At 31.2% G+C, this 62,607-nt stretch overlaps 1 protein-coding gene across 1 annotated transcript; it reads right to left on the bottom strand.

The window, feature by feature from the left end:
- Window positions 1-6,314: 6,314 nt before the first annotated feature.
- LOC129989339 (inositol polyphosphate 1-phosphatase-like) lies at window positions 6,315-50,199 on the bottom strand. Its single transcript, XM_056097818.1, has 5 exons — window positions 50,012-50,199; window positions 41,074-41,326; window positions 18,706-18,964; window positions 16,521-16,695; window positions 6,315-6,842 (listed from the first exon to the last, which is right to left on the bottom strand). The coding sequence occupies exons 2-5, from the start codon at window positions 41,296-41,298 to the stop codon at window positions 6,347-6,349; spliced, it is 1,155 nt and encodes a 384-aa protein (XP_055953793.1). The 5' UTR covers window positions 41,299-41,326; window positions 50,012-50,199; the 3' UTR covers window positions 6,315-6,346.
- Between the last annotated feature and the right edge of the window lie 12,408 nt (window positions 50,200-62,607).

Genomic DNA, 62,607 nt, shown 5'->3' with positions numbered 1-62,607 from the left:
TTAAACATCTGATATATGAATTCATGGTAATAGATAAAGAAAACATCTTTGTTGACTCCAGTAAAATTTAAAGACATAATGAAGAAAAATTATCTCAGTTTCTGTTCCCCGACCAAAATCATGCATTCATCTACTGGTATTACAGATTAATAAAACAATGAAACATGTGTTTAAATTTACTCAAATCTCTAGTTTGAATTTTGTACATTATGACCAATATTGCAATGGCAGTTTTAGACATTTAGGAGCCCTGAAAAGTGTATATTATGACGCCTCTCTTTTAATAACTAGTCATTTAGTTTCATTTTTCAACACAGCTTTCAACTTAATTAACTTGTTAACAATTAATTTTAGCTTAATTTCTTATTTTAATAAATTTGTGAAAATATACGTTTTCATTTATATGATAACATGTATATAATGGAGAAAATGAGTTAAGTAATAAAATTACTGAAAATTTAACCATAATTATTGATTTTCTTACATAAAACAAGAGAATTTGTAAAAACAAATAGACATTATGATGGTAGATTACCAAAAGAATTATAAAATTTAAAAAAAAGTATAAGATTAAACCAGTGGAAATGGTGCTCCGACCCTAATTTTTTCGACTATTCTCTAATAAAGTTGTTATACTCCTCTTTCCTTCCAAGATTAAAAAATTGTAGACTTTGAGCAAATTCATGAATACTACGAGTGCTCTGAATTTTATTTTCAGTGTCAAAATTTTATTTCCATTGATAAGCGTTTTGTACTTCATAGTACAGTGGAGAAAACCGAATCCTTTGATTAATCTGATTTAAAATTAGATACAGATTTGTATTATAAATACTTAACTGCGAACTAAATTTAATATCTTGAAGTTATCATGTTCAAATTTCGGACAGACAGACAAACTTTCTGAGGATGGATATCTCCATAATTTGATTGAAATCTTCAAATTTGGCGGATAGGTCATACACCACATTTTATCGGTCTTGTTCAAAGTGACTCTTGAATCATCTTATTCACATATAGACAGACATAATTTCAAAAGTATATTTTTCGGATTCAGCGAAATCTGAAATGTAAATATTCATTAACATCTCTAGATCGAATTTTTTGATGATTATAACGTTTTCTCTTTTTATATTTTACTAAGTTACCTCACCTGTCAAATTTGCTAAGTTACAGGACCTATCAAATGGAATATAACATATTCAATTCAATTAAAATTAATATTCCATTGCATTCACACATTGTAGTCCTAATATTATATAATACAAAGAAATTTTATTATTTACTAATTTATTTACTTGAGCAATTAAAACAGTAATATTATTCGATCGACTTGCCTGCATCCCCACTTCTCAACCAAGCGGCCCCAAGTTATTATCCTGTCGGAAATCTGCTACCTGCAATGTTATATGAAAATATGTGTGAATTAGAAGTTACAATACGGCCATGTAACTTGGGCAAGGATCAATCAGCGTTCACAGGTAAGCCTAGAATATTTGTGGATTCTTGTATTTTAGAAGTACAAGAGTTACCCAAATCTATTGATACATTACTTTCTTTGTCCACACAGTTTATTCATGATAGTAATTTCTTTATTTTATTCCATCATTTTTTTTTCCGCTTTAATATATTAGCAAAAACCATTTCATCATTTGCTTTCTATAATCAATTTTATGCCGTTTGTTCCCTATCATAATCATGAAATAATTTTCTCGCCATAATATTTTTATTTCATTGTATTGGAAGAAATCCAGTTAATAAATTTATCGCCAAATTGTAATTAAGATTTTCAATGTAACATATGAATTAATTAAAATTCTGTTTTTCTTTAAGGCAACCAGTGGATGAATGAAATTAAAAGATCTGAGCGAGAAACCTGGTTCAGTTAATATATGTGAAGGAATAAAAGCGAAGGATATCCAACATCTAAACTCGATCGTTCAGATTGCAAACTATTTTTAATACTGTAAATGAGTTATCTTCTTTAAGATTGATTATGCATTTTTATGAAAATTCTACATTAAGAAAGCATATTTAGTTATCTTGTTGATATATATGTAGATTTGGATTACAATGACATTCAGCGTCTTTTAAATTTGTCTTTATTTCTTCTTATATGAACTCCAGATTTTAACGAATGTCTGCGTTTCTAAACAGCTTAAATTCAAAAAAAAATAATAAATAAATAAATAAAATAAAATAAAATCTGTTTGTGAACAGTTAACTACAAAACGTAAAGGTACACAGATTTCGCATTTAAAAGACCTTATTAATAAAGCTTTTTACATTATTTTATTGATATACTAGCCGCCTTGGCGACCAGCTAGTTCGCCAGTATTACCGCTCGCTACAATTTTTAATTAAATATTTTAAGTAACTGGTCTCTTAATAGATTCTCAAACAAAACATTTTTAATCTTCAAATTTTGATAGTCACACCAAACTTATACTGTTGTTTGGATCGTTTCGTTCAATTTACTATATATACTTTCCTAATTTGTTGTCATTTCCGATAAAACTTCAATTTTAATTTAAAGTGGAAATGATGAAATTGCAATTAATATAAAGATATTTTTTAATAAAACCAAACGTTTTATTTTATTTATCATCTTTATTGTTATTTATTTATTTATTATTATTATTGAATATGAGTATTGCAAACAGAATCGCTCGGTATTTAAGTCTTATGTGAACTACAAAATATTTTTAATAGTTTATTTAATATCTCAAACAATAATTCAACAAAAATTTCTCAAATTCAGCATTAAATTCAGCTTTTAGTTTTGCTTTCAAAAGGATTGAAATGAAATCAATAAAAATATTTTGTTCCGGCCTATAAATATATTTCAAAAATTGTGAAGTCTAAATTTAATGCAGTAAGGTATCAGATTCTGAGAAATATTCTGGACACACCAAATTTTAAATAAATGAATGAATGTTTCTATTTCCCACGATCATCTAAGACTTATTTATGAAGTTTTGAATGTTAAAAATTTAGAAAAACTCAACATTTTCATAATCTTAGGCCAATTAATCTTGAAAAACCTGCGCGCTGATTGGCGTATTTTCTTTGAAACGATCGATGAAAAATCTAAAATTATCCTTTTTTTATTGAATAGTGATATTCAAATTTTCATAAATCAGTCAGTTTAAGTGATTGATTTAGTTGATTGGAAATTAACTCTTTTTATTTAAAATATTAGTGTTTCAAGAACATTTTGTTATTCGTGATTTCTACAGCAGAAGCTTTATGTAAAATCAAAAATTCGTTATTTATTAGAGCATTTATTGAATCAAGTTACATAAAATATAATCATTTTCCATTTAGACCATTTTAGCAGATCTGTGTCTCACTAAAGGTTGAAAAATTAGCTGTGTGGCCCTGATTTGAATGGATATCCTGTTCATATTAAACAAAACTTGCCTTAAAATAAAACTGATTTGTTGGATTAATAATATAGAGAGTGTAAAAGATCATAAAATAATTTTTCTTGAATTTATTTCTTAGAAAAAATAATATTTCATATTTGTTTCATTTCCTACAGACACGTGCCGAAAATTATATTTTTGCAGATTTCATTTCCAAAAAGATTTAATTTATTTTTAATTACAGCTTTAATCAATGTGATGGCAACACTTTGAAAAAAGCTAATTTTTTCCCATGAATGCAAAACGTGATCGTGCGGCTTAAATTTTATTTTTATTTTGTACGAAAAAAATTGTTGAAAAATATAGTTAAAATATTTATTTAAAAATTTATTAAAAATAGAAATTTAATTTTAAGGTTAAAACATTGGTATCATTTAAAAGATAAATTTTTGATCTTTAACTTCATGTAAAAATATTTTGTGTGCGATGATATTTTCGGAAGTTATAGCAGAAACACGCCAAAATTTCGCTTAATTTTTAAATAAATAAAATTCTAATTAAAAATTCGAAAAAATAACTCCCAGGTGCACATTCCCGGCCTCCAAAGTATACACGTGCCAAATTTGGTAGCTGTAGGTTGAATGGTCTGGCCTGTTGAGCGCCAACACACACACACACACACACACACATTGAGCTTTATTATAAGTATAGATATATAAATTAATATGAATCTATGCGACTTTTAAATTTATTTCTTTTACATAAATACAACAAAATTCTGAATTCTTTAAGGAAAGAAAAAAAAAAAAAAAGATATCCACAAATAAATTTTTCCCGAGTAAAAACAACGGAAATAACTGGCTTTGTCTGATATGTTTAGGCAGTGACACTTTAGTACAGTATATAAATCTATACTTATATATAAAGCTGAATGTGTGTGTGTGTGTGTGTGTGTGTGTGTGTGTGTGTGTGTGTGTGTGTGTGTGTGTGTGTTGGCGCTCTACGGAAAAGACCATTTGACCTACAGCTACCAAATTTGGTACATGTATACCTTAGAGGTCGGGAATGTGTACCTGGGGTCCCTTTTTTTGAGTTTTTAATTATGATTTTAATTATTAATTAAAAAGTAACTTTCCCGCCAAAAAATCTTTTCATTTTCCCCAACGCCAAATGAGTAAGGCTTCAGTTTTTTTTCCCAACAGTAATGAGGCTAGGGTTAACATTTTTCGGCCGATTATTTCAAACGATTCTGTTTATTTTCTTAATGTTTGATGCATTTAAAATTAAACATTGTTAATGAATCGATCTTTCAGATTCATTCTGAAGTGCTTTTGAATTAAAATAACACAGAATAAAGGAAATTAAAAATTTCTTATCTGCATAGCGTTACCCCAATTGGCGTAGAAAAACTCACGCATTTGCGTTACCGTAACTGGCGTTGAAAATTCACGCATGCGCATTGTATCCTGATTGTTGACATGACAAACCATTATCAACGGATGATTTAAATTATTTATAGGTTAGTTGCATGCTTTTGTAATTAAATTGTATTTATGTTAGTTATATATTTTTTTGTATATGCTTATAGTTTTAAGTACATCGTTTTTTAAGTAGTTTTTTTTTAAACCTGTTTTCAATCGATTATTTTAAACGATTCGTTTTATTTTCTGAGTGTTTGATGCATTTAAAATGAAACATTGTTAATTAATCGATCTGTTCATGATGAATCTGAGAAAATTTTGTTGACAAATTCTTGAAATATTACATAAACAAAGAAAGATATTCTTTAGTGCCCATAAAGTTTAAACGCTCAGTGACTGCTTTCAGTAATCATATTACAAAAAAATACTTTGTTTCAGTAAAAAATATAATTATATTAATTGCAGATTAATCCTTTCCACTCTAATTTAAAGTATAAATTCTACGGGAGCTAACAGAAAATTAGAGAGATACAGATTACGTTATGACTGAAGGCTTTTATAATATTATGAGTGAATTGAAATTTGAAGTTTTAAAATATTTTGATGAAGAAGCTATTAAAGTAGGAATTGCATAAAATATTTAATTATTAAAATTTTAACGAACATTAAGATTGGTGAACCGGTTGGTCGCCAAAGGCGGCTAGTATATAATATACGAGCATATTACGTTTTAATTAAATTAAAACGTTATTAACAAATTTTGTTATTTCCGAAGAAATACGTCTTATCATTTCTAACGAATATGAATAATCTAATTATATATTACCAGAAGAATTTGAATTTGAATATGATGAAAATTTGATAAATACGAATAATATTTTTTTTTTTGTTATATATCCAATTGCATGGATGCGTAGTCATCCGGAGTGGATTTGTTTCCAATAAATTTGGATAGTTAATTTTCTGCTATATATTTTTATTTTTGTTTTTGAAATGAGCATCTTGTTCTTGCCCAAAAATCTGGTTGGCTATCAATAACTGTAACATTCCAGAAAGTAAGAATTAATTTTTATCATTTGGAAGAATAGTTTATCTCACTGTTTTTTGCTACTGGCTACTTCCTATTAGTGCAGACGATTTTTTGAATAAATTAATAAGAGTTTAGAATTATTTTAAAGATTGTACCTAAAAGTACGACAGTTAAAGAGCTTTTAAAATGATTCGTGTCGCAATTGAATTATCGCATAAAAGATTACTTACATCATCGATATATTGATAATTGATTTCGATGAAATTATTTTAAAATACATTTTTCATTCATGATATTCATCATATTGGCGTATTAACCGTTACTTATTTATATCTATAAAATAAAATGATATAATATTTACAACAGTATTTGATAGCCACCTTGTTGTTTCATTTTGACTAATTATATTTTCGGAAGGTTTTACATTACCGAGGAATCTTTATAAAAATAATAATATAAATATATTGTTTTTGTCCATTGTCAAAATTATGCAAAGAATTTTTATATAAAAATAAAATTTATTTTCTCTTTTACTTATTAAACAAATATCCCTTCTGACGAAGAAGATCAAGCAGCTCTATCACATCACCGGGATTCCTGTAGGCTATAAAACCACCTGCATTTCGGAATGATTCATTTCCAGCACTTCCGCTCTCTGACGAATATTTCACCTGCTTTTCTAGCAGATCTTCCTGAGATATTACATGAACTACTTCATCGAATCTCACAATTCCACCACCTTGTGCCGAAAGTAATGCGTGGGGCCCACAAGTGTCCCAGAAATACGTTGTACCCTGGGAAAGTATGTACAGGTCCGCCATGCCACAAGCTACGACCAAAGACTTGTAGCCAGCTCCAGCCGTGTGGACAATATTGTATTTGGAGGCTATGATATCTTGTAGTTCTTTGCACTCGCTGCTGCTAAGGACTGCAACTTTCTCTTGCTGGGGCGATTCGTTTTCTAAAGTGGTGGATATGGCGCGATCTGGGCCGTAGTCAATGGACCAATAAAATCTACTTTCCCACCTGCAACGGAAATAATATATTTAAAAATTGCACAACTACAGTGAAGTATCAGATGATAAAAAGACACAAGGGAATCATATCATGATTTCAGTTTAGTTTAGTTTAATTAACATCCCGTTTTAAAGCAAACAAAGGCTATTTTAGGACGGACCTCGTAATTTTGAGCCACGGTCAGATGACGAGAACGACACCTGAGCTAGCATCCTCCTCTCCAAACTTCCACACCACACCAGGGGGGAGACGTGTGGTCCCAACGGATTTAGCGTGCACCAGACCCGCTTACATGGCAGTTTTTCGGTGGAATCGGGTCTCGAATCTGAAGCCCTCCAGCTCCGAAGCTGTGACCTTACCACTAGGTCACCGCGGCCCTATGGTGATTTCAGATATGATGATATAGAACGATTTCTACAATGTAATGTTGTGGAGTAATTCAACATAAATGAGGGGGGACGCGTTGGCCTGGGGGTGGAGGGCTCAAGGTTTGAGGCCCGATTCCACGGAAGAATCGTCATGTAAGCGGGTCTTGTATACGTTAAATCCATTGGGGTAAAAAATGTCCTCCTGCTGTGTAGTGCGGAAGTTTGGAGAGGCGGGTGACTACTCAGATGTCGCCCTAGTTCCCTAGAACCCCAGTTCAGAATTACGAAGTTTCGTCCCAAAAGAGCCCTAGCATAGCTTTAAAGAAAATGGGACGCTAATGTAACTAAACTAAACTAAAATCAACATAAACAAGGACTGCCGATGTCAAATTAATAATAATGCAATTTCAGATAATTAGGTAAAAAATAATTTTAATATAAAATACTCAGTATTAAAGAATTACCTTTACGTTTAAAAGACTAATTTATTTTAGTTATATTAACGTCGTGTTATGAAAGCAGCACGAGGTCTGCTTTCAGAAATACCTCGTCATTTTGAACTACGATCAAATGACGAGGATGCCATCTGAGCCTTTTCTCCCCGAATTTCTGTATCAACCAATGGAAAAATACTCGATTTCAAATTTACTGCGCATCGAATCCACATTCACCGCGAGTCTTTGTTGGAATCTGCTTTCGAGCCTGGAACCCTCTCACCCAAAAATAGGGCTTGAAAGCTGAATGGTATTATTATAACTTTTATGAAGTACTATATTTTAAGATAAAAATAGAAGATACATAAGTAAAAATCTATGATAGTGGTCTGCAAACCTTTTTTAGGACTAAATCAATATAATTCATCATAGAAATCGTTCATGATAAAAAAATATTGCCTCTTTTATAGAAATCTGGAGGTTGCGTTTTTTTAGAGGTTACAATACTTTCTCTTTATTTACTTAGTATGCGAGAACGTAAAAAAATGAAAGAAATCAGTTTCTAGAGAAATACAGGACTTTTATGTTCGTTATTAAATGCAATTTCTGCAGGAAATGTAATCTTCAAACACGTACAAGTTTATTAACCTCGTATTTGCGCTAAAAAGAAATTTAAAAGAATGCTATAAAAATATTCTTTTTCTAACTACAGAATGTTAGAAATAAATCTTTCTTATTTGTTATTTTACTTATTGAAAGTTCAATCTTTAGAGCAATCAAATATTATTTTATATTTTTATGCGATTTCAAAAATTTATGAGTTTATCTTCAGATTATTACCTAAATAATATTGCAATAAGTTTTTGTAATATATATAACTGCTTTTGCAATAAAAATTACCAACACTTCATATTTAATAAGTATGCATAAAAAAAGTAGTAACTACTAAATAAAATAATAAATTACTAGTCTATTTAATTAAAAAATCTTTTTATTGGATATTGATTTATGGCATAAATTGATTAATTTATTAATTGAAATGTGAAAATTGGCGACAAAGGTGATTGTCCCCTATTCCAAGACATCATAGTTAACAAAAAACTTTAACTATTAAAGAAAAATTTGGAGTTGTCGCCTTTTGAAAACAATCGTTTGGAAAGCAAATTTTGAATAAATCGGCGATTCAAAATATACTTTTGCCAGAGTTTTGCTCTATGAGTCAAATATTACAAACAAAGAAGAGAATTGTTTAATATCACGTTCTTAATTAAGATGTTCACGTTAAAGATGTAATGATATGATCATTTTTTTTCAAACGAAACAAGTAATAATATTTCGGGTAATAAGCATGTTTTATTATTTTATCTCTTTTATTTTTAAATTATGGAATATGGGATTTAAAAAAAAAGCAATGGGAGTAGTCTTCCCAAAACTTTCTTGCATATTCTCTAATAAATGCATTATTCCAGAGAATGTCTTGCCCGGCAATGGAAACAATAATTTTCGGGCAGGAATTTAGCATTTTTTACTGAACCTATCATGTCATCCTCTGCGAGTTTTTTCGCTATTAATCCCTGGCATACCAAAATCGAATTTATGTTTTAGACTTGATGCTCAATCGATTGAAGTAAAGATTTGACACAAAACTGCACTTGAAGTCACAAAATCCCATGTCAAATTTGATATATTTAAATCCTTGAGTTTTTGAATTATTGCGTTTATATGTTTCTGGAAATACAATGGACAGTCATCTTATTTGTTGGTTTTGTCTCAAACTTTGATAGGTGTCTACATTATAGATGGTAAATCTGTGTACCAAATCTTATCTATCTAGCTCTATTCATTTTGTAGTTATCGTTTTAACCTTAATTCAACCATCTGGATAGACGGACATCCTCTGAACAGATTTTACTCAAATTTGATAGAAACCTGGATAGAATTTGGTGTAAAGACCGCATACCAAATTTCAACTGTCAAGTTCAAAGCGTGTTTGAATTATCTTTGTTACAGACAGACAGACGGGCATTTTCCAGAACAGTGTTTTTCGAAAGCAGGGAGTTCCAAAACTTGGAGATTCGTCGAAATATCGAGTTCGAACTTTTCGATTATTATTATAATTCTTCTTTGCTACGCATACGAGGAAATAAATAAGTTTAGTTTAAATGTTTTCCCCTGTGAAGTTTCTTAGTACTTGCTATTTCGATGAGTTTGATTCATATTCTGAAATGAAATTTGCTCGCAATGAACGTTAATACCTTCAACAGTAATTCACTCTATGCATGGATACAATTTCATGACCACTTTTGGTAGAAAATTCGTTCTCCATTCCAAGTTATACATGGAATGACAAAGTCATAAAATTCAAACCAAACTAGAATTTTTTTAATTGAATTTTGCTCTTATTTGAGTTTTATTAGCTATTCTATGGATATTTGAAAGATGAAATTTTTTCAAGGCTTCTAGGACACAGATTAGTTAAGTTAACATTGACATCTCGTTTGAAAACAACACTAGGACTATCTTGGAACGAAACTGTAATTTTGAACCCTGGTCAGATGACGAAAACCCCAAACTTCTATATCACAGTCATACCTCCATACACAGGAAGACATCTGGCCTTCGACATTAAAGGACACCAGGCCAACATATACGACTGATCTTTATTAGAATCAGGTTCAGCCCTCGAGCCTTGAAGCCGAGACCTTACCACAAGGCCATCATTACCTTCCAGGACAGAGAAATTATCTATCGGAAGCAATAAATTTTCTTTTTGAACTGAAAGGTCATAAATAGTTTGACGGACTTCTGAAACTTTAACCGCAAAGATGGAATTGATGGAGTGAATTCTATATCCCAAAGTTTTGATATGATGCCGATTTCAATGAAAAATGCAATTTAGGTGCATCTGTAGAGATAAGAAGTGTTGAAATTCCTTGTTTAGATTTTTTTGAAAGAGATCTTTGATCGTACAAGCAGGCTGTACTTTATTTTGGAAGCCGAATTTTAGAAAGATAGACTTTGGAACCCTGATTCTGACAGATGGGAGAGCCCGAACGGTAAGATATAGATATATTTGTCAAAAAATATGTTGCTCGTTTAACCGCTTCGCATACTGTAATGCATTTAACGTTCTCATAGAATTGTGGATTTTTTGATACTCAAAACTGTTATTAAAGTCGAAGAATTAGTTTAAAGCCCAAAAAATCATTTAGACATAACGAAAGTACCACAGTGTTCTTATAGGAATTGAAACAACAATAAATATACCAAAAAGTAATTGTCATTTCATTAGAAAGCTAACTTCTTAACTGTTAAGAGAGAAAAATATTGTTAATTGCATATAATACGATGAAGTGACAACCTGATAAAGGAAGTTTTAAATAAAAAGATGGTAAAAGTGTACATTTGGGTGCCCCTTGATTGTAAACTTGATCAATCAAGGGGCATAGAGTTAATTTGATAAATCTAATTAAAGATAATATTTTATTTGATGAAATTTTTATAAAAATATAAAATCAGTAATTTTTAATATTTGGGGTATACTTTTTCTAATGGTTTTCTCTCCTGCCATTGTATTCCTGAGACTTTATATAATATTTTTTTAACTTAAATACATTTATTTATATTCAAGTTGTGTTATTCTTGCAATGAAATAAATCTTTTGTGCAAATTTTCTTCTTAATAATTAGATTATGTGATCATTTTCATTATTATTATTTTGTTTTGTAACCTTCTAAAGAAATATTACCAATAAGTTAAGCAACGCTTTATGAAACATTTTTTAAAAAATAAAAGTTGCTTAAAATTTGCTTTTTAAAATAAGCCTTGAATATTATAGACAAGTGGTATTATTTATCAAACGATTAAATTTAAGCACGCGATTTCGATTTTTTTTTTTTTTTTTTTTTTTTTACATGATGAGAAATTTTCTGAAACTTTACGATTACGAAATTTGTGCATAATGTATTTAGATTGTAATTAAAGCATAAATATTTTAGATAAAAAAAAATACCAATTTTTCTTATTTGTTTAAATAAATATTCAAAAACAACAACTACGCTTATGCGATATAATTCATATTCTTCATATCCTTTTCAATTATTCAAAATTTTCTCGAGAGCAGCAAAAATGAATTTTCGCCAACGTCAGTTATTGAACGGAAGACGGCAATTATTTCCGTCCTCTGTTGCCAAGAACGTGGGAGTATGCACAGTTTAATTATTTAATTGTATATTTAGAATAACAATCGCATTTTAAATTTAAGGCGTTTAAAAGAAAAAATATTCATATTTTGCTCCAATGTAATCCTTTAATGCATTACAACCTCTGACGGAACGTACACGTAATAAATGCTATTTGTTATTTTTACAGCTTCTGTAATAAATTGCTAAAAATTGCAAACCATCACCACCTATCATGGCATTTTATGTACAGAGCTTGGCAATCATAACTTAATCTGAAAATCGACAAGAAAATCCTCGAATGCAATCATTTGGGCGAAATCTTGGCATCTTATGTATACTTTAGCTTGGTGAAATCTAGACATTTTTCTGTCCGTTTTAGTATTCTGAGACAAACACTTTTCGACGATTCTATCTCATTAAGGGGAGAGATGCGCATTTTCGGAATTCTTCGTCATTCTTTGACCTTGATTTTCGCCTTATTAGATACTTTTTTGTTCAATTTTTTTTCACAATATCGTGTCGTTTCTGACTGTATTATTTTAATTCAGTCTGCGAGTAATGCGAGTTTATTTTATTGTTAAATGTAAATATTCCCTCCTTTCATCTTTCCTCTCGCCCCTATTTTGACGAATGAAACCCATCCTAACGCATGCGCAAAAGCGCGGAGGGTTTTAGAATTCGCTGTCAAACAGTACAATAGAGCTTGGGGAGTTTGTAATCTGAAAATTGTTGAGTAAACCCCTTATCCTGGCGTTCTTGGCGTAATTAAAAATTGCCAAGTAAATCTGGAGATTGTAAAAATGAGCAAGTATCTAATAAACGTCGAATTGAAATTTTTTCTCTAAATTCAATAATTCAAACAGTTTTGATAACAAATTCTGAGTACATAAAAAAAAAGAAACCACGGATAAATTAAGAAATAGCTTTCCATTTTATTGCAAAATTAATTCATGAAATGAAATGCAAATTTGATTAAAAGGTCCAACTGGTTAAAAGAATAGTTCCGTTCTAATATGTGTACTTGATTTTCGAATACAAAGTATTCTAGAAGTATATGGTATAATTCTTCCGTTTATTATTTTTACGAATTTATTACGAATTTTACGAATTATTTTACGAATTTATTTTACGTTATTTATTTTATTAACGAAATATACAAAGAGGAAATATTTTTATCGTGGGAAATTTCGTAGAATTTCTCTGGAATTGTCTGTATACACGGATATATTTCTGGAATTGTCTGTGAACACGAGAAAGAGAGAGAGAGAGAGAGAACACATTAAGCTAGAGAGATGAAATGTAGCATAAAGTCTTAATGCCAGAAGAATGTCTTTATAGAATTTTTTCGCAAATGTTGGGCAAAATCCGTTGGAAGAAAGTCTATATGTCTGTTTGTATGTGAACACGATTTACCCAATACACCTAAAACTCTAAATAAATAAAAATATGCTACATAATTTCATAATCAGAACTGCAGATATTAACCCAAGAATGATATTATATATTTATATATCGATTCAAATCTATTAACAGGATGACCATCTGTCTGCCTATTTATTCGAAATGGTGAATTTTTAAATGAAAACGGAAACTTAAAAACGCAGTGATTTAAATAAATGAAATTATATATGTTTTTAAGTGAACTTCAGATCCGCATTAAAATTTGTATTCAGACGCTTGAAAAGGCGGTTCCGCAAGAGTGAATCCACAAAACGGATTTCTCCAGGGAATAATTTCCTCAGCGTTTCGAAGCAACTGCCTAAAAGTGCTGTGCCGGAGGGAGGTCACAGGCAAATCGATAAATAATGTCATTAGTTGCAAAATAAATTTGTAAAAAATTAAAATGCTATAAATTATGAAATACTAGCCGCCTTTGGCGACCAGCCGGTTAGCCAATCTTAATGTTCGTTAAAATTTTAATAATTAAATATTTTATGCAATTCCAACTTTAATAGATTCTTCAGCAAAATATTTCAAAACTTCAAATTTTGATAGTCATATAATTCACTCATAATATTATAAAGGCCTTTAGTCATAACGTGATATGTATCTCTCTAATTTTCTGTTACCCCTCGTAGAATGTATGCCTTAAATTAAAGTGTAAATGATTAATCTGCAATTAATATAATAATATTTTTTACTGAAACAAAGCATTTTTTTTAATAATATGATTACTGATAATAGAGTCATTGAGCGCTTAAACTTTATGGGCACTAAAGAATATCTTTCTTAATTTATGTAATATCTCAAGAATTTGTCAACAAAATTTTCTCAGATTCATCATGAACAGATCGATTAATTAACAATGTTTCATTTTAAATGCATCAAACACTCAGAAAATAAAATGAATCGTTTAAAATAATAGGTCTAAAACAGATTTAAAAAAACTACTTAAAAAACGATGTACTTAAAACTATAAGCATATACAAAAAATATATAACTAACATAAATACAATTTACTTACAAAAGCATGCAACTAACCTAAAAATAATTTAAATCATCCGTTCATATCGGTTGTCATGGCAACAATCGGAACACAGTGCGCATGCGTGAATTTTCTTCGCCAGTTACGTTAACGCAAATGCGTGAATTTTTCTACGCCAGTTGGGGTAACGCTATGCAGATTATACATTTTTAATTTCCTTTATTCTGTGTTATTTTAATTCAAAAGTACTTCAGAATGAATCTGAAACAGGGATTAATTAAAAATGTTTAATTTTAAATGCATCAAAAATTAAGAAAATAAACAGAATCGTTTGAAATAATCCGCCGAAAAATATTAACCCTAGCCTCATTACTGTTGGGAGAAAAAAGAAACTGAAGCCTTACTCATTTGACGGTGGGGAAAATGGAAGATTTTTTTGGCGGAAAAGTTGGCGGTGGGGAAAATGGAAGATTTTTTTGGTGGGAAAGTTAGTTTTTAATTAATAACTAAAATTCTAATTAAAAATTCGAAAAAAGGAACCCCAGGTGCACATTCCCGACCTCCAAGGTATACATGTACCAAATTTGGTAGCTGTAGGTCAAACGGTCTGGCCTGTAGAGCGCCAACACACACACACACACACACACACACACACACACACACACACACACACATTGAGCTTTATTATAAGTATAGATTAGGGTATAATGTATAATGTATAGGGTATAATGTATAGGGTATGTATAGGGTATAATGTATAGGGTATAATGTATTTACATTTAATAACTAAAGTCAGTAATAAAGAAATTAAAGGAATTTAGTATTATTAAATAACAAAAGGAAGAAATTAGTTCCCTTTTTTAACAATTTATTGGGCTATTATTTATTTTTTTTATTCATTCAATGCTATATTTTGCATTACAGGTTCTATAAAATAACAATTTTCACTGTTATATTTGTTTGAAGTGTGTTATTTCCATATAACTGTCATCATAATAATTAAATACATTTATTTTCAAGTGAAGAAATCCTGTAATTGATAATTCTGGCTAAATTGACAAAATTTTTACTTTAATCACTTTTATACTATACGTATTAAAGAATCAAATAATTTTCATAAAATGACTAAAATTAAGAAAGCTAAAATAAAATACAATGAACATGCTGGTTAAATAAATTGAAACATAAAATGAGATTGACCAGTTTATTAAATCATAATGAATATCTAATAGGACCACAAAATATCTAAATTCAATATCAGGATTCTCTCTTGCAGACATTCCATAACTTTGGAGGGTTTGCTGACTCTCTGCCCTCATCTTATAATATATTTTCAAGCGATGCAGATTTTTACTTTCTCGTATGCGTAGTATAGAGAAAATATAGCAATCATTAAAAAAAATTCGAACTCGAAATTTTGACGAATCACCACGTTTTAGACCTCCGAGTTCGAAAAACACATTTTTGGAAATGTCTGTATGTGACAAAGATAACTCAAAACCGCTTGGATCGAGGCGGATGAAATTTGGTATACGGTTTTTATACCAAATTTGCAAATTTCTATCAAATTTTGAGCAAAATTCGAGCAGAGGAAATCTGTCCTTCTGAGCTGTTCGAATGTAATTTTATACGAAAGAGCTAGATAAAACTCGGTACACATAATTAACATCTATAATCTAGACACTTATCAAATTTTGATCCAAATCCAGCAAGAGATTAACTGTCTATTGAACTGTGCTTTTAGGATCGCTTATAAAAACGATAATTCAAAAACGTAATGTTTTAAATATATCAAATTTGGTATGTCATTTTGTGACTGTAAGTGTAATTCTGTGTTAAATTTTTGTTTCAATAGATTGGGAAAATACATCTAAAGCACAAAATCGATTTTCGGATACTATAAATTGCACGCTAGGGATCGCCAAATAACTCGCCAAGGATGACATCATAAATTTAGTAAAAATGCTGAATTGACGCCAAAGGTTCATATTTCGTAATTATTGTTTGCCATTGAAATGCAAGGAATTCTCTGAGATAACACTTTTGTTAGAGAATATGCGAGAAAGTTTTGGGAAGACCAATCCAGCTCTTTATAAGATAAATCTAAAAGGATATGCTTTATTATCTAAACAGGCATGAAAGTCGAAGGAGAGGGGAGTTTTGCTACTAATTTCATTGTAGTATCGAATTTCAATGACATGAATTAAAGACTCCAGATTTCGAAAATTAGGAGATGCCGGATACATTTTTATTATTTAATTTCTGCATCTACTTACTTAGAACCATCCGTTTTCTTTTTGAAGAATGGCTGGTTGACCACTCCTAGAATGGGTTTTCCGCTATTTACTTCATATGCACCAATCAGCACACAGACGCATTTCAGACCGTATTGCTGAATGCCAAAGGACTCCTTTTCTTCATTTTTAGCTTGAATGTATTCCGCCGTTGAATCTGAAAGGAAGGTTTGGTTGTATGTAATTAGAAATTATTTTAAATAACACTAGAATATAAGAAATCATTTTTTTTTTTAAGAAAAGAAAATCTAACGAATGAAATGTTTAGATATTAAAATGAGAGCTTAGAAATCCCTTTTTAATCCTTGACTTTTAAGATATTGCAGTTAACCAAAAACTTTAAATACAGAAGTTGTTTGTCTTAATGAGGCTCTCATTTGGTTCATTCTAATTCTGTCTTCAATATTAAGGAAGTTATAGCGAAATGAAAATTTCAATCCTTCACCCTTTTCACCCACCTTTAAGCTAGATGGGCCATTTACGAACTTTTCAGAGGTTTTTAAATTACTTACAATATATTCCAACCCAGTTATAATACAAACAAAATTACTCTAGTTATCCTCTTCACAAGACGACACGGGCAAAAAAAGAAAAAAAAAAACCCAAAAAATGTTATTCGCAGATATAATATATATTTGAAAGATTTTGGAAAGAGTATAATATATTGATACAAAAATTTTTTCTCTACAAACACCGCCAATCAATTGTAATAACACAGCGCTTTTTATCGTTAGTTCAGCAGCTTGCTTGCTGTCTAATCCTCTAATATTTTTTACTCGTCGGCGACTCCGACTACTCTCTCACACGACTTATCTGCAGCTTCAGAGTGCCTGTATTTTATAGTTCCGGGCTGGAATCTTCCAGACCAATCAGGGCGTATCTTGGTTCCTACTGGATGGATCGTGAAACTTCTCGAACTTTCCAGTGTGATCCATTTAGTCGCCAAACTCGCCAAATTCGTCACCAAGTCGCCAAATGATTGCCAAGCTCTCAGGTCATTGACGCGGCACCCGCTCAGCACGCACAGGACAGATCTTATAATAGTTTTTTTCCCACGATGACAATATTCGTTCCGGGTAGCAAAATTACAGATTTGTAACAATGTATTTGGTGATTTTGGGTTCTAGGGACCATTAGGGACCATATTCGGCAAAGGACAACAGAAAATTTCCCTAAGTCTTGTCTAGAAACCCATTGCAATATGTAGTCTTTCTGTAGGAATCTACTTAAAAATGAAATTTGAGTAGAAAATCAGTTAAGACAGTTTGTAGCCTTCATATGCATTGTGAGGCCATTCTTTTAATATTGTAATTTAACCTTTCTTTTGTGTGATTATTGAATTGAATAAACATAAAGCACGGCTGAAATGGATGGTATTTTTAAAGTTCTTCAATAGTATGTGATGAAATTACTTAAAACATTTAATATTTTTCACACAAGAGATTACATAATTAGTCTTTTGTGATTCACTTAATCACAATAAATTACATAAATTAGCTGCCAAGTAATAAGGTCACTTACTGCTGTCGAGCCTGCTTGCTTATTGCTCTACAAAGTTTAGACACTTTTTATTTTTAAATTTTTTTTTCTTTCTTTTCTTTTTTCCCCCTTTTTTTTACTTTATTTACTGAGTGAGTTTAATAATAATTTTAAACTTTGTGGTTCATTTGAATACTAAACAGCATTTTGAATTTTTTTTTATTATTGAATTATTTCAAATAGAAATAAAGAAGTTTTATTCATGAAAACAATAAATTGTCTTTTCTAACTTGCTTATTTTATAGTTTAATATAAATAAAAAATTTAATATGGATAGATTTATTGAAAAAAAAAATAGTAAAATGACAGATTACAATCCCTTAAGAACCTCAACTTTTAAAAAAGGGTGTTGTTTATAATTTGAATGTTGGAAATAAAAATTAAAAGTGGAAGCAGAAGTCTTTTTAAAAGAGGACGGATAGCATAATGTCCACATGTTTTTTTCAACGCTAATACGATCAACACAATTTCAATTTGAAATGAGTCTTGCCGTTTTACCCGCAGGTACTTTAGCATATTTTCTTTGAGTCAACTCAAGAAACTCAATGAAATATTATCTCAAGATTAAATTACGAGTAATAAGTATTGACTGTTAATAATTATTTCCAAATAATATCCATTCAAATACCTATAGGATCGATCCATATTCCAATGTTATTGGCAGGAATAAGGCGGGATGATAAATACTGTTTTTCACAGGTTTTCTCACTGGAATGTACCACTGAAGCAATAGATTTGGCGATGTGATCTCTCCCGTCTAAGACTTTGTTCAGCAGAGTGGCGGTGTCCTCTTCAGACTCGGTTAAATCCACCACGATCGACTCTCCGAGAGAATTCTGGAATTTGTTCTGCTCTTCTCCAAAGATGTTGGAAATTAATGCCGGAAACTACGGAAGGAAGAAAAAAGAAACAAATCAGCGTCTTTCTGGAATAAAATTTATTTGCCGGTTCATTATATGATTTTATGATCGCCTTTGTTGACTAACTTTCATATAATAGCATATTAATTTTATGTAAAACACTATGTAATAGCAACCATACAGTAGTAATAAACCTCCAACTATATTTATAGTATTAATTAGGCATGTTAACCAATTAAATATCTATATTTTATCACAACAAAATAAAGTATTATTTAAAATTGTATTTCTACAATAACTATAAAGAATTCCGATTAATTCACTATATACAGACGCTTGAAAAGGGAGTTCCGCAAGAGTGAATCCACAAAACGGGTTTCTCCAGGGAATAATTTCCTCAGCGTTTCTAGGCAACTGCCTAAAAATGCGGGGGGGGATGAAAAACGGGCGGGGGGGTCACAGGCTAATCGATAAATAATGTCATTAGTTGCAAAATAAATTTGTAAAAAATTAAGCGTATGAATTTAATTGGCTTTATCAGTCCAGTTAATGAAGTTGGGGAATGTACTGAGCCCGAATTTTACAACATCTCTAGCAAATGGAGGGGGGAGGCACACAACTATTTATATCTAAGTGTGATGAGTTTTAATGTAAAATATTGAAAATGGCGAAATTTGTAGAATTTGAGGATGGAATTTTCATAGACAGTATACAGTGAAGTAGTGTTTTCAAGATTTCTCTCAAAAATGTGTGATCACAAACTTTCATATGAAACAAAACTGGAGTTGGGTGAATTGGTTCCAGTGCTTTCCTTGTTCGATGGTGTTGAGTGGCTTGGTTCCACGGAGTTGGGTTGGTTCTATTATTTTCTTTCTTCCATGGTATTGGGTGAATTGGTATCATTCTTTTCCTTGTTCCCTGGTATTGGCTGGATTAGTCCCATTTTTTTTTCCCTTGTTCCATCGTAATGGGTGGATTGGTTCCATTCTTTTTCTTCTTCCATGGTATTGGGAAGAGTGGTTTCATTGTTCCTTTTAATTATGCATTGTTTTCAAATAGCACTGAAATTCGTGAGCTATGAACATGTGATTTTCTAGTGCAAGCAATAACAAAACAATTAAAAAGATGACAGTACAATTTCAAAAAGAAAAGCACAAAGGTTATATATCTATACATAGTATAAAATGAAGTTTCCTGAAAGCGTCTGTATGTTTGAAAGAGGAAAAACTCGAAAATTACTTAACTGATATTGGATATATTTGTACCATTTTGTAGGGAATTTATTGGGAAAGGTTTTAGTATATTGAGGTCATATCAAAATAAAAAAAAGTTTTATAAATGCGATTTTAATGATTTTCCTACGATTTGTGCATGCGTAAAACAGCAGTATCTCTGCTTTGCGCTTATCTGCGCTTGTGCGAAAACCTCAAATTGTGCATGTGTAAATAGTAAGAGCTGTGGTATGCATTTACGATACATTTCTTTGTTTACGTTTGATTTTAAGCAGCGATTAAAACTCATGCCCAAAAAAAGGAAAACCAGCCTTGGCTGGAGCACATTAAATGCCAAAATGCTTCGTTTGTTGAGCGATATTGAAAATGTAGAGGAAATAAACGTGTAGTTATCGAATATCAGAGAAAGAATGTTCACACCTAGGGAAGGAGAGTCTTCTGTTAAATGAAGTAACCATTTCTCTTTAAATCACACTGCAATTGAATTACAGAGACATAATGAATCTCATGAAGAGCGAAGTGATCGCCCAGCCAATATAGTTTACAAAGAAATATTGTGAGGGAAGCTGAATTTTATTTTCATATCAGATTATACAGAGTTAAAAAACTTATTTATCCGTAAAAGTCTACTCTTATTATTATTTGTTATATTTTGTTAATTTATTTATTTTTAATCAAGTTGTATTAAAATTTGTTTGCCCAGGTTTTTTTTGCCACATTCTGTATATAAGTATAATTTGAATAAAAAAATTAACTATTAATTAATAAAGTCTTCATAATGTTTAACAATATTTGCTTCCAAATTTGAAAATAATAATACATTCAGTCATTTGGATCTATTTACCCTTCAAATTAATTCTGACATTTATTTATATAGATTTAAATCTTGCATATCGTTCCTTGAATGGCATAACTGATATAAGAATACGAGTAATACCTTATAATATCGTAATAATAAAACATTATTTAAATCAGCAACTCTTAAAAAATATAAAACTGCAGACATTTTTAAAAAGTTTTCAACAATAATGATAATTTATTGCTGAATATTAAAAAAAAGTATACAGAATCTGATTCTTTTCTTTAAGAACAGATCAAGTGAAATGTTTCAAAATATTGAGAAATAATTGTAAATCGTATTTATAATAATGATGATAAAATTTGCGATTGAATCATTGATGATTATGAAATTATTCTTAAATTAATATCCTCACTTTATATCATTTTTTTTATATCAGGATAATCTTATTTATGTCAAAACTATATATACGAAAGATCTTTTTTTTTTAAAGTAATAAGAATGTTTTGTTCATGTATAACAATTTGGAGCTTTATTAGACTAAATATTTTTGTGCCATAACAAAATTAATAAACTCTTCTGAATTTCTCAATGCAAATTAGTATCAACAATTTATTGATTGAGAATTTAATTCATAACAGAAATGGGAATTTGAATTATTTATTTTTAAACTAATATAAATATTCCGTCTACGTGTATGAATATTTTGGAGTATTTTAGTAAGAAAATTATGAATGAATTATGATGAAATTATTTTTAAATGAACATCCTTGCTTTATATCATTTTTTATCAGAAAAATCTAATTTATGTCAAAACTATATATATGAAAGATCTTTTTTTTTGAAAGTAATAAAAATGGTTTGTGCATGTATACCAATTTGAAGCTTTATTAGACTAAATATTTTTGTGCCATAATAAAAGTAATACTCTCCTGAATTTCTCAATACAAATTAGTATCAGAAATTTATAGATCGAAAATTTAATTTATAACAGAAATAGGAATTTAAAGATTTATTTTTAAACATATAAATATTCCGTCTATATATATATGAATATTTTGAAGTATTTTGGTAAAAAATTATGCAAAAAAAATCATGGAAGTTCATGAACTTATTCTTACAAATATTACAAGAACGAAAAAAATAAAGAATATAAATCATGATATTTGCATTATAAGGGTGATGTATATATATATATAACACAAAATTCCTTTATAGAATACAAAAAAACGGATATTAATATCAGTTATTATAATAATTGATAAAAAGGTTAAATATTAATAATAACAGGAGTGTTATTATTAATGTTTAGACAAGATCCATTGTATTTAAAATCCTGTATTTTAGACTTTTTTTTATGTAGATAAAAAATTTTTAATTATTCATTGGAAATGTAAGAGAAATAAAAATTAATAAATGAATTTTTTTAAAAATAAAAACTAGTTAACATATTGATAATAAAACCGTAAGGAATAATTTATATTTTATGTTTTTTGCATTTTTGTAACCACAAATTTATTTCTGTTAGTAACTGAAGAATTCGAAAAATAAATTGAAACGAGTTGATAATTATCCTTGATACATACATATATGTGTATTTGGAATTTATTTTGGTTACTAGTTATGTAAAAAGAATCATAAATTCTTACAAGCCTATTCTTAAAAAAAAAATTCAGCTGAAGAATACACACACAAAATCTTCAAGTTTAGTTTTTTTCCTAAGACATTTTGCATATTAAATTGAATACTATTTATAAGAGTATCTGTAGTATTCTTCTACTGTATTTATTAAAGTTTTGAACAAATAAAATAAATTTTTAAGTGTTGCAACTTTTATAATTGATTGCTGTAAATAAAATTTAAATAAAAAAAACTAATTAAAAATGAATTATTTTAATGAAAAAAGTTTAATTTATATGTAAAAAACTAAAATGATATCATAGGACTTAGAATCAAATAGACATTATCTCTTTTGATTCTAAGGTTATTAACGTCCATTGGAATTCTCATTGAAGTTAACCATAGTACTTGAAACGAAATATACATTATCTCTTTTGATCCTAATGTTACTAATGTCCACTGAAAATCATGTGGCTGTAACCATAGGACTTATAACCAAATACACATTATTTATTTTTATTCTAATGTCATTAATATTCATTGGCGTCCACATACCTTAATGAACATTTCTTTATTAAATTTTTTCTTCTAATTTTCTAAGTACAGTTTCCGTAATGTTTTGCATGCCAATAAAGGATCTTTCTGCTCCAAGTGTTCCCATGGATCAGAAAGAAGAATTTCCTTGGCATGTTTTGATATGAAACACTGTACAGCAGATATCAGACTGTGGTCTTTGTGAATGCCTGCCATGCACAAAATATCACAACAGTTGGTTGTTTCGAGATGCTCCGTCAAAAAGGAGGAACATAAGTGTTTAAGAGAAGTAATTTCATACTCATTAGAAGCGGAATATAACTGTTTGGCACTTTGCACGTTTAGGTCATCTAAGGTGCCTGTATAAAGGTATAAGATCAGCTTCTGCACTGTATTTTCATCCAGTTTCTCAATGTACAAACTTCCAGAATCATCAGTATCGAGCATATCATTAAACACAGTGGACTGTATGCGCAGAATGAGGCTATGAACAGGAAAAGATCTCGAAAGTGTTTTCAAATTCGTGTCACACAAAAGACCTTTCTTATACATGAGTAACAAATCATCCTTCCATGGAAGTGATGAATCTGCACATTGTTCTGCATAAAGAGGAAAATCATCAGTTGCAATAGTTTGAGGTACATCCAATGAATTGAGACGAGAATCATGTTCTAGAATCTGAGTCATGTCTGTTGAATCGGAGGGTGAATCATGTTCTAGAATCTGAGTCATGTCCGTTGAATCGGAGGGTGAATCATGTTCTAGAATCTGAGTCATGTCCGTTGAATCGGAGGGTGAATCATGTTCTAGAATCTGAGTCATGTCCGTTGAATCGCAGGGTGAATCAAGTTCTAGAATCTGAGTCATGTCCGTTGAAGCGGAGGGTGAATCATGTTCTAGAATCTGAGTCATGTCCGTTGAAGCGGAGGGTGAATCATGTTCTAGAATCTGAGTCATATCCGTTGAATCGGAGGGTGAATCATATTGTAGAATCTGAGTCATATCCGTTGAATCGGAGGGTGAATCATATTGTAGAATCTGAGTCATGTCCGTTGAATCGGAGGGTGAATCATATTGTAGAATCTGAGTCATGTCCGTTGAATCGGAGGGTGAATCATGTTCTAGAATCTGAGTCATGTCCATTGAATCGGAGGGTGAATCATGTTCTAGAATCTGAGTCATGTCCGTTGAATCGGAGGGTGAATCATGTTCTAGAATCTGAGTCATGTCCGTTGAATCGGAGGGTGAATCATGTTCTAGAATCTGAGTCATGTCCGTTGAATCGCAGGGTGAATCAAGTTCTAGAATCTGAGTCATGTCCGTCATTTGGTAAATATCGATGTTTATTTTCCAAGAGGTCTCTTCGAGTTAGGTTTAGCATGAAAACAAAAGGCTTTTCGATCTCTTTCGAGTGCAGTTGGAATGCATATGTTCCACATTTTACCCTTTTCCTTGCGAAATCCAGAAGAAACACTTGGCATTTGCAGCTTTTAACTGGTACAGCATCAACTGGATTCATTTCGAGTAAGATAATCACTTCCCGACGGCACAAGTTGAATGCAAAAGGTGATTTCTTTATAGATGCACTATTAAAAGTTTGAGATAATTTCTCACCCGATTTTAGATTACTGAATCTTTCAATGGTCCAGGTGGAAGAATACCTTTGTATTTCAATTTCGGATTCAGCAGAACATTGTTCTTTGTCTAATATCGAATCTCCAAGCGGCCATATCTTGCACTGGATGGTGAAAGAGTCACGTGGAAAAAAGGCAGCTCTCTCTTTCCCTAGAACGGCGTCACGGTTTACTAATAGAGGAGCACTGCGAAAACAACCTTCAAAAGCATCTTCAGAAACTTCGAGGGAATTCACAGTTGAATGATCAGAAGAGAGGAATGAAAGTTCGTAACCTACCGAATAGCATGATGAATTTTTTCCCCACCTTAGTAGAACACAACCGATAAAATTGCTTTTAGGTATTGGATATAATTTTAATTTCCATGAAGAGGTGTACTTCTCTCAACACTTGAAATGTTGGGCTGACGATGCACTCACCAATTCTCTTCCAACAAAAACTATAATTTTTGATTCGCCAAGTGAATGTAAAGCTTTTTTTCTCTACATCCAAAGCTGCCATTCTCTTTCTCTTTGCTTTCACGAATGATCATTAGAAAATCTAGAAAAACATGAAAACGGGATTGATAAGGTCCTATCAATTAATCTGGTGATAACACTTCTACCCTGCTTCTGATATCGTTATTAAAAAAGGAAGAAAAAATTCCAACGTGAAAGACATTTATTTACTTATTTAGATGACTAAATGCGATAGTGAAAATGAGACAAGTTTTCAAGGAATGTATTTAATCTGACTTGCTTCATGTTTATGAAAATGGAATTTTGTAATCAATTTTTCACTCAGTTCCGATCGAAATTTTGAAATTTCAAATACTTTTTTTATAATTTTAATGACATTACATCTTATTAGTGTCTTTAGAGCTTCATTGAATTAAATATCGATTCACTATGAGTCTTATTTTGTACAAAATTTTAGAGAAAAAAACGATTTGAAGTTTCTATAACATTTGTGCTAAAAAATTTAAAATTCTTAGTAAATATGGGCTTTAGAAAAAAAAATGGAATATGAAATTTTTAATTTTTATCAATCAACATTTTAAATATATTTTTAAATATTTTTTTTGCATGCGAAGGTTAATTTTCTCTGTATTTGTTTTTTTTTTATCTCGTTTTAAGAAAAGTAAAACAATTAATGAATGAAAACTTAATATGCTTACCTATTTAAAATATAAAAACAGGGAAACATTTTAAATATAATATTTCATTTTAAGTACCAATAGATATAGGTATGAATAAATAAAAGGATATTACAATTTTTTTCGAGTATAAGGTACCCAACAAAAAAAAAAAAAAATCCAAAATAATCGTGAAATCAAAAATTAAATGAAAGTTCGAAATTTAATTCAAATTCGAACATGAAACAATGAGGGGGGGATTAAAAGGTTTATATATATATATATATATATATATATATATATATATATATATATATATATATATATATATATATATATATATATATATATATATATATATATATATATATATAATATACACAGGGTGTCTTCGAACCATCAATTGGCAATGTTCGCTGCTTTTATATTCCTAGAACGCTTGGAAAATTTACATACGAGAAAGTTTCTTCTTCTCGACTACCTTGTTCCAAATCCTCGCATTCATAGAGCCATTCTTTTCGCTAGGCTGATTGTCTCTTCGATGCCCGTTTTTACGATTTTCTCAGAATAAACGTCTCCTGCGACCCTATGTTTTATGATAATTTTTCATCTCCTTAATGCCTACTATCACTTCTCTAAATTTATCTTTTGAATTTGGGAACAAACCTCTGTAAACATCGATGGCGATGTTGCAGCGATGTTTCCCGCCAAACATTTTAGTTTTTCTTGAATATCTTAAAACCTCTCCCGTTTCCACACTACAGACTTATATCAAATTAAAGAGTATAAAATTCTTTATATTTTCAAGCTTTTATTTTGCTTAAAGTTTTTAAATTTTTGTAGATAAAGGTTCTAAACTACTTTTTCGTTTTCAATAATTTGCGACCCCCTAGGTCATCCAATCGGCATGTTACTTACATGAAGAAAAAAAATCCTTTAAGAATGTGCTTTCACTTAAAAAAAATTCATAGTTGAAACACCATTTGTTATTTTTTTATTAATTTTTTACAGTTTCCAACAGTTTACCGACTCCCTATAATTTTGCAATTTTGACCCCCAAAACGTCGTTTGGACCCCATGTTGTATAGTTATTATTTGTCCTCTTGATGCCTACTATCACCCCTCTGAATTTGTCGGTTGAATTCGGCAACACCCTGTATATATATATATATATATATATATATATATATATATATATATATATATATATATATATATATATATATATATATAAGTAACCAATCTAAAGTAAGAAAAAGTTTGAAAACGAAACTAAAATGAAAACGAAACAAAACAGTTTCGAAATCGCAACTAAAATTTATTACCTATTTAAACTAAAACCAAAAAGGAACTTCATAGTATTTAGAGAGCGCAATTGCAGCTACTTCTAAAACACAGATGAATTGATACAAAAGTATTAGAATCAAGTTAATAGGAAAAACAAAAATCAAATAAAAATTAAACCAAAAAAATTATTAAAAAATATTAAAAAAAGAATCCGGCCTGAAGACTTTTTCAAGGGTCACCCTCAGGCAGGGATTCAAATAAAGGGATTTTTTCTGTGAGGACATACAGACATTAAGTCTCATTTTCTAAAAGTAAAGGTAAAACAAATTCGGAGCAAACAGAAACATAAAGCGAAAAACACAAATCAGAAAAAAATAACAATTTTCAGTATGGACCATTTTCCAAGCTATTCTCTAATGCCTAGTTGCTGTCGAAAAGGGGTGGGAAGAACTGTTTTGAGTTTCCAAGGATACGTTCTTGACAATATTATTTACAAATCTGGTGAAAAGTTATTTGACTTTCGAAGTTGGTTTGTAATAATCATCTTTCCATCACAGTGGGGGAAAAATGCTAAGCTTGTAAGAATTTGACAAAAGTAAACATAAAAATAAAGTGGATCGAAGATTAAAATTTAAAAAAAATTACATTTATACAAAAATTTTGGAAAGCTCTATCGTAGACTTTCTTCAATACTTGTATCATATCATAAAATGAATACCTTATTTCTGTTCAAAGTAAAGAAAGGCTCAAGAATATAAATAAAATAACTGAAAGCATAAGGGCAAATATAATTTTCTGTATTTGAGGTATCTGCAGGTAAAACTAACGAACGGAATGAAGCCAAATTTCCGATGTAGACAGTGGAAGGCGCGGCGAAGAGAAATTTAATAACAAAAGTTGCCGATGGGAGAAATTTCGGCGCTGCAAAAAATCAATAATTGCAATGAATGCACGGAAATGGGTTATGCAGTTTAAATGATAAAAAAAAAATGCGTGTATAAAAATAAGACATGCAATATGAAATTCACAAAAAAGAAACTTTTAATAATTAACATTAGGACCCTCTGAACCATTTTCAGTGGGCAGCTCTTTTTTGTGTACACAAGATATTGTGACTTTTGATATTTTTTGAAGCATTTTTCTTTCTATGATTTCACAGTCTACATATGACAGTTTCATTCCCTTCATTGGTATTAGTTGTAGATGTATTTTTCATCAAACAGGAAAATTTATTTAATCGCCACTTTTTATATATAATCTTGGTCAATGACAATTTGAGCTTCATATATTGGATTCTAATATAAAAATTGGATGTTAGAGGCTTTCCAATACAGAGAAACAAATTGGAACTACACCTACGGAACTACAATTTTGCAGAATTATATGGTTTATATATTTATCGAGAGACAGTATTTACCGGCAGATATTCGGTTCAAGATTAGATACATATTTTTACGAAATTTCCGGGTTCGTTTGGATAGTGGGAGTTATATGGTGTGGAGAACGCTCAATCAGCAGGCGGCAGTCGAAAATAAAACAACGACGTTTATTTACACGAAGACATACAGGACAGCACAAAGGCGACAACTATATACAGCACAGAAGACGATTATCTTCAGCCGAGACGTGCAGCATACAACAACTGCAGACAGTAGCGCACAGCTTAGTTCAGCACTAGCTTGACTCCGTCGCTGCTCCGCTAATCTCTGGAAGACCAGTTCTTCACCGTCGATTCCGACTACCACGACCACTCTTCTCTGTCGCTTCCGACTACTCAATTCACCACCACTCCCCGGCAGCTGCAGCTCCTTTTATAGGTCTTAGGAGGCGGGACTAGAAGCCTCTCAACCAATCAGGAACGTTCGAGGCGTATCTCTGCTCCTACTGGACGGATCGGGAAAATTCTCGATGTTTCGGGTATAATCTATTTTGGCGCCAAAGTCGCCAAATGGTCGCCAAGTTTGTCGCCAAGCTCCGGGACCTCCGATGGAACCAACTATGCTGGGAACCCGCATCACAGATTCGTAACAATATATATAAACAATTCTATTAATGAAATAATCTATCAAATTTCAATTATTTAACTCGCTGCATTTTTCAGTTCTCAAACGAGATCACTTCAACATATAAACGAAAAGCAAATCAACCTCTTTTTGACATATTTATCCCAAAATTGATCGCAAATCTAATTTGCATCGCAGGCTACAAACCAAATTTCATCTATCGATCTCAGTTACACAAGTACGTGCAGATAAACAATATTCCATAAATACTTTTTTAGAATATGTAGTTTTGCAAATTGTATATATTTGCTTTGTAATATATTTAAAGTTGTTTCTATATTGAAAAATTTGCTTACGCTTTCATTGTACCTGTTATTTTTTCATACTTTAAAATTACACACCGCCATTTAAGTTTTCCAGGTTATAAAAACCAGCCGAAAGGATCTTCCCAAAATATTCTTTAATAAATATGTGATTTCCCCTCCTCCCACACATCTTGAGCAAAGCCGCGAATGCCTAGCATGGCATTGACAAACAATAATTACAATATATTGATCTTTGGTGTAAATCTAGCATTTTTACAGAATCTGGCAACTTATTTTTTTGACGATTAATCCATGTCATGCGGTTAACACACAAGTACCTGAAAACTGAATTTGTATTTTGGACACTATTTCTTTCGGCCTAATTAAACAAAATTGGACACAGAGCTATAATTGCGATCACAAGACTACGCACCAAATTTCATTTATTTAAGTCCCTGCATTTTAGAGTTATTACGTTTACATATATAGAAAGTACCAACCAACCGACGGACATTTTTGACACATTTAATTGGGAATTCGATACGTATCTACATTTTAGATACTAAGCCTGTGTGCAAATTTTATTTATCTAATTCTATGTTTTGTAATTATCGTTTTCACTTACACTTCGACAGTTGAACATGCAGACTTATTCTAAATAGATTTCGTTCAAATTTGAAAGAAATCTACAAATGTAAAATTCTTATAACAAATTTCGTTCATTTAGTTCAAAGCATTTTTTAACCATAACAAAAAACATAATTCTAAAAATATGTTTTTCGGTCTAGGGGAAATCTGAAACAGGAAATTCGTCAATAGCTCGAGTTTAACTTTTTAGACGATTACAATACTTTTTTTTATTGTTTTTACACAAGAAAGTAAAAAGGCAGAATTTTGGTCTAGGGTGCATTTTCTTTGGCAAATTCAAAGTAATGCTTATGGCGTAAAATGCACTATGAAAATCCACAGATTTAAATATAGACAGATAAGCATGTTATGGATCCTATTTTGAATCGGTATTCTAGGAATTTCAAGTGTTTTATACTTAAAATTTAATAAATAAATCTATGGTGAACAAAAAGTATTTTGAATTTGATTCAAACTGATTTTATACGTTTATAAAGAACAAAAGGAATTTTTACTATCATAAACACAATTTTCATTCAAATTTCAATATTTCATTCATTCTTCACAGTTTTGAAATCTCAAATTTCTATGAAAATACGGAAAATAGCATTTCCAGCTAAGTTAAAAATAAGTAGGTCAAAAACAGAACGTGAAACAGCAAGGGATTAGTTCCAGAGGAAGTTACGGTTCCGGATGCTGAATGATAAGAACGTTTTTCAAGAGCAGATTCTGTTCCTCAAGCAACAGGCGGTGACATCCTTTTTTAAGTGTCTCGCAATTTCCCAAGTGACCCCAAAAGATTGAATTTCGCTGTAATTCTTTTAATAAAAAAAAAGTTTATTTTTTTACCTATTCTTTTCAACAACTAAAAGAATTATGAAATAACAGAATTCGTATTTATTTATTTTAATAAATAGTGTATGAAAAAAAATCGTTTGCTAAACATGTAAGTTTTGGTTTAAATTGTTTGGATTCAAACTAGTTTAAATAATTGGTCACTTTAAAATTCAGTCTGAAATGACAAAATTTCAAACAATTTTTTTATAGAAAATATCTTTTGCTTTTATTAAAATACTATTATAAAAGATAAAACAATTAAAATATATGCGTACAAAAATTTTAATTAATACATAAATTATCAGTTAATAATACATAAAATATCTTCAGATAATCATTAGATTTCATAAATTCAAGTGAAATACAGCTAATCGGGGTCAACTTTCACTATATACAATACAGGAATAAGGCCTTGACGAATTTTTTTTAATAATAAATAAATAATTTTGTTATTTGTTAATAATAAATTCGAATAATGGCAAATTTAGAACTTTATTTAATAGAACACAAATTTAATATGCAATAGAATACCACAAAAATGTTTGCAAAATGTTTTAAATTGAGACTGTGGTAAATATAGCCATTTTCCTGCCCTAGATAATGCACATTACGAGTGTGTGGCATTTTAATAATTACCCATTTTAGTTTCAAATTTCAACACCGTTTAAACTTAATAAAGGCTATTAATTAATTATAGATTAATTTTTTATTTTAATAAATTTATATATTTGTGTTTAATACGATTCTTGATTGTATGCCTTCCATACTTGATTGTATGCCATTCATACAGCATTTTAAACACACGCTGGGTGTTTATAAAATACAAAATGGATATTCTGAAATTGCTAGGCATCTGATCAATAATACTTGTAAAATACTAGGATAACAATAATATTTGTTAATTCATCGAGTTCGTATTTTTTGCAAATATATTAATCGATTAAATCAATATTTTTTTAACCAGCCTGAATGAGACCACCGTCAGTTTAACGGCCCTGGGCAGTAGTTACCTACTCAATCTAGTGGTAAAAACCACCTCTCAACCAAGAACTTTTAAACAATGAGTTATAATTACAAATTCGATCTCAAAGTATGATTTTGGTGTCTTTATAAATTTTTGAAAGTTCTTTTAGATTCTTTAATATATGAAAACACAAAATTATTCAAAAACCAACATAAATGACCCCCTTAAAACTTTTTCGTATATTCTCAAATAAAAGTGTTGTCTCAGAGAAGCCTTGCAGGGTATTGGAGTTCAATAATTACGAAATATTAACCTTTGGCGTGAATTTAGCATTTTTACTGAATTTAACATGTGATTGTTGGCGAGTGCTTTGGCGATTAATACCTCGCATAGTATCCAAAAATCAAATTTGTGTTCGTTTTTCTCAACGGATTGAAAAAATGATTTGACACAAAACTGCACTTGTATTCACAAAATCCCATACAAAATTTGATCAATGCGTTTTTGAATTATCGCGTTCACATGTACAGACTGACAAACAATTAACCCATTGTTGGATTTATATGCGAACAGCCGGACAAATAAATTTCCTCTGATCAGATTTTACTTAACATTTGATAGAAATCTAAGAATTTGGTGTAAAGACCGTAAACCAAATTTCACCCGTCTAGCTCAAAGCGTTTTTGTTATCTTTGTCACAGACAGATAGACGGACATTTTCCAAAGATGTGTTTTTCGCATTTGGAGAGGTTTAAAACGTGGAGGTATGTCAAAATTTCGAATTTTTTGACAATTATAATATTTTCTCTATACTTCGTACACGAGAAAGTAATTAGATATAAATGAAAAATAAAGTGCATAAATGAGAGAGAAGTTTTTGTCCAGACATTTCTGTCTTAAAAGAGCATTTGCAAATTATACCATCTGAAATTAAAAGTGTTTAATCAAACCGAGAAACAAGGGCTTGTTGTTCAATAGAGTGTCTTAAGTTTCAAGTGCTTTTTATGAAAAGTGATTATTGTACTTTCCAAACATGTTTACATTACGACTAAGAGGAGGCCCTTACAAAATGATTTTCGAAATAGCCTATCAAATTCCCTGATGAAAATGATAATTGTTGATACATGTTTTGCTGTAAATTATCAGACGCGCGGTGGAAATGGGACAGTCTCGATTATTCACTTTGTGTCCTGCCTTTGTTAATCTTTTTACTTTCTCGTGTACGAAATACACAAAGAGAAAGTACAGGGTGGTTATAATTAAAATTCCACTTTGAGATGGTGATAAAAGAAAAACCTCTGGTCCAAATGCTATCAAACTTGGTAATAGTTTAAAGGAGGACATAGGGATTTCCTATACTGCCAAAAAAAAAAAAAAAAAAAAAAAAAAACTCGCCACCAGGTATAAAATGGTGCTGTATGCAATATTGCTAAGCAAAATAGGATATGAAGACATCGGTTTAAAATGTGTTTAATCGTTTCTGAAACGTGTTACAAAGCATGTTCAATGTGTGCTGTCTCAAAAGCACTGTTTATGGTTATAATCTAAACAATTTGGCGGAAATGAATGAATGAAGCGATACATCGACATGCGTGTTATGTTCCTTCTGATATGCTAAGAGCAACTGTTGAGAATGCAGTAATGCGATTTAACTTGCTTTCAGAAAATAATGGACGTCACATTGAACATGCTTTGTAACACGTTTCAGAAACAATTAAACACATTTTAAACCCATATCTTCCTGTCCTATTTTACTTAATCCTATTTTGCTTAACAATATTGCATACAGCGCTATTTCTACCCTGGTGTTGAGTTTTTGAACCCCCCCCCTTTTGGGGGGGGGTAAAAAAATTCCCATGATTTCCTTTAAACTATCACCAAGTTTGATAACATTTGGTCCAGTAGTTTTCCTTTTATGACCATTTCAAAGTGGAACTTTAATTATAACCACCCTGTACTTTTTGGAATGTTATTTCGTGAATGTGTTTTCCCAAAAATACATTAAGCTGGAGGCGGTGGTATTTACCTTATAAACTTAACACCAAATTTGTAGATTTTTTAGAAATCAAACTCTGGGTAAAAGTTATCGAAATGAAACCAGTCTATCTCCTTGCATGTGCAATATCAGAAAAGCATGGATAAAATTTCATGCACAGATTTGTTGTAATTTTTGATATGAATCAATTTTGAGCCTAATTTAACAAAAGTTGGGATAATTTGTTGGTCTGTATATGCGCATGAATGAATTAGACTTGGCAAGCGAACGTGCAGCCAAAACTGTGTCCATATTTGTATTCACTTTTGAAACCAATCTACGGAAAGGAAGGTATCCAAAATTAATATTCAGTTTTCTTTATTATATTACAAAGCAAAAAATATGCTGTACTGAATCAACAGACGAAGAAGCGGGTGGAGACACATTCTTGGGTATGCCGTGAGCCTCGACGGTGTGTCTGAAGCCATTACGGTAGCCATTCCCTAGACGGTAGCCATTCCCGCTATAAAATCAGGAGGATTTCAGAAACGTAATAGAAAATGAAATGTTAAATTCTTTAAGTACACGAGAAAATCGAAAACAGAATACTTCCTCTCGTTCATACTAGTAGTTAATTTAATGAAAAAAATATATAATTTTTTTTAAATGTTGGCTGCTTATGTGCTGCTTCCTGCTGTCACTCCTGCTGCTTGCATGAAAGAATAATCCAACAGTGCAAGTATCATGGGTAAAAACGCACGCAGGCAACATAGCTAATTTAAAAGCAGACCAACTGGCAAAGGACGCAATGCGAAATGGGCATTTTAAATGCAAACAAAGCTTCCTAAACCACATAAAAGAGACCTCCTCCGGAAAAACATGCTAGAGGAATGGCAAAGATATTGGAACAATGGTAATACAGGCAGAAAAGTTTTTAATACCTTGCCCTCAGTTAACCTTCATCCCACTAACTGGATTAGAGAGAATATTGCCTTCTTCACAGAACACAGCCCTTTTCCTGCCTACCTCAAAAGGTTCAATCTGTCGGAGAGTGATCAGTGCAGTTATGATAGGATTGGCACGGCACTTTATTTTGCATCCTCACAATCTCTTGGCATATGAAAAAACCATCACCAAGCCATTGAAGAGGATTGAATAATCCATAATATTATTTATCGTAACCTGACTCCATGTAAGGGTTTGAAAACTATCACTCTACGTTTTATTACCAAAAATATATCTTTATTACACAACTAACAACATAGCGCACCTTAGCGTTGGGAGCTACTCTCGATGTATCCCTCCGCTCTCTCTGAGAGGCGGGAATATTGAATCATGCTGCGCCTCAAGGCCATTTGATAATTTATGGAGGGGAAACACACATCATACTTTGGCGCGATATCTCCGATAGAATTAGAACGATCGCTACATCATGAACAAGAATGGCTGAAATTGTCGCTGAATGGAGTCTTCCTCTCCAGGCATAAAAAATCCATTGGACAATTAAATTCATTAGTGAAAATAGAGATATTTTCTTGCCTCCCTAGCTTTCAATATCAAGTTTCATACTCACAAAGACTTAGGGGGAAAATAGAACCGCAGTTTCTTCACATACATTTGCATTGTAATGTCTTGATCTAGACTGGTCAAATAACGAAGCAGAATTTCCAGACAATTCTTTATTTTACAGCCCTATATATACAAAGAACAACTTGGTCTAACCTTGGTTAAATAAATAGTTATTTACAACTGTAGTAGGAGATACAACAGTCAAAATCGAAGGTTTTTCTTGAAACTCAGTTCTCCATCACGTCAACACGACCACTCCAGGGGTAGTTTCTCAGACTCCGAACTCGTGAGCGAAGTCCAACCGTCTCCTGCAATTCGTTTCTTCTCTCCTTCTAAAAAGAAATTCTCCGCGCTTTATTTCGGCGACAATCTCCGCCTCTTAATTTACATTAGGCATTTGAGCTCTCTTTCGGCCAATCGGGGTTCAGCAATATGCTACCTCAGCGGCGCCAGTGGGTCGTGGGAAGGTCCTTACACAAAGAGAAACAGCTATCATCCAGATGTTTGGACACCCCTTTCTCTTAGGAATTCCACATGTGGTCTTTTATTGTAGTCACTAATGAACAAGTGCGACACCACCCAGGTGAAAAGATCCACCATCTGGCTATCTCGGGGAGTTTAGTAAGTAACAGCGATGACACAATGAATCAGTACAACACTATGTCTTATCAGTACTGGGAAACGGGGAATGTTAGAGTATCCATAAATTTCAATCAAACAGAGTTTTTCTTTGTTATCATTAACTCATTTTGTTTCCATTTCATTTTTAACTGCATCCTTATCTATTAAGTCATGATAAAAAGTGAACACAGAGTTCACGTAATTTTTCATACATTTTATTTTTCTGCATATTATTATTCCAAAAAAAAGTTTTTCTTTAATTTTTCGAAGTTGAAAATCCTTGCAAACTGTTTCATTTTATTATCATTTTTTATATGTTTGTAAATTCTGTACATAGTTATTTTTGTTTTCTCTACTGTAAATATTTTGGTATTTAATAAAATCTCCGTAACATGCCCATCAAACCGCTTAGTTAAGAGAATAGTTATGAATACGGGGCTATGAGACGGCGTTCTGCTCTTTACGGAAGAATATGAATCGGATATAGAAGGTTATGACATTAAGCAATGAAAGCCGCTTTAATCGGGTAATGCAATGATCTTTATCCTTTTGCTTTCATACGATGATTGAGTTTAATGCCATCAGTCTTATATTATCAAAAATCTCTGGCCCCTAACAAATAAACATAAAAAAAAAATTCTAGGATAGAATCAGAAAAGAGCAATTAAAAATGCGTAGTGCAATAAAAATGGAAACAGCAGAAGAGTAAAAATGTGTAATGAATGCTAAATAATAAAAATTGCCAATGTGTCATGTAATGAAAATAAACGACAAAGAAAAATTATTCATTCTTTGTTGTTTTGGAACAGATAATTTTGAAATTATTCGCGCAATTATTTTTCGTTTGGTTTGGTTTGGTTTGGTTGTATTAACGTCCCGTTTGAAGCAACATTAGGGCTATTTTGGGACGGACCTCGTCATTTTGAACCATGGTCAGATGACGAGGACGACACCTGAGCTGGTACCCCCCTCTCCACACCACACCATACCAGCGGGAGGACGTTTGGTCATGACGGATTTTAACGTGCAACAGACCCCCTTACACGACGGTTTTTCGGTAGAATCGGGTCACGAACCTGAAACCCTCCGGTTCCGAAGCCGAGACCTTACCACCAGGCCACCACGGCCCGCAATTATTTTTCGTATGATTTGGTTGGTGTGAAGGTTTTCTAGTTATTTCGCCAGAATATGATTCATGTTTTGTTGCATATATACATACTATCCTTTACTTTTCTAATTTTTGAATAGCCCTGTTACTGAAGACGGCGTAGATAAATATATAAAGTGGACATATATAATTTTATACCACTTGTCTACAGCGACTAGAAGTTACAGTTCATATTATATTTTGGCAGCAAGCTGTATGATTGATTAGAATAAAGTTTGAATAAAGACAGACAGATTGTCAGAATAAAGTCAACAATCACGAGATTTGGTGAACTTAGACATGCTCTTGAATAAAATGTGGACTAACTCGGATATTTGTCAAAGTCTAACAAACCTATATATTATCATTAAAAAGAAAAAAGTTCCACAAAATAAGAGCTTTAATACTTCTGGACTGTAAAATCATATTTGATTAATATAGTATAAATTCAAGAGCATTTCTCAGACATACCCAGCCATTTGCTTGGCACAGTCTCGCTAAATGTGGCTCTTGCGCCAAAAAACCTCACACATCATAATCACAAATCACCCCGTTAGCTCAGCCTGTTGCACAATATTGTACAATATATATGTCAATCAATATTATACATTATTGCTATTTTTGTGTGTTATCGTATGATATTGTACAATGTATGTGTGCTGTCATACACAGTACATTCTGAAAAGCCATTAACTTTTTAGTTCCCAAATAAACAATGCTTTTTTTCTGTTCGCCGAATATTTTTATCAACTATGAATTACAGCAAACTTATACTAATTATTATCTAACCTTATAATTTTAGCGATGAGCTACAGATAAGTGATTAGACATTAATGACCTGTACGCCAATGCCACTGCATAGAAGTGCCGGCATAGCTTTGCAACAGAAGCTACGAGACCAGTTGCAATATTTTTTTAAGTATTTGAGAAAAGTGAAGCACAGGCTTTGGCCAATGAGGTCGTTTAGATAAGATACACTGTATCTTAGAGATAATGCGTGCGATAATTATGGAAGTTCTTAAAAAAAACGACTAGATAAAAGATTGATATAATTTTCTTCGAGTCATTATCCTTCAAACACAGAAATTGGACTTTCTCCGTCCATTTTATTACGTGACTCATTACATCAGTCGTCGACGTCAATTAGTTAGCGTTCGATATCGCGTGTTAAACGAAACTAGATTTCGTTTACACACATAAATATCCTATTTGCAGAAAACGCAAGACCTCGTATAAATTTTTGTCTACGTTCCCGCTATTTATGTCCGCTGTCTTCTTTCCTTACGTAGAAATAAAATATGAACTATGCTTTTTTTACTTTTCTGGAACACATGGCTTTCATGCACTAGTAGTTCATCATTTCTTTCTAATAGTAGTTCATTAGTCAGCAAATATTTTGCATCCAGCTATAAATCTAATTTAGTAGTCTACTCGGAATAGAATGACAAATAATCCGACATATACTATGATGAATGTGTTTCGGAATAAAAAGTGTATATGCAGACAAAAAAAAAGTCAATTTTATATCTACTCGAAAATTAATGATTACTGGCTTAGTGAATTGGTTACGGCTTAAATGTTACCAATTCAGATACTCCCATCATTACTGGATGTCGTAATAAGAAAATCTTTATATTAAATTTATATATGTAGTATAGAGGAAGTATAATAATTGTCAAAAAATTCGATCTCGAGATTTTGACGTATCTCTACGTTTTAGATCTCCCTGAGTTCAAAAAACACATTGCTAAAAGTGAATTTTAGTGTGTCCTTTGCTCCGCCAACGATGCCAAGTCGCCAATAAAGATGGCGGACAAAATAAACAAATACTTCCGCGAACAGTTACGGTTACCATTTTCTGCCATATAATTAGGACTTTTTACTGATAAGTATTGTTTTTTTTTCAGACTGTCCTTACCTTCTACAGAATTTTTTAACTTAAAAAAAACATTCTACGGTTTCTCTAGCAGCGGGAGCGAGAACCTAGTAGCTTCGTTAGCACATTGAACGTAAGGACTGTGTGGATAACAAGAACAGTACATAATCAATAGAAAAGAAAGAATGAAGGAAATTATAGGAACGGTTTTCAGAAGGAATTTTAAAGAATTAATGCACTTACTTGATTTATTTAATACACACATAGAAGCAATCAAATCATTCTCCATACAAAACTTCAAACAAGCATCCTTTCCTTTTATTAACTCGTAAATATATATATATATATATATATATATATATATATTCCACTCGCCCTTCATCCATTCTGCAGGTTCGAAATACTGTCTCCCATCCCATTTACCCGACATCCAATCTTGCAGAATTGCCGGCATAACAAATTATCAAGGGAACCAATCGTTACAGCACCAAGAGAATAACGAGAACTGCGAAGAATTCTATAGCAGCTGACTTTTAAAGTAAGAATGCAGACGATTTTTTAAAGCGCATACTGACAATTAAAAATTGCAAAAGAATAAATATTTTCTGTTCATATTCCCAATAAAAATAAAATTGCAGTGTCTTATTAGTTGTAAAAAGAACTTTTTATTATAATAAAGAGCAAAATTAAAATCTTTAATCTATATTTTTTTATTATTTTTAATTTAACATTTTTCTTAAAATAGTTGCAGTTCAAGTACAACTCAACCCTTGTAAAAAGTAGTAAACAAAACAGCATTAGGGTTGCTAGAAGAGCTTTCCGATGGGTTGCCATATTGGCGACAAACTCGGGGGCACACTAATCTTCACTTAAACCAACACATTTTTGTAAAATGTCCGTTTGTCCATTTGTCTGCCTGTCTGTCTGTGACAAACACGACTCAAAAACACTTGGATCTAGACGGGTGAAATTTCATATATAGTCTTTACACCAAATTTGCAGATTTCTATCATATTTTGTGTAAAATCTGTCTGTCTGAGGGAATTTGTCTGTTCGAATATAAGTTAACAGGATAACTATAAAACGAAGAGAGCTAGATAGATAAGATTAGGTACATAGATGTAGCATCTTTAGTGTGGACATCTGTCAAATTTTGAGTCAAATCCAACAAGGGATTGGCCACCTGTCGGTCTGTGCTTTTAGAAACACGCAAACGCGATAGCTGAAAGACGCAATGACTTAAATATCCCGAATATGGTATAAGGTTTTGTGATTACAAGTGTAATTTTTATGTCAAATTTTTGTTTCAATCAGTTGAAAAAATGCTTCTGAAACACAAATTCGATTTTTTATTACTATTAACATATGCCAACGATTAATCGCCAAATTAAGTCGCTTAGGATGATACGATAGATTCAATAAAAAAGCTAAATTCAAGCTAGTGGTTAATATTTCGTAACTATTGTAAGCTAATTCTATGTAAGGCTTTCTCTGGAATAACACCTTTATTAGAATATATGCGAGAAAGTTTTGAGGAAACCTGTCCCGGGGTTTATAAACATAAAAATGTTTATTTAAAAAAATCTACTGCTTCCATTGCCATCCGATCTTGTAATAGTATCTTCTACTTTCGGAAATTATCTCTTTCGCAAACGTATACGATGTAATCATCTGCTGCTGGCTTTTATAACACTTATAATGCAATAATTATAATTGAATTTGGAAATCTGAATTTTGGAAATTACGGGGAAATAAAGCATGAAAAAAACTTCTTTTTTTTTAATATTTCGGAAAAAAAAACAATTACATCTCAAAATTTTCTATGTGTTAAGAGTTTGTTCTAAATCGCATAACTGCATCCAAAAGCTCATATACTAATAAGAGATTTTAAAACCTGCTTTTATCAATCTGTTTTAGCATTCATGGAACGATTTACAAAGGGGTAACATAATAGATTTAAGAAAAAACAATATTCATTTTATATAATCTTACTTGTACTCCAACATCTCTCTTGATAGTTTCTTGAACTAAAACGTCAGCTAGGGTCTTGAAATCTTGAACGAAACGCTTGTTCTTCTCTATCTCTGTCTTTTCCTCTACCAGCAGCTGGAAAAGATCGTTCTCGTCCCGGAAGATCTGGGCGATCCTGGCCGCCTTCTGCGAACACTCGACGATGCACTGCAGCAGTTCACTGAGAGGAATGGATTCTGCTGCCATAGAATAGCATAAGGACACCAGTTGATACCTTAACAAAAAAGAATAAGCCAGTAAGATCCTGACGGAGAAAAACAAATTATCTCGACTTAAGACTATTGTTTTGTCGCCAGAAGTAATTTCACACCAAATTTGCAATTTTAAAAGGAAATTGTTACCATTTCTTGCAGCAGTTCAAGATGTCAGAATTTTGGAGAGTTTTTGGACAGACATGGCATGAAACCGGGCACTGTTCCCTGTCGGGAAGTTTTACCAAAACTTATTTTCAAAAATTCGATTTTTATCGAAAAGATTACTGAGATACATTACACAAAGATTACTCAGATTATTGAACATCATGAACTTGTTAAAAATTAATCAAATGATACGTACATTCCAATGATAACAACTAATTCTTAATTAAACATAAAATGATTCAGATAATCGTGGATTAAGTGGATTGCTGATTCAAAGCTCATATAAAAAGTAAAGCTGAAATATGAATGGTAACAAATAGTTTCATGAGAGGTAATAAAGATGTAATTTTATTGCTATTTATTTATTATACATTGGGACTGATGTATGTACGGTATGTATGTACGCATGTAATATCAGCAAATTATCCCAGAGAATTATCTTTTGAAGGAACTGTTCCATGTAAAATAACATGGAATGGTCCATTGCGTGTACTGTAATTTTCTTTTCTTTTACCCACAGAATATCCTCGAATTTGGAATTTCTAGGATTCCCTATCAATTGAATGGATATACGTGGAAAGATTTATTAAATAGGAAAAAGTGTGCAGGTTTACATACAATACACAAAATAACAATACATCAACTATACACAATACAATAATGAAAAAAGGGAGTATTTGGTGGGGAATATGAGTTCAAGAATTTTGATGAAGTTATATTTCTTGGAGAAGAGTTTGATTGAGGAAGGAGGCAAAAATCTATTCTGGGCTTGGTCTGTTGGATTTGAAAGCTTTGGGAAGGAGGAGGTTGAGGGTTCATTTCTGAAATTTACAAAATAAATAAAAATGAAACTTTGTTATATAATCTATGAAATTTGGAATTAACTCGATAAATTCCCAAAAATAGTTTAGAGAAGAAATAGAAATTAATAGAAAAATAAATTAAAAAATGAAATATTCACTGCATCAATATCATACCAGAGATTGCATCAGTCGAACTTTAAGAATAGGTCAAGCATACAAAACAAAAGAATCACTTTTACGCGGGAATACCTAGGTGCAAGTGCATTGTACAGCCATTATAACATTTTACTGCGTTAATACAGTTAAAAAAATCTGTTAAAATGTAAGCACAGATAGATGCAAAATCATTTCATACAAATATACTAATGAAGGCTCCAATAAAACAAACAACATAGTAATGCTAATATATGAAATTGGAACATAGTAACAATAACCAAAAAAAAAGCACTTACAATGCTTTCATGTCTAAAGCAAGAGTTTAAAAGATTTGTTTAAGAAGCAATACAAGTTCTGAAGTGTCTATGTATAGACTTCAAGAAACAAACTACTCGCGAATCCATTTAACTGCTGAAAAGATTCTCTCCAAGAGTCATTCGTCAATCGTCATAGGGATATCTCAATCTAAGTTCTTCATAGATAGGGCTTGATTTTAGAGGCAAGTGTTGTTCAGGAGTTCATTTCTTTGGATATTTTGTATTCAAATAGGCCCTACCCATCTAAGTGATATATATATATATATATATATAGTGCTCTTACTGAAATCTCATTTTATAATAAATGTACCTACGGCAACTTCATGGGAAGAGACCAGAATATTTCTTCTAAGATGATTAGAATGACTTTCTCTACGAGCCATGTTGGCAGTAGCTTGGCATGAACCAAGCAAACTAAGCCATTTATGTCTCTGATTTGTACGTTCCGCATGTCGAGCAATTTTGATGAAACACATCTTACCAAAATAGTGGAAAAAGAAATAAATACAATTTTAATTTTTAAAAATCTTAGAATTACATTTTTGCCTTCTAATATTTACATATATATGAGTATTTCTCTCTGCTACTGAAAAAAACATAATTTTAGAAATTGGTTGTTCAATTTTTAGTAATTGATGAAAAATTAATGTTAACAGTTCATGCGATTTAAATAATTGTTTTCTTTCTCAAGTATATAATATAGAGAAAGTATAGTAATTGTCAAAAAATTCGAACTCGGCGATTCGAAGATTTCGAGATTTCGGCGAATCTAAGCGTTTAAGATCACTCTATTGTGTGTCTCTCTAGACAGACCACTGAATCAAAATTATAGACCTCAACGTTAAGACACATTTTTAGAAAATGCCCATCTGTCTGTCTGTGACAAAGATAACTCAAAAACTCTTTGAGCTAGACGCATGAAATTTAGTATACGTATTCTATGTTTTGCAGATTTCTGTTTCTGTGTTTTCAAATTCCATTCAAAGGAAGTTTGTCCGTCCGTCTGTTCGAATATAAGTTAACACAATGACTACAAAACGAAGAGACCTAGATGGATGAAATTCGGCAGACACATTTAACATCTATAGTGTACACATGTAACAAATTTTGAGCCAAATCCAATGAGGGATAAGCCGACTATCGGTCTATACTTTTAGAAACATATAAACGCAATGAGTTAAATATATTAAATTTGGTATGGGATTTTGTAACTACAAGTGTAGCTTTTTAACAGATTTTTGTTTCAATCGATTAGGAAAAACGCGTCTAAAATAACTGATTCGATTTTCGGATGTAAGCAACCGCATGCCAGGTATTAATCGCCAAATAACTCGCCAAGGATGAAAGACAAATTCAGGAGCAATGCTAAATTCACGCCAAAGGTTAATATTTCGTAACTTCTGTACTTGAATGCCGTGCAAGCCATTCTCTGCTACAATACCTTTATTAGAGAGAATGTGAGAAAGATTTAAGAAGACCACACCCACTAGTTTATTTTTAGTAATGAATGTTTTTATAATAATTTTTATCAACTAAACTGGCGATAGAGCGATGCGAGATGGAATTATGTAGTGATCTCAAAAGCATCACTGGCCTCAATAGTCTTTTGGTAAGGTCTCGGCTTTGGAACCAGTGGATTTCAGGTTCGAGACCCGACTCCACCAAAGAACCGTCGTGTAAACAGGTCTGGTGCACGTTAAATTCGTCGGGATTAAACACCGGTTCTGGTGCGGTGCGAAAGTTTGGAGAGGGGCGTGGCAGGCTCAGGTGTCGTCCTCGTCATCTGACCGCGGTTGAAAATAGATTTAAGTGTTGCTTTAAAAATGGAACGTTAATATAACTGAACTAAAATTAAAACCAAAAAGCATCACGATGTTATTCTTGGGGGATGATGAGCGGAACGAACAGTTTCTGGTGTTTAATAACACACAGGTACATTTTTTAGAATGTACGCGAGAATGTTTCTGCGAAACATCTCCCATTGGTTTATATACTCTTTGAATGGATGCTATAAGAGATTTTTTACCAAAAATTTCTAGATGCATTGCTTTTTTTTTAAATGCAATGTACACATCACAGAATATTGTAATTTAACCTGCAATAATTTTTTCTTTGCTGCTTACAAAAGTCAAATAATTGTGTAATTGTATTCAGTATGGGTATGTGTAGAGGTGTGTGTAGTGAAACAATCATTTTCTGGAATGAATGAAATGATGATACATCACAAGAAAATAGAAATGCGGAAAAAGAAATCATGCTTATTCATCATAAGTTAATTGCGTAATATTTCACACGGTCATACATTTCAAACGGAAGAGAATGTATTTGTAATATTACAGTCTCACACAGAGACAATGAAGAAATACTTGCCTTTTTTTTTAATTGCCAAATGGTGTTATTTGGTTATCGATAAGTTCTGAAATTGAGATTATCCTAAGATGGAATGTGATATGCTGAAATGTTGTAATCATAAAACTCCTAGAGAAGATAAGCCATTAGATATGAAAAAAAAGTGTGGCAAAATCTGACGGAAGAAAAATCAAATTAATCTCCATGTGTAAGATACAAACTAGAAACTATAAATATTTTATTATTGATAAATCCAACACTTAATAATTTTTAGAATTTTTTTAAACCTTTATTCTTTTTTTATTTTATACGGAAGTAAAAAAAACTTAAAGCCATGAATTTTCAATAATTGCGCTTTTGATTTTCTCATATACCTAGTATCAAGTAAATATAGCAATTGTCAAAAAATTCGAACTCGACATTTTGACGAATCTCCACGTTTTCGGCACCACCTTGAGGTCGAAAAACACATTTTTGGAATATTTCCGCCCATCTATTTGTCTGTCTGTGACAAAGATAACTCAAAATCCGCTCAGAGAAAGTCCTTTTGTCCGGCTGTTCGAATATAATATAATACGAAAGCTACAGAAAGAAGACAGCTAGATAGATGAAATTTGATACACAGAATTAACTTCTATAGCCCAGACAACTTGTAAATTTTGAGCCAAATCCAACAAGGAATTGGCCGTCTGTCGATCAGTACTTTCAGAAACATGCAAATGTGTTAACTTAAAGATGCAATGAGTTAAATATATCAATTTGTATGGGATGTTATGGCTACAAGTATAATTCTGTGTCAAATTTTTGTTTCGATCGATTGGAAAAAACGCGCCTAAAACACAAAATCGATTTTCGGACTCTATTAACCACATACAATGGATGAATTACAAAATAACTCGCCAGGGATAGCAAGATCGATTCAGTAAAAATGCTAACTTCTGACCAAAGGTTAGTATTTCGTAGATATCATACGCCAATACTATGCAAAGCGTTCTCTGAGATAAATCTTTGTTAGATAACATGCCAGAAATCTTTGTGAAGACAGCTCCAACTGGTTTATATTATTTCTCTATAAATATTATATTTTTAATTCTATTTAAAGCATTGCGAAATTTATTCATTTATTTTGCAAAACTAGATAATATTTTAACATGGTAATATTTGTGAGACATGATGTCGTGTGCGAATTGCGTCACTACATGCACGATAATAATAATTTTCATTGTTTCGTCAAATATTTAATCGCTTGATTTTCTTCCTTTTAGAAAGCTAAAAAAGAAGGAACCTGTTAAAATCTTTGTAGTTTACAAGACGACTAAAAAGGTGGAATTACAATAACTCAAAATTTAGAAGATAGACGAACCAAATATTTATGTTTTAAAAAGCTCTGTGATGTTATGGAACAACATGCATTTTTACATTTTTAATAGCTCTACGATGTCAGATCACACGGTCCAAAGCCATATTATCTGACAAATTGAGGGGAATCGTGGGCAGATTTATTTATATGATTTAACTGAAATTAAATATAACGTCTATCATTTGCAAACCAACTGGTTACCAAGGACGACTATATATATATATATATATATTGAAAAATAGTGCATTCCTATTTATAATTTTATAAATCAGAAAGCAAAATTGCAAAATATAAAAACATGCATTAAAAATAAAATTGCAAACCATAAAAAGAACGTGCATTAAAAATAAAATTGCAAACCATAAAAAGAACGTGCATTAAAAATAATATGCAAACCATAAAAAGAACATGCATTAAAAATAAAATTGTAAACCAAAAAAAAAAAAAAAACATACATTAAAAATAAAATGTAAATCATAAAAAAAAACATGCATTAAAAATAAAATTGCAAAACATGAAAAAAAACCCATGTATTAAAAATAAAATAGCAGAAATAAAAAAATACACATTAAAAATAAAATTGTAAAGCATTATCGTTATGAATCAAGTTTTGAAATTGTACAATTCATTGTTAACTAATATTTATAAGTTACACATTACTGCAATTTTCACATCATTAAAAATTCTACGTAATTGTAGGTTAAAGGTTTGCAATAGAGTTAAATAGGAGGATTTAACATGAAAATTTCTTTTAAAAATTTAACTGTTTATTTGAACATGAGAGAAAATTTCGCAACTTAAAAAATAATTTATTTTTCCAAAAAATTTATGTTGAACTTCCCTACAGCGCAATTTTATTAACTAAATGAAAAAAAGTAATACTGAATAATTTTTAAGTATCGTGAAAAAAAAAAAAAAATCTACATGCTAAAACAGGAATACAGCCTGTTTCTCTTTCAAGGCCATTGAAGCAAGCTTCGTCAAATTGGAGAAACTTATCATAAATGATTGATTAATTATACACTTTAATATACAGTGTTGAAAACCGAACAAAGCAGAGTTTTCAGTTCCAATGTCATTATGAATGGATAGATGTAAGTTTTCATTCGAATAATGAAAACAAGTTATTTTACAGGATGTTTGAGGGGTGATTATTTTTTTTAAAGCTAGATTAATAGCAACGGCATGGAAGTTACAGTGAATTCCGTTTATTTATTATTTCTAATAATAATCGTGAGTATTTTTGGAAAATGAAAACAATTTTATGACATTGTAACATATGTATATGGTAACTCATTATGATACTTTTATGCATCTTTTTGTTGTGTTTTTACTGTATTTTTAAAAAATCACTCAGGTCTGATATTTACTTCACATCTTTAATGAAACAATGTTTTTTGTAGAGCAATAATTTAAAAAGATACCGTATACTTTTGGAAAATCAAAATAATTATAAGATTTAAAATGACAATGGATCATGATATTTGCTTTTATTTATTGTAAATTGATTGTAACTCTATGCAAGAAAAGTGGCGAAATTATTTGGTGAAATTAATCCAGTCGTTCAGATTGGAGACTCTGTCAAAGTTTTAGTTTGCGAATACTCTCGAAAACGGATTGTAATGTGGTTGGAGGCGACAAGGCAACTATCGGTGATGTATCTAAGAGTTACGAGCATTTAAATGAAATAAAAAATGGCGAAATCGGTACAATGATGGATTTGGAAGATTCTGATTCTGCCATGGTTTTTTCCCCTTTAGAAAATGTTGTGAAGTAGTATTTTTGAGATTTTTCTCTAAAAGGATGGAAGTAAGGGAAATACGACCATTGATAACATATATAAAGATTGTAATCTTCATTACGAAATAAAAATTGTTAGTATCTGTCCAATGGATGAGGCTGAATCTTCGGTTTTGTTAGTTATCTTGAAATATTGATATTTAAAACTTATTACAACATGAGGATTAATTTTAATTACGACAATGACAAGCGAAATCAAACCTTGTTCTCCAATCAACTAAGCGAGATATAAATTATATAAATTTTTATTTAAAATATTTTAATGAAGCTGTGAGTTTTTTTTATTTAAACCAATGTTTATAATAATAAAAAGTGTGAAGAACTTTTCATTGCAATGAAGCGATCAGTTTCATTTTCTCATAACGAACAAGTATTTTATTATTAAACGAATGAAATGAACAAATATTTCTGAATAAAATAGTGATTTTTTTCCCTGGAAAAAAAATTGAAAAAAGATGAGATAAAAACAATTTTTCTACTTTTTTTTTTTTTTTTTTTTTTTGTAAACAAGGATTTTCAAGAAATTTTGGATATTGTTATAAAATCCATTTGCTTGAAATTCAAAGAATAAAGCAACAAATATCGACTGCTTTCCAATATTGTAATATTAAGTAATATATTTAGCTCCAACATTAAATATTACATAATACTTTCTTAATAATTGAAAAATATTCCAAAACCTGCACACTTTTATAATTCTATCTGAAATTGACAATTTTTTTTAAATTCAACTAATATTTTTATAATAGTCCAAAATTCTTGCAAATAGGGAGCTTTTTTCGAAAAAAGAATTTTATTTAAGAAAGAACGAGATTCTACAACGACTACTTAACCCAGACGAATTTTATTTAAAGATGACTCATAATCTCTAATAGTAATAAAGATTGTGTGTTGGTGCTCTTCAGATCAAACCGAGTTGATCTGCAGCTTCTAAAATTGGCACATATATATCTTGAAAGGTGAGAATGTGCCCTTCGGTGTGATTTTTTTAAGATTTTGATTACAAATTTAAAAATTAGGCTGGATTTTCTAATTTTCTCATGATAACTTCTAAAAATATTATAGCACAAAATGTTATTAATTAATTAAATCATTAAATTTTTTAATCATCATAAAATTAAAGAAAAAAAACTGTGCGTGATAGTCGTACAAATTTTTCTGAATGCTGGTTGAACTGTTGAATGAACGTTTTTCTGAAATTCAGACTGTTTTCATTTTTCATCAAACACTCAATTTCCTGATTTTTCTCCCATTGTTGAAAATTTAAAAATGTAGGATTCTGTTTAATATCTGTATAGTTTATAAGACAAATAAAAAAGGGAAGTTATAATATCATGAAATAAATAAAATTATTTTCAAAAAAGAAATAATAATTTTTTGTCCATTATTAAAAAATAATTCAATTTCTTTAATCTTGATTCTTAAAAAGGTGTGATATCATGCATGCATTCAGTAATATTGTCAAACTATTGTGCTCACTGTAATGATAGCAAAAGTAAAAAGATTAATTTTCAAAGAAATAATAAAAATGAAAATAGATATATTTTTTTAATAACATGAATTCTGATTTAAATAAAATAAAATGAAATGTTTATTTTAAACTGAACATAATCAGAACTAATTCTATAATACTACAAAAGAATTTCAATTATTTTGTGAAGCATTCTATAAAACCTCTCCCTTTCTGTTAAGCGACAGCCCAATGAAGTACAGAAAAAAGAAAAAGAAAGAGTAAAGCCTCTAAAAGTATCTCACCTTATCAATCTAAGCAGAAACTGCCTTTAAGCGCCTGAAGCCAAGGAAAGTTTTCACATCTGTCTACTTAGGAATTAAAGAGCTCTTGGGAAGACAAAAAAGTGAACCACTAACTATTCAGACATGACTGCTACTTGCTGTTTGATCAACAAGCAGCAGAAGATAGCGTATTTATGAATAGGTTTCGATCGTAGCGGACATGACGACATTCCGAGCAGTGACGTCAATAATCGCAACGCAGGTGATGCTGGGAGTGGATGACGTTGCGCGTAGACGACACGGTAAATTTCTCTGGCGCGCAGATGGCGAAGAAAATGTAAATAAACAGTAACAATCCATTCCCTTCGGTATTTGGGCGCATCTTAATGGTTTAGTCGAGCTTCTCTTCGATTAATTTTTTTTGTACTTTTTTTAATCTTTTTTTACAATAGCCGATTGAGGTATTTTGTGATCTCAGGCAATGTTGATTATGAGATCTTTCTTTTAATGGTTTAATCAATTTAATTCCACAATTTTCAACATATTTTGAACTTAATCAACTTACGAATGATTCATTTTTGATTAATTATTTTTATTTCACTCGACTTGAGAAATTATCTTTTTATTTATTTTTAATAGGTATAATAGGAGAAAAAATGCAGTAATTAATAAAATTATTGAAAAATAAAGCATAATTATTAATTAAGGATTTTTTACTTTCTCGTATAAGTATTATACAAAATGTATAGTAATCAACAAAAAATTCGAACTAGAGATTTTTACAAATCTTCAAGTTTTAGATCTCGAAACGTCTGTCTGTTTGTGACAAAGGTAACTCAAAAACGCGTTAAGCTAGACGGATGAAATTTGGTATATGGTCTTTACGTCATAATTGTAGATTTCTGTCAAAGTTTGAACAAAATACGTTCAGAAGAAATCTGTCTGTCCAGCTATTCGAATATAACACGATAACTACAAAACGAAGGGAGCTATATGCATGAAACTCGGCACACACATTTAACCCTTTGTAGTGGAATGGTGCCTCTCAGGCACCATTCAAGACGGCACATCATTTTGATTCTTTATTTATTTTTCCATTTTGTTTTGATTGTTAAAAGATGTAGATTAATTTTTCTGGGAAATTGAACTTAAAACAATATATATATATATATATATATATATATATATATATATATATATATATATATATATATATATATATATATATATATATATATATATATATATATATATATATATAATATTGGAGCAATAAACAAGCCCTTGTATTAAGTGAATAATTATGCATCGAATTAATTTTCCCAGTACAAAGGGTTAATATCTATAGTGTAGACATCTATCAAATTTTGTGCCAAATCCATCTACGGTTCGTCTGTCTGTCTGTTTCAGAAACATATAAATGCGATAATTCAAAAATTCAATGAGTTATTGTATTAAATTTGGCATGTGATTTTGTGACTACAAGTGTAGTTTTGAGCCAAATTTTTCTTTCAATCAATTGGGTAAAGCGCATCTAAAATATTGATTCGCTTTTTGGATGTTAGTAACTGCTTGAAAGCGATAAATCCCTAAATAACTCGCCAAATATGACCCGATAAATTCATTAAAAGTGCTAAATTCACGCCAAAAGTTATATTTCGTAACTATTGTACGCCAATGCCATGCAAGGCATTCTTTGGTATAACACTTTTATTAAAGAGTATGCGAGAAAGTTTTGGGTTGACCATTCCTGCTGGTTTTACTAAAAAATAACAGCATTTAATTAGTATGAAAAATTAGAAAGCAAAGAGGAACTTCAAACAAATGTAACATTAAAAATTATTTTGTATTACTTATGACTTTGAATTTGATATAAATAATTTAAAGAATAATTTATATTACAGTATATCGTAAATAACTGATGATATTTTAATTTATCTAATATTTATTTTTATAATTGAATGTGAAAATACATTGTGATATCAGCCTAGCGGCATTAGGCAGCTATCTCAACAGAAAACTGCCACAGCTCTTTCGAACGAATTTTGATTGATTAATATAATAAAAGTTTACCTGCTCAAATAAATCGAATATTAATCAACGAATAACACAAATAAACGGCGACTCATATGATATATTAGCAGATTTTCTGTACGAGGATTTAAATATTTTATTATATCACTAAATAATCAGATTTCCACTACCCACGTGGTACTAAATTAACTATTTTCTAATCATTTTTTTTTTTGTTTGGATAATTTAAATCTTTTTATCCTCTGAATGTTAACCTGTTAATTTTCTAATCACCTTGTAGACAGTTGAATCGTTTGTCAAAATGTATCACCCTCATCGATAATAGATAAATTTTTAAGTTATGAAAAAAATAAGTAAGACCTGGACGAGCGATATAAAAGAAACATCTTTCATAGTTCACATCTTTGTTGCATTCACGTCGCACTGTATGACAGCACTTCTTGATCTCTCTCTCTCTCTCTCTTTTTTTTTTTTTTTTTTTGTATTGTAAGAGCTTATAAAATTAAGAGGTTTTTGCATATTTCTGTTTATATATCTGTAATTCAACTTACTGTATTCGTTTACATCGCAACCTCCCACGAACGGTTTTTCGTAAATTTAACTAACAATTTCAAAATCACTTTTATGCCAACTATATTTATTCACAAATTTGTAAGCATATATGAAATGGATCTTTCCTTGTTTCGGTTTAAGCAAATAATTTTCTCGTTGGGTTTTTTTTAAAAACATTTTTCTCTTTTTTCTAATTAATTAAAAGCCACTTATTTGTGGAATATTACGTAATTAATATCAAAATACCAATTATACTATTTATATATGTTTATTTATTTTTAATGGAACTTTCTATTTTTGAATACTTAGGCTCAATTTATTTCCCACTTGTAACTGTGAAATTTTGGAATAGATGCTTCGATTATTTCCGGGTATGCAATAGTTTTAAATCTTTCTGTCCTTGTGTATTCATGATAAAAACGCATAATTTTAATAACTTCCGAATCATATAAGTCAGTAGATTAATTAAAAATAATTTTTATTAATTTCATAATATTGCGGTATTGAATTCGGAAAGATTTCAAGAGTCCATGATATTTGTGCATTATGAATTAAGGACTAAAAAATGATTGAAAAAAATGTTTTTTACTGTAATAATAAAAACATGTTTTAATAACATTATTTATTAAGTTCTATAATAAATAATTTATTGAAATTATTTATTATAGAATAATTTCTTTATTTTGGCTTTCAACAGATAATTATTACTCGAGTAACTGGTTTCCTTTTTTTTAATGCTTTTTTTACCCTTTTTATTTCCATAATAGCCATTTCTGACGATTAATTGCATCTCTAGAAATTTTAATTGTGATCGATTTCAATCAAATTGTTCTCTTACAAACTTTGATATTTATGATTTCTTTAATTAAGTATTTTTAAGTGTCAAATTGACCGAGGTATTAAAACAGATTTATTTTAATAACCTCGCACATTTGTTTACTGTGTATGTGAACCTACTTAATTTAATCTTGTCCCATGACGTCATAATACCTTTAAATAACTACTTGGATAACCTGATTGCATGTTACTATTTGCTATAATATGATTTTATATTCTAATTTCTGAAGGAAACTATCATGTCAAAAATATTAGTAAAAGCTTTCTATCTTAGTTTTCAACAATGGAGAAATATTAAGCAATTAAATATTTGATAAAACAATGAAAATAGTGTGAATGTCATTGCAACAATAAAATAAACTGTTGAAAAGGACACAAAATCAAAAATATTCTTTAAAAATTGCGGATATTCAGGAAATTAAAACAACATTATTAAAAATATATTTTTAAAATTTTTAAAATGGTGGAAAAATTAATTTTGCGCCATACTATTTTTGGTATTATTGAAGGGGGGGGGGAGTTAAAATTTTCTTAATTTTGAACTAAAATTTCTCCAGGATGCGCATTTTTATCCTCCAAAAATTTCTGTACCGAAGTTGATACCTCTGGCTCAAATAATTGGTCCTACTGGAGCGCTTAATCACATCTACACCCACACATTCCCCTTTATTATTGTTACAGAATCTATTTTCGGTTATTTCTGTTCGTACTGAAAAAATTGCGCTCCGTAATTTGAAGCAGGAAAGGTCTTACCATTAAGCGATTCCCTAGGGGCACTAGCCGAACAAACGAAAGTGTCATTTGTTCGTCTGACTTCCGCTTCTGATAATCAATATTGGTTTGCACCGTTATTTAACTATAATTGTTATCTATATGAGCAATTTAAACTGTTAATTTCATATTAGCAGAAACCGCACGATGTTACCAGTAAGACAATAATGTCAGTTGAATCAAAACTATGGCATAAAATAAAACTATGAAAAAGAAATTTAAAAAAAACAGCGAAAGTGGTCTTCTCAAAATTTTCTCACATACATTTCAACAAAGGTGTTATACCTGAGAATGCTTTGCATCATAGCATTCGCGTACGATAATTACGAAATACTAATCTTTGGCGTCAATTTAGCATTTTTACTGAATTTGTCGTTTCAGCCTTGGCGAGTTATTTGGCGATTAAGCCCTGGCAAGCAATTAATAACATACGAAAATCGAATTTGTATTTTAGATGCGTATTCCCAATCGATTGAAACAAAAATTTGTTAAAATGCCACACATGTTGGTTAAATATATTATACCAAATATAATATATTTAACTCATTGTACTTTTGAGCTGTCACTTTTATATATTTCAGAAGTACAGACCAGCAGACGGTCAATCTCTCAACGGATTTGACTTAAAAATTTATAGTTGTCTTTTTTATAAATGCTAAACGTTTGTGCCAAATTTTATCTATCTAGCTCTCTTCGTTTTGTAGTTATGTTATATTCGAACAGACGGACAGACAGACTTCCTCTGAACGGATTTTACTCAAAATTTGATCGAAATCTACCAAAAATAGCAAATTTCATCTATGTAGCTCAAAACGTGCTTGAGCTATCTTTGTCAAAGAGGGACGAACGGACATTTTCTAGAAATGTATTTTTCAAACTTAGAGGAACTTGCGGATTGTCAAAATATCGAGTTTGAATTTTTTGACGATTACTATACTTTCTCTATACTACGTATACGAGGAAGTAAAAATATTTTTACGTGTTTATTTTTCTGCCTGACAACGATATCGCCTGGTGGACAAGCGATAGTTAATTCGAAATAAATAGCTCCTAAAAAAAGTGCTATAAAAAGGGGAAAAAATCTATATATCTAGATCTAAATACTATTAGAATTTTAAATTACAGAAAAATTATTTTTATGATGCATGGTTTCCCAATTTTGCTCTATGCCAGAACAGAGACGAAGTAAAACTCTCAAAAAATAGGTTTAAAAAAATCTTTGAACCCATCAGAAAAACAATTAATTAAAAATAATTGCATAAAATATATTTTGATTGCTCCTGTTTCGAATATGAGAAACATGCTTGAATAATGACCTTAAAAAATTTAAAAATAAAATTAAAAACTAAAATTTAAAGAGATTGGCCCAACAAATAACAATTTTTAAATGAATGAGGACATAAAAAAAAACTCAATTTTTGAAAACTTATGGCTCTCAAATCGATGAAAAATGACGATTTTTGAATTATGAGTTTAAAATGTCCTGTGGACTTGTTTCTGAATTTTCTAAAAATTTCGAAAGGACTGGACTATTATTTTGTCAGGTACGAAGTCATTTTCAAAGGTGAGATATCAAAAGCCACAACCTCTTCAAATGTTTAATTTTATATTTTTACTGATAAGTACAAAATTTTCCAAGTTGAAATAAACCAAAACATCTTTTGAAAACTTCGGTTTTTTCAATGTTTGTTTGTAAAATTGATAATCTCGCCAGTCTTTCTGCATTAATATTTGCCATAAATTTTGGATGATTTTTGAAAGGAAAATCTAAATTGCAACTGTTTATTTCTTTCATTCTGATAGATTATTTGGTTGTCAAATTCATTAGTGATATTGAAATTAATGATTGTGTGTACACTACTGGGATGTTTTAATTTTAGCAAGGTCAATTTACAGCTTCTTTTTAAAATATAGTTTTGTTTTGAGTAAAAATTTTGACTATAAAAGTTTGTATACAAAATGTTTAAACCCATTCTTATTAAAATCGTTTTTTTTTAGAAACTTCGTTTGTTTCACTTTTTTTCTTTTTGTAATTTTATTTTTTTTAATGGTTTTCAATTATTATTAAGCATTAATAACCATATGATAGAGAAAAAAAATTAAGAATGATTTTCTAAATATCATTATATATATTTTAATTTAATTATTTTTTCTAAATATAGCTAAATTAAACTAGAGCAATTATTAACTGTGGAAACAATAAAATTTTATAAAAGCTTTACTTTCCAGCTTTAAAATGTATAGTTATTGTTGCGAAAAATAATTTGTTTAATATTAGCTGGTTTAGTTGTAATATTATTGAGATGAATCTTTATACCCGTTTCTCTGAGCTTGCTTTTTTGAAATCATGTCTACTAAAAAATGTTAAAAGTCAAACACATTTTATTCAAACTACTTGGAATTTTTTCTGTGAACTCTTAGATATCAACTTAATAAAACTAGGCATCGATTTGCAAAATATTGATTAGAAAAATTTTAAAAATAGCGAAAGTGAAAAAATCCGATATTTTCAAAAAATTACAAAAATTAATTTAACATTTTTTTCTCCGAAACTAATTTAGATATCCAATCCTAATTTCAGTAAGTTCATTTAGAGGATTCCTCAAAAAAATTTGGTCTACGAATATTGAAAGAGAAGTGTTAAAAATTATAATTAATAATTTATTTAATAATTAATTTTAATTAATAATTGTAATTCTTTAAAAAATTAAACAAATTTCTGAACAGGAAAAATACTTTTAAAATTTAAATTTCAGAACAGTTTACATTTAAGTTCAGCAAAAGAAGGCAAATCTTGTAGAAAAACATTTGGGGGTACTTAGTTCACTTAAAATCCCATTATTCTAGTGTTTACTTGATTGATTAACATAATTACACAATGCAATTAATTACAATTTAATTTAGTACATTAAAAATAATCAACAATAAAAAACTATTAGGTCATGTAAGGAATTGCTCCATAATGACATATTAAAGAGAATGATGACCGAATGTCTAAGTATTCTCACAGCAATTTCTCCCATGTTCGATATACAGGGTAATTCAAAACTTATCGTTCAAATTTCGTGGGGTGGTAGGGAGTACGTCAGGAAACAGATTTCACATAGGAAAGTACACTCATGTCCAAAATTAAGGTCACAAACATAAAATATGCGAAAAATGAAAAACTATTCACTGTGTTGCCACGAAATTTGGCACAGAGGTACACTACAATGGAAGAAAGAACATAGACACATAACAACATGGAAAAGATTTTAATTAGTAATTAAGAAACAGGGTATATCAAAAACTGCTACATTATGAATCAAAGATAAAGCATTTATCTCGGGAAAAACATGTCTAATATGGAGTGTGACCACCGTGCACTGCTATACAGGCTTCACAACGAGCTTTCATACTGTTTATGAGGGTGTCAATAAATGGTTGAGGCAACATAGCCCATTCTTCCAAAAGCACGGCTTTTAACTCTTAGAGGGTATTAGGAGGAGGGTTACGCTGTGCAATGGCTCTTCCGAGACCATCCCAAACATGTTCAATAGGATTAAGATCCGGAGACCTCGAGGGCCAGTCCATATGTTTAATATCCTCTTCCTCAAGAAAATCATCAACGATCTGGGTTCTGTGTGGAAGCGCGTTTTCATCCATAAACATGAAGTCTGGGCCAAAACCACCCCGGAACAACATCACATAGGCTTCAAGGATCTCCTCCCTATAGCGATGTGCATTGACAGTACACGCATCGAAGACGTGCAGTGGTGTACGACTGCCCAACATTCTGCCATCCAAGACAAGGATTCCTCTGCCACCAAATCTGTCGATTTCTTTTAAGTAGGACGGATGATAGCGAGCTTCTCTCTCTATCCAGATGAAGATTCGACGAGTGTCACTCTGTGTGGTAAATCTCGACTGATCACTGAAAAGAACAAGCCCCCATTCTTGCTGTGTCCAAGACTGATGTGTTCGGCAACACAACAACCGGGCTTTTCTGTTGGATACAGTCAAAGGGAGGCACTCAACTGGTCGCCGGGCATAAAGGGCCCTCTCTGCTAGACGTTTGAATACTGTTTGTCTGGAAATTCTTATTCCAGACGCAGCAGCAAGGTCACGAGCAAGTTGAGGAGCCGTTGTCAGCCTATGCCGTCGCGCGCTTAATGCCAAATTAGCGATCCTGTGCAGACTTCGTTGCTCTGTGACGGCTTTGGACGGCCTTCTTGATTGCAGTACCACTTGTTTGGAATTGATTCCACAACATGGATACCACTTTCGGTGCCATTTGTAACCATCGAGCCACCTCCGTTTGAGACTGCCCAGCTTCAAGCCTGCCAACGGCTCCCTATCTGAAGGAATCGTCAAAACGATTATGAGAACTCATTATCACTGGAAACAGGTTAATTTTTTTGTTTTAATGCAATATTCACAAAATTGCAGACAAAAATCCCAGATGCCTAAATGGTCTAATTTCAGTAGTTTCTCAAAAACTAATACTAAACAACATTTTTTCCCACAACAAAGGTTAATATCGTGTTACCGGTCCTTCACAATATATAAAATATAATTTGTTTAAAATTTACTAGTAGCCATTTAGAATTACTTTGAAAAACATTTTTGTGACCTTAATTTTGGACATGAGTGTATGTCATCTGCATGGACAAATGAAGCGAACACAAGGAATCGGTACACAGTTAAGTGGTAACGAATGTGACTTACAAGTTCACAGTTGGTGCAAAAAATTGAGACCATTTACACGAACACGGGGATTCACAACACCGTTGTATTGCCCGCCAAACATTTTCAAAAACACTTGGCATATTACGGATAATGCCTGCCGCGGCCACCATTCGTGCAACAAGGTCCATTTCACTGTCGACGGGGGGGGGAGGTCTAGAACCCTTGTTCTTTCATGGCCAGCACAAAAAGAAATCCATGGGTGATAAATCAAGTGACCTGAGTAGCAAAGGATCGGTCCATCTCTGCCGATCCATTGAGCTCCGAATGTTAGGTTCGGATAATCACGCGCAACAATTGTGCTACGGTCTGGAGGTCCATCATGTTGATACCACATATCTCAACGGATATGCCAGGCTTTTTTGAAAATGTTCGGTAGTCGATACAAATACGCAGTGAATCCCGTGTTCGTGTAAATGGTCATAATTTTGAGCACCTACTGGTGATGAATGTACAGTACCTTGTTGGAATAAAGGTCACATACATCACTACTTAACTGAACTGTTTCCTTGTGTTCACTTCACTTGGCCATGCAAATAAAGTTCGCGGTCACACTTTCTTCCTATGTGAAATCGATTTCTTGAGATATCCCCTACCTCCCCATGAAATTTGAACGATAAGTTTTGAATAATCCTATATATATCTGCGCATCAAATTCATTCTGCTGTATTGTTATTTCCCTTTGATTGGACCATTCCGCGTATTTTTCTTTAACAACAAATAAAAGGTTAGACATATACTTATTGCATAAATAAATTAAATTCTTCAACATCTAAAACAGTAAAAGTTGACGTTCGAGCAAGTATGACATAATACGTATTTCGTACTGCCACTTCTGGATAACTATCCCAGTATTTTAATAAACGGCAATGCACATTGTTAAAGAAAGCGTGGGGGGGGGGACTCATTAAGCGTTATCTTAATATGTGTTGGGACCCCGGGATCTATTTCATCCTAGATTCTTTCTCCAAATTCTACCCTTTTGTTGGTTTTGTTTCTTGATAACAAACTTTTACAACTAGGCTTTCAAATTATTTTATTCAAAATAAGACGAAATAAAACAAAACAACAAAGAAATCCCCCTTTTTTTACTTCTCTAGGAAATTGAGCACTTTCTAATAACCTTTTTTCCGAAGCTGGGCACTTTTAAGATACTTAAAAAAGTTTTCAAATTTAAGCACTTTTTACGATGCTACGCATTCTGTTTAATAATATCTATCAATTTTTATTCTTTTGCTAAAGGATATTTTTTTTTGAAAGGATACGCCAAACAGAGGTAAATTAATACTATTGTGGTCTTTGCACACAATAGTCGTTCTGTGTGCCCTTTCCATTTGAAAAAATTTTCAGAGAGAATTTAGTCGCATATTGTCACATCAATCCAGAATTAATCTGCTGATCCATCAAGTGTGGCAGGAGAGCTTTTTATTCATTCAGGATAGACTATCATCACAAAATATCCAACAACATTATTACGATATCTTCCAAGATTTTGGACGATATTCAGAATAAGGAACTAGTCGGGACAACATCTTTTGCTAAAAGAGTAACTAGACATAACAAATTCAAGATGACTTCATCCCCGATCATTCTCTAGATTTTCATCCCAAATTTGACTCTTGGCATTAATACCCACTGTAATTATCACTCAGTGCTAAATCTTAGTTTTATAATCTCAAGTTTTATAAGTGTGCTCTTAAGATCCTCTGATGGAAGGAAATAGATCCAGATAATGAGTGTCAATTGATTCTGAATCTGGATGATGATAGCAATGATATTGTTAGTTACAAAGAGATTTCAGGACCTGAAACTTATAATTGTACACGATACCTTATGTTTTGACATGTTAAGAATAAAGAATTTGGATTTTGCAGTGACACCAAACGATTACGGATCTGATGTAGTTCCTGTATGCAAGCAACTTTGCAATACTTTGATAATCTATTCTTTTACTCAAATTCTTAATCACTGCCATTGCAAGGTGAAGGTTACGATGAACAATTTAATTTCTGAAAAAGGTGTACTAAACATTGTGTTCGCTTGCTTTATTTCCTTTAGAAAAATGGATAATTTGAACTATGGTTTGTATTTATGTTTAATCCAAATTTAATGCAGGGAATATTTGTAATCAATGTATTTGTGACCCTCTTGATAACATTTCGGACACTTTTAGACACTGACATATCCAGGTGCATATTTGTCCATACTGACCACATTTAGTTGGCTGCAAAAATTCCCAGAGGGAAAGTCCGAATGAAGTCTACGAAGATTCTCTTTTCTTCCTGATTCAGTCTGAACTATCCAATGGCATTTATTAGGCGTTTCACTTAAAAATAAATCAAGTATAGTTTAAGTACAGACAAAGAAAATAAAGTAGTATCTCGATAATTTAACAGAAAATCAAAAACTCAATGAATTGTAAAGAAAAGTAGACAAGGTTAGCATTAGAGTATTTTCTCAATGTGAAAGCTTTAACAAAATCACAATCTATTCTTTAGAACTTCAATAGTGTTGTAAGCAAATTCCTTGCTTTTATTTATTTATTTATTTCAAAAAGAATTACTAAAGACATGTTAGAAAATTTCATTTTGTTGAACAAAGAAATATATAAGTAAAAAAAAAACCAAGTTAATAGGAAAAAAATCAAAATTAAACCAATTAAAAAAAGAATCCGGCCTGAAGACTTTTTCAAGGGTCACCCTCAGGCAAGGATTCAAAAAAAGGGTTTTTTCTGTGAAGCAATACAAACAGTCTAATAATGATTCCTCGTGACCCGAAAATCCCCTGAAATTAGGTTTAAGAGATACACCATTTTAACAGAAAGGAAAATACAAAACCAAAATTAGAAGAATACATCCATTAATAAGCAAAAATACAACAAAAATAATCATATAATAACACTCAAACTAGTAATGAAACAAAAAGGAAAGCACATACCAGCAGCAGGCATGGAAATTTTAAGCAAACGGTTGTGTTACCGCTCTTAACACCTTCAAGCTAACGCATTCAAGGTAAAAAACAATTGGAGGGTCTCAGTGCCATCTATTGAGTTATCTAATATCCAAGGAATGGTCTATTTTTATTTTAGGTAAAGGATTAATCCCAAATCATACCTTGTTTAATCAAAAAATTGATATTGCATTAGTTCCTGGGAAATTCATTGTTAGTTAAATTTTTTATGAGGTTATTTGATGCTTCAATTTAAGAATTTTTGTTATTACAAATCCTTTTGATCCTGTTAAATTGTGAGAAAATTAGATTTTTGAAAATTTTAGAGTTTAGATTGGAGTGATAATTACAAAGTTTTGTTATTGTAAAGTTGAATTCATCCCTTTTATCGTAGATACAGAAGATAACAAATCAGGTTATGGTCAATTATATGTGTTTGATGTGAAGTCACTGAAAAACACATGGAGAGAAGTTAAGGATGATTGCTCTGTGTGGTGGAAAGATTGCATTCTATGTTGAGAGCAATCAATCCGTTCATCGATTGGGGTTGGCGAGCAGGGGGCGGAACCCTTAGTTCTTTTGAAAATACCTAGAAAGAATCATTGGGAAAATGCAAAAATTTAACTTTCGTAAGTCCTTTTAAGAGTGGGGATCCTCTCACTAAATTTTTGGATTGTTAAAATGTTAATATGATTGAATTCGTAGATCTTTATAGTTTTAAATAAGAAAACTGTGGTAAGTCCTAACTG

The sequence above is a fragment of the Argiope bruennichi genome, chromosome 10 (assembly GCF_947563725.1).
Source record: "Argiope bruennichi chromosome 10, qqArgBrue1.1, whole genome shotgun sequence".
NCBI lineage: Eukaryota > Metazoa > Arthropoda > Arachnida > Araneae > Araneidae > Argiope > Argiope bruennichi.
The sequence above is the reverse complement of the archived record's forward strand: the minus strand, read 5'-3'. Positions and strand labels throughout refer to the sequence as shown.

Coding starts and splice junctions, on each gene's coding strand:
- LOC129989339 (XM_056097818.1), bottom strand. CDS start 41,298: ATGGCAGCAGAATCCATTCCTCTCAGTGAACTGCTGCAGTGCATCGTC. Junction 16,696..18,705: donor AATATGGATCGATCCTATAG/GTATTTGAATGG, acceptor CCTTCCTTTCAG/ATTCAACGGCGGAATACATT. Junction 6,843..16,520: donor AAGAAAACGGATGGTTCTAA/GTAAGTAGATGC, acceptor TTTCCGTTGCAG/GTGGGAAAGTAGATTTTATT.